Source organism: Carex rostrata, chromosome 8 (assembly GCF_964058835.1).
Source record: "Carex rostrata chromosome 8, lpCarRost1.2, whole genome shotgun sequence".
Taxonomy (NCBI): Eukaryota; Viridiplantae; Streptophyta; class Magnoliopsida; order Poales; family Cyperaceae; genus Carex; species Carex rostrata.
The window spans coordinates 3,889,123-3,950,070 of record NC_135925.1 but is presented as its reverse complement, the minus strand read 5'-3'; the positions used below and the strand labels follow the sequence as shown (position 1 = coordinate 3,950,070).

General features: G+C 32.4%; 5 protein-coding genes across 7 annotated transcripts; 4 read left to right on the top strand and 1 right to left on the bottom strand.

Moving 5' to 3' along the window:
* Positions 1 to 3,437: 3,437 nt before the first annotated feature.
* On the bottom strand, positions 3,438 to 4,335 carry LOC144558372 (uncharacterized). Its single transcript, XM_078307209.1, has one exon. It carries the CDS (start codon positions 4,260 to 4,262, stop codon positions 3,687 to 3,689), a length of 576 nt encoding a protein of 191 aa, XP_078163335.1. The 5' UTR covers positions 4,263 to 4,335; the 3' UTR covers positions 3,438 to 3,686.
* Positions 4,336 to 11,028: 6,693 nt separating this feature from the next.
* On the top strand, positions 11,029 to 14,549 carry LOC144558683 (uncharacterized). 3 transcript variants are annotated; one of them, XM_078307526.1, is made up of 5 exons: positions 11,048 to 13,031; positions 13,118 to 13,264; positions 13,363 to 13,474; positions 13,804 to 13,930; positions 14,026 to 14,549. In XM_078307526.1, the coding sequence occupies exons 1-5, from the start codon at positions 13,026 to 13,028 to the stop codon at positions 14,492 to 14,494; spliced, it is 861 nt and encodes a 286-aa protein (XP_078163652.1). In that variant the 5' UTR covers positions 11,048 to 13,025; the 3' UTR covers positions 14,495 to 14,549. The 3 variants fall into 3 exon arrangements, 2 of the variants coding, with proteins under 2 accessions (XP_078163652.1, XP_078163653.1); XM_078307527.1 differs by having other exon boundaries at positions 11,050 to 13,031; positions 13,111 to 13,264; XR_013512968.1 differs by lacking the exons at positions 13,363 to 13,474; positions 13,804 to 13,930; positions 14,026 to 14,549 and having other exon boundaries at positions 11,029 to 13,031; positions 13,111 to 13,257.
* A 10,980-nt stretch (positions 14,550 to 25,529) lies between these two features.
* Positions 25,530 to 28,449, top strand: LOC144558781 (protein RGF1 INDUCIBLE TRANSCRIPTION FACTOR 1-like). Its single transcript, XM_078307661.1, has 4 exons — positions 25,530 to 25,651; positions 25,867 to 26,085; positions 26,840 to 27,061; positions 27,897 to 28,449. The coding sequence occupies exons 1-4, from the start codon at positions 25,643 to 25,645 to the stop codon at positions 28,134 to 28,136; spliced, it is 690 nt and encodes a 229-aa protein (XP_078163787.1). The 5' UTR covers positions 25,530 to 25,642; the 3' UTR covers positions 28,137 to 28,449.
* A 14,805-nt stretch (positions 28,450 to 43,254) lies between these two features.
* Positions 43,255 to 47,096, top strand: LOC144558521 (28 kDa ribonucleoprotein, chloroplastic-like). Its single transcript, XM_078307363.1, has 4 exons — positions 43,255 to 43,636; positions 44,331 to 44,429; positions 45,221 to 45,508; positions 46,722 to 47,096. Exons 1-4 carry the CDS (start codon positions 43,292 to 43,294, stop codon positions 46,869 to 46,871), a joined length of 882 nt encoding a protein of 293 aa, XP_078163489.1. The 5' UTR covers positions 43,255 to 43,291; the 3' UTR covers positions 46,872 to 47,096.
* A 10,898-nt stretch (positions 47,097 to 57,994) lies between these two features.
* LOC144558778 (E3 ubiquitin-protein ligase Os04g0590900-like) lies at positions 57,995 to 59,791 on the top strand. The gene has a single exon (XM_078307654.1). It carries the CDS (start codon positions 58,497 to 58,499, stop codon positions 59,544 to 59,546), a length of 1,050 nt encoding a protein of 349 aa, XP_078163780.1. The 5' UTR covers positions 57,995 to 58,496; the 3' UTR covers positions 59,547 to 59,791.
* Positions 59,792 to 60,948: the final 1,157 nt, after the last annotated feature.

The window sequence follows — 60,948 nt, the reverse complement described above, 5'->3', positions numbered from 1 at the left end:
AGTTTTTTTAATTTTTAGAAGTTTTCTTATTGGCTCAAAAAAATATTTATTTCAATGCATAATTAGATTAGGATTTTAGTAATTTTCATACCCAATGAGTAAAAACACGTTTATAATTATTTTTTTATAGGCTCAAAAAATTTATACTCCTCTTTTAAATCGGTTCAGTCTGATCAACTTTAAAATTTATAAATCAATTAAACCGAATCAAACAATTAAACTAGTTTTAAAACTTAAATCGGACCGGTCCAGCTAACCAAAAAAAAAAAACACAAACTTTCTCTGTTCAATATAAAAACCAATCTATCTATTATGTATCTAATTTTGGATGGATTGAGTACTGTAGAATGAACAGTATTGAAACAGTACTCTTACAGTGAATTAACTACTCTATGCATTATGGGCCCTACTGTCAGCGATATTAAACCTAAAAGATGAACATCCTACTGTTACCTCAAAAGTCATAGTGGCCTTCAATTTCAAACTCCAAAAGTCAGCCTGAAAGGCCGAGCAAAGTAGAAAACAAAGTAATACCGTGCCAGCGAAGGCGTACGGCCCCTGTTGCAGCAATGAAACGTCGCTGACTTGCAACAGCTACTGAACTGCCAGTCTTCGTATTCTAATGTCAACATCTCCATCTCGCTCATTCTGTGTGCAACATTTTATTGTGGGAATCAAATCTGCTGGATCCTGAAATACTAAATTCAGCCGTCTAAATTTTGTATACACGAATCTCAAAGCAGAAAGTTTTTATGTACAAATCTCAAAATATATATTGAAACATATAGACCGTTGAAATGAGAAATTCAGGTTCTGAAATCCTAGGGGATTTCAGCTGATTTGTTTCCTTTATTGTGTGCAATTTTTCTTCCCTTTTTGCGAGATTACGTGACTGTTCATATCTCTGCAATTTAGGTTTGTTTGTTTACTTTTTGTGTTATGGTTTCCTAGGCAAGTTTTGGTAGCTTCAGTTCTCTCAAGTTAGAACTAAAGCTGAAGGTTAAATTTTTTTTTTTTGGAACATGTAACACTATATTATTTTTGTCATTAGATTAAAAAAAATCGGTTTTTATTTTTTTATTTAGTGTTTATTGATCTACGCAACAAGTTTTCCAATTTACAAGAAAATTTAACCCATTTTTCTCACTACCACCATCCGTCCGTCAATACTTATCTCTCAAGCAATCATTAAAACAAGCTCAATTACCATATTAAACCATTGATTTTGATTGAAAGTGATATTAATAATTCTTTGATGAATTAAGAGTTGGTAGACGCAGTATTTTTTTTTTTTAAACTAAGAACATGTGTCATTTTGACCTGGCCTTGACTGACTGAAGACAAAATTTCAATAATAATTACCATTATACCATAGGATATTAAAATGAGTTTGGCTAGTATAACATTAGTGTCATTTCAATATATATAACACTAACTTTAAAACCTATCAAATCGACTTCAAACGGTGAATCCAAACTGTTCAAACCGATCTACTTCATTAGTTGTGTGTTTCCATGCAAAATTTATAACTTTTTGAATTTATTTAGTATTAAGTCAAGCGGTCAAATATGTGAGTTTTTAAGTTAATTTTAATACATTCATTTTTTCAATATTTTTACCGCTTGATTTGATACTAAAATAACTCAAAATTATAAAAATTTTGTATGTAAACGCATCACTCATAATATAAATCAGTTTGAACGGTTTGGATTAATCGTTCGAAATCAATTTGATAGGTTTTAGAGTTGATGTTATATAGGCTAAAATAACATTGATGTTATACTAGGCAAACTCTATTAAAATAAGCCATGAGTCAAGTTTCCAACAATGGTTGGTAAATCACTTCAACATATTTTTTTTTGGTCAAACAATATTATAAATTTCCAATTTACAACAAAATTTAACTCCTTTTCCTCACAACTCCATTGATACTTATTACTCAAGTAATAATCAAAATTAATAATTCTTTTATGAGATAAAAGTTGGTGAAAGCATTATTTTTTAAAAAATTAAGATCACGTGTCATTTTGACTTGACCAAATTTAAAATAAGTCACGAGTCAAGTTTGTGACAATGGTTGGTAAATCGCTTCAGCATACTTTTCTTTTTTTGGTCGACCGATTCATTTGGCTGAGCGGTTCTAAATTAATATTATTTTTATCAGCGTTTAAATGATGACATGTAATATTTCTCTAGTTGCATGAGCCAACAACTTCAATAATAAAAATATTTTTATCAGAATTCTAAAAAGCCCCGCTATTGGCGCGATAGCATGTCATATCGCAATTTGAAAATAGTGTTGTTTTTTTGACCATTTCACTGTAATGTGATAAACACTGTTTAATTTTTTTAAATTTATCAATGAAAGCTAGGTGAAGCTCCTGAGCAGCGCCAAGAGGAGCAACAACAATTTAACTCGTACCGCACCGTACCGTAGATTTTTGTTAAAATTAGTCTGTCAATAAATATCATAATCCGTTAATTCAATCTTGTTTTTAAAAATATATTTGATCTGCGTATAAATCTTACAAGAAGATATATTATTTATTGAATTCGTATATAAATCTTGCACGATTAGGATTCGATATCAATTAAAGGATTCGATAGGTATCGATTCGGTTTATGTTAGGGTCCGACTCAATACCGACGGATTGAGTTAATGATGTTTACAACAGTAAAAAAAAACAATATCATGACTTGCATGCCAAGGTACATGGATTAATTATCTTAATAATATTTTGACATTTTAGTTATTTTAATTGTTAATTACAAAGAAAGGAAAATTTCCAAATCCAGCAAGTCCAAAAGGCCGAGGCCCGTTGGGCCGTTGGGTAATGGAGGGGCCCAAACGTTTTCTAAAAAAATTCCTTAATGTCTGCTCTCCTCTTTATTAGTAGTCATTAGTCAATATAGTAAAAAAAAAAAAAAGTGCTCTACCCCTTCATTAATAAATAATAATTAAACCAATTAATCTATTATCATTAAATTGGATTATTTTTGCATAACATGTTAGATTAAATAAACTTTTAAAAGATTTCTAACATACGAACTGTGTTAAATAAAAAATTTTGGAAGGATCATATAGTAGATTTTCAAGTCGTCTGGTTATATAATTTTGTAATCTTAAATTCACCCATAATATATTATAACAAATCATATACTATTTTTAATTAATTCATGGCTAACGGCATGTACTAAAAAGAAAAGAAAAGTAAAACTCCACGCCTTGAAAAGTCCAAAATCACACAAAAAACTATGATAAGGTTGTTTAAAAAGTTTGATTCTTTTGACTAAATATCACAAAGCATGACTACTAGGTCAAAATTTGAAAATATTCAAAACATCTCTCTATGACCAGTGACCATATTGCAAATTTTCAATGCATCTTTATATGACTTTTCAGAAAATTCTGAGAACATGCTTTCATACCAACAACCTGAAAATGAAACATCTACTTTATTCACAATCATCGGTTACAGTTAGATTAGATTTTCACAAAAGGAGTATAACAGATCCATGAACTAAACTTCTAGGTCTACAAATAGAAGTATCAGCATTTACAGAGGAATTGCATATTCCTCGATTAAAAAAAAAAGGAGAAAAATAAAGTAAATGCAAACAAAAAATTAGTTAAATATCAATCAGTAAAAATCTCAACGCAAATTGACCGCATCTCTAATTGTGTCTCAGTAAATCACACCTCTAGTACTGACGGATTTGCGATGCGTAAGAACTCTAATCGGGCTAGGAAAATACCACCATCTGGATTCCTTTCCCTTCTCTTCCCCTTTCTCATTTGATCCCTTAAACGGCCAGATTGCTGCCCATCTCCATCTCTTCTTTTTATTAATGCTAGCTCCAGTCGCCACCGATCTGGACCTTTGAAGCTCAATCCCAATCGATCCAGACCGCATGAGCGCAAACCCAGCCGATTTGGACCTCGCAAAAGCCGACTCACTTGCAATCAGATTGGATATCTTGTCGAATCCTCCACCAGAAGATCCGTTGGTTCCCCTGCCCGATCCGTTAGTAGATGAGATCGAGGAAGAGGTGGATGATGCTGACGGAGAAGGGAGGCAGGGGCAGGGGCGCAATTTAGCGCAGTCCGGACAGAGACGGATCAAACGGTCGTGGAGGCACAAGGGGCACACGCTATACGGTGGCTGAGAACACGACAAGTGTTTCCGACAGCGTCCCCCTTCTTCGGCGGGCTCGTCCCATCTCGGAGCATCGTCGACCGTCGATCTCCTCTCAGACTTCATCGCAGCCGTTGGTTTGGTTCTGCTCTCTCTCTTTCTAATTTTCTGTTGTTGGAACTGTCGAAGGAATACACGGGGGTATGGTCTTGGTTAATTTATATTGGTTGCAAGTTTCCACTGTGCTAAAATGAATTTATACACCTGGGTATCACAAATTTTGAGTTTAGATCTGGATCGTCCGATCTGATTTCACACGAATACTCAAGGAATCACGTATTCCATCTCGGACCGGATTAGTCCAGATACTGATCGTACGGTCCAAATCTTAAATCAAAATATTATGTTACCTCAGAGAATGTAGACTGCGAAACTGCGGATTGCTCCTTGTTTTTTTCTTGGAACTTCAAACAAATGCAAAAGGCTATAATACCAAAAGAACCTTTATGTTCACATTATTAACGATTGTACCAATTAACTAAGTTTACGAGCCGTCGGTTATCTCTGGATAGTAGATTGTCTTTTCAATTCTCTGGCGGGTTCGGATTGTTTTCCGGGCACTAATGACATGTTATTTCTCATTTGATCGTCTGTGTACGACTGGGAAACTGGAAACTGTGCACAAACAAGAAACAATTAGGTAATACATTGATCGATTTGTTTAAAGTTTCCATGTTTAAGGAGGACACCCGCTACAAAATGTTCGACTCGAAAAGAATCACAGAAAAACAAAACATATATTTGGTGGGAGAAATGACGTGACACGAGTGGAACTCAGATTCAGTGAAGTAACTCAAAAGTTGAGTTTTAGATCGGGACCGTCCAATTCGAATCTGTGATAATTCATCGTAAGTGGAGCGCACACATTCCGAACAACGAATTCGAATTTCAAGATGATCTGGAACGACAGATTCGAAACGAACGGTCTCAATTCAAAACTCAAAAGTTGAATTACTTTAGGGGATCCGGACCCACACGTGTGCGTGAAGGGAAGACGATTCGTGCGCTGCGGTTAAACCGGCGGAACACTCCAATGTCAGGATTGATTGAACGGCGTCGATTTGACAAGGGTAAGGGCGTACTTTTTAATTACGTGGACCCGGAGTATGGTTAGTTGACCTTTGTAGACTTTGGTCTGTCACGTCTGTGGCAAAGGGTCAGTTAATGATTTGTCGGAAGTGCGCTGCACCGAGTGCACATGCCTCCGTCATGGATTAATTGATTATTCACTGTTGGTTTATAATTCTCTGAATCCTTTCGGCGTGGGCCGGCCTGCGGCACAACTGTTGCCATAAATGCACCCATCGACCGCAGAGAGCCGTTGATTAAATCAAACTTCTGTGTTCGATTAAGCGTCCACGTGGCCAACCCTGTAGTCCAAGTACACACGTGCCACTGGGCTGAATCTGAATGCCGGATGGTTCGTGCCACGACTGGATGAAGTATTTTTACGGTTTAGCTCATATTGCCTTTTATGTTGCTACAATAATATAAGTTTGATTAAGTGTGTGTTGGGACGATACATTGTTTTTTCTACGGCTTATGCTTTTCCAGTCTAGACCAAATTGCTGAGAAATTTTGTTTAGAGGAATAATAATTTTCGATTTTTCAAACCAAAATTATGTTTTTTTCAGCTATATGATTTTAAAAAAAAAATTATTGGTAGTAGGAAATAAAAAAATTACATGTGTTGTTTTCTTTTTTTCCTTTTTGTCAATGTTATGTTAAAAAGCTTAGAAAAAAATGTTGGAACTATTTTTTCACTGATGACATAATATCTGAATAAAATATCGCATGTTATTTGACATTTTTATATCTATTATACCATCGATAGATTTTATTTTCTGTAGGACCTTTTGGCCTTTTCTTTTAAATAAACGGTCAAAAAATTAATTTCTGCTAAAAATAGCTTATATATATAAACACTTCATTGCATTGCGATCAACCATCCAACACGAATTAATATGCAATTATACTGGATTTGGAACCCCTTATATAGTTATATCCTATCCTAAGGAAATATCTAAAAAATAATTCCTATTTGCAGCCAAAAAAACCAAACTACTAATTGATGACAGTATCATTATTTTATCTAAGATTGATTGAAAAGGGACCCAAAATTAGTTAGTGCACATGGAGCGAAGGCGATAGCAACAACACATGATCCAAAGAGTCGGCTGTCGGCGTTTTTACATAAAAAACCCCATATGGTTGTTTATTCGTCAATATATCTATTTTTAACAAAAAAAAAATTATATTCTATCCAACAGCCTGCGCGGTCACAAACTCACAATTATCATACTGTGCATCGAAACATTTCGGGTTGGCGGTTTGGTTTACGGACCCGATTCGTGTGGTGGTGGGGGTGGACGGGTGGTGTTTCCTTTTCTACATGATTTGAAGGGTTGTAAAGTCACAATAATCGAATTTCTCTGGGAGTAGTTAAAATTAGGTGAACAACATGTCCTGATAAAATGGAAAAGTTTGTTGAAACCTGAAACGCTTAATATAAAGATTAAAAGTCGGTGTCGCCATAATTAAGTGTTGTACAAAATTTAGTATGTTAAGTTTTTTATTCGAAAATTGGTTGCTTTGGTTTTATATAAAATATTTTGAAGCCATATTTTTTCTGTGAGATAATTCTAAGATCTATTTTATTTTTAAAGAAACCGAGCGGAACTAAGTTTCACAAAACTCGAACTTGGCTCGTGTCTAACAAGCCGAGGTAGCATAGTAAGAGCTCGTTCGTGCTTGAATTGACGTTGTTTGTCATGCAAAAACTGAAAACTGGAAAAAAAAAAATCATCTTATTCTTCTTCTTCAGTAAATTTCAAGTTTTCATAGTGAGCACAAAGAAAAATAGTATGAGCACAAAAAAAAATACTAATACTTGACCATCACTGCATCATACTTACAAAACATGATAATTATTTTAAACACCACAAAATCAACCTGCAAAAAACCTATCATAATTATACAAAACAACCGGTCATAAGAACAACTACGTAAAACAAAGAAAGTAGAACTAATCATCCAGCAAATTTCAATCTATACAGTCATCTTCATCTAAAACAGTATCAAACATTGGACTTTAGAAATTGTTAGGCTCAAAATACTCTTAGCTAATCTCCAAAAAATCCTCCCGATATTTCTCCACCTCTATCATAGCCATCAAAATTTCCACTGAAAAATAGTTTTATATAACAAGTTGTTTTACAGGAGTTGAACTGTGTCAAACTTACACTTGCTACTGACGAGCAGTTTTCCGAACCAATCTCCAACAAGCCACAAATTAGTCATATTTTTACCAGTACTAATAAAAAATGATATCAGTAACTTTATCGACATATCAATGTGCCATAGGCCCATAACATGTGAGGACCGGTAACGGATTCGGGTCTTTGACTTGGTCCGTTGAAAACTTCAAACCCGTTCCACTATATGGTCTAATAAATTATAAATTGTAACTACCTCTAGTTGGTGGTTAGGAGGTTTGGTTTGCAGCTAGCTGATAATGTGGTAGTCCCCATGCTCGTTATATAATTCATCTCTATCATTGAAAAGTTTGAAAACTCGGTCACCAAAATAGTCAAATTGCTATAAAGATTTGGTTTGACCGGAATGGATCCCCTTTTGATTCGCCTTGATTAGATGCTCCAAATAATTATGGTCTTTTTCTTACCACACATATATTTGGTAGGCAGTCACAGAATATATGGAGCCGATATTTTGATTGAGAAATATTCTGGACTTATTATACTTCAGCGCGTTTCTTAACTAGTTTAACAAAAAAAAGTCTTTCAATTCTGTTCAACTTTCATTTTAAACATCCATATTCAACCTTTTAAAGTTTTATTTATAACATTGTAGTTTTGATTCCGAACTACTTTTGTTTTCCAGTAAAAAAAAATAAAGATTCTTTTTACCCCTCTTTTTAAATTTTTTCTGATAATTCTCATATATTTTCCGACAATCCGTGATAAATTTTACGAATCTAAAAATACGAGTATTTTCTATTCAATTTTATCTTTCAAATGAGATCTATGAATAAATATTTTTGAGTTATTTTGAAATAATTTTTTTTTAAGTAAATCCCATGAGCACTTTAAATTTTTCAATTTTTAAATCTCAATATGTTCAATCGTTTAGACATCTGGTGTTGATCATGTAGTATGACGCATTTAAAGCTTTGTATACAATCGTTAAAAGTAGTTGTGTTAAACATTTAAATAGTGCTCAATGGCTTTACTTTACGGAAAAAAAAAACAACTTGAAAAAAACTCAAAAATATTTCTTCATAGATCTCATTTGAAAGAAAAAAATCAAGTAAATATTTTTAGATTCGCAAAATTCATTATATATTATCAAAAAAATAGACAAGAAAGATCAAAGGAACAAAAAATGTGGGTGAAATTTTTTTTTCTTTTTTTCACTTGAATACAAAAGTAGTTACAAGTTATAACTACATATATTTAGAATTTATTTGCTTGCAGATAGAGGTTTAAATGCTTGCGAGTAACATTTTAAAATGTTAGAAACAAAACTTTAAAAGATCGAATATAGACGTTAAAAATGAAAGTTATACATTAAATACTTGGAAGGTGCGCTGGAAAATTTATTTGGGAAACAATTATCAGGCTCCATTTATCTTTGACATTTGAAAAAACAAAATTTTTAAAGCATCATGTTATGTGTATTTGGAATAAATTTGAAACTTAACATAAATACAGTTCGGGCTGCGTTTTATCCATGATAATCTATAGATGAAACACAGAGCAGAAATATATATAAAATTTGTACAATTTGTTGCGTTCCTTCCGTCGGTGGATTGGCTTGCCTAGCGTCTCAATCTACTCTAGCTCTTTCATATTATCTATCCATATTATAAATTCGGTTGTGTTGTGTTTTTATCCACGGAGATTAGAAATCGAATCTCCTGTGGGCAGGAAATTCTTGTTCTTAAAATCACTGATACGTGGGTCCGTAATAGATTTTGAGACAGGAAATTCTTGTTCTTAATAATAGATTTTGAGGCAAAATAATGAATAATCTGTGTTTTATGAATGTGAATCACAGCTCCATTTGCATTTCTTCTCAAGTTTCAAGTTTTTTTTTCACTTGCGTGCTACTTTTAGGTTTTTTTTTTTTTAAATACTGCAAATAAAAAAAAATCGGTGCACAAATAACTTAATTGTAAACTCAAAATTGCAAAAGATGTAAGACATAATTTTTCGAACAAAAAAGGAGAGCTTAGAGCTAAAATTTTGGCTCTGGTTGTTATTTAAACGGTGATTTGGAGAAGTACACGTGCATGACTTCTTTTTCCGTTCAAAGGAAAAGCGAAAAATACGGCTTCAAATTATTTTATAATTCAAATTTTATTCGTTTCTACCAGTAAAATTACAACATGATCCAAAAGTTTAAATATATCGCCTTACTTGGACTGAAAAAATATTTAATTTATTCAAATAATCAATATCAAAGTTTAAGTTCCGCTTTAAATACAACAAGGTTTCAACCACTAAATATGTAAAATACAAAATTTCATATTAAATAAGCCATCCTCGAATATTGTAGATTTCATTATGATACTGATACAAACTAAACATCAGAATGCATGTTATGATAGTACCTAATAAAAAAAATAAAAAAAAATCCAAAATAACAGTTAGCTTACAATTATATAACACATAATCCAACCCAAATAACCATGCCAACAGCTACAAGCTAGATTCCAACGGCATTATCTGTGTTTATAATAATTAATTAACACCAATTTGAACTATTAAAATAAGGTTATGTGTTATAGAAATATTAGTAGATACGGTGCCAGATAAATTGTTTGGTGTGACGGCGGCGGAATAAATTGTGGGCTCCTGGTTTTTCTTCTTAAATACCTCAGAAAAGAAATTAAATTCCACCAATCAAATATTTTTATGTTTATTTTAATTTATTTTTGAATAATTTTTTTGTTCAAATTTGAAGACATTAGATATTTTCCTATATAACATTCAAAACTAATTAAATTGTTTTCCTATATAACAAACTATTAATTTAATTATTTTTAAACTGTTATGATTAAAGTATAATCAATTAATTATCACATGTAAATTTTTAGCACAGATCCAAATTTGATTTATAATTGTACATTTGTACCCATTTTAATTAACGGGGTCATCTACAGATGATTTAATTAGCTTATTAATCTTTAAATCAGCCCACTTGATCTCTTAACTTAAATTGGGCCTAAACAGAATTTCCAAACAAATCCAGTCCAGTTTCAAAATTGAAGTCCTCGGTCCAAGGCCTGTATAAATTATTCGCCAATTCCAATTTTCTGAATAAAGCCCAAGCCCAAGAACAAGCCCAATGAAACTTTCTTTCCATTTTCCTTATCCAGAGACGAAAGGCCCAGCGGACCGAGGACTTCAATAAAAAAAAAAACCCAGTAACAAGAATATAACTGGTGGTACCCACTGGTCAGTGGTACCAGTATCAAACAAGAAGGGAGCTGTTAAAGCTGGTAGCGAGCAGTACCAGTGACGGTTCTCACAGAATTTAGTTTGAAACAAAATTTCCCAAATTGAGTGTTTAGCCTTGCCAATCAGACTGAGTTCAACAATTCAAGGGAAGCAAGAAATTAATTACACATGGCGATATCAAACCAAATTCGATAAGACAAGGATGGAAAAGAGAGATACCAAGAAATTAACCAGTACCAACAGTTATAAGCTTTTTTGCGCACTTGAGATAATGGATTTGACTCTAAGCGGGCGAGGGAGAAGAAAGAATATCCAACAGCCGCACAACAATTAGACCCGCGATCGTAAGAGGCGGCTCACACGTGTAGAAAGAAAGAAAGAAAGAAAGAGAGGGTTCGAGAGAGCTCAGAAATTAAGAGCGGTGAATTCCCTCATAAACCCACTTCAAAACCCTAACCCTCTAATCCCTCTTCTCTCCGGAGCTGAAGGCTAGTGAAATCCGAAACTGTGTTATTTTCGGGATAGTGTAATCCGAAAAAGCCGAAGAAAAGAAATCCGCACCGCACTTATCCCGAGGCTGAGCGGGCTGAGGCGACAATGCTCCGCCTTCACTATCCAATCCCCACTTATCTTCACTTCACCCCAACCACCGAACCCTCCGGCCTCCGTCAATTCCCTTTCTTCAAGCGAAGCGCCTCCACCTCCCCTCCTCCAAATACCAGCATCCTCTCCTCCGCCTTCTGTCGTTACGGCTTCTCACCTGCTCAAACCCAAAGAATAATGCGCACGAGCCCTTGGTTTCTCACCGCCGAACCACAGAGAAGGATCGAGCCCAAGCTGGACTTCTTCCTCAGCTACGGCTACACTCACGCCCAACTCATCAATCTCATCTGCCGCGACCCCAAACTCCTCTCCACTGGCCTCAACTCTCGCATCAGACCCAATATGCTACACCTTGAGTGGCTACTTGGATCCAAGTCACTTGTCCTCAAGGCTTGCCAACGCGGCCCGTGGCTTCTTAGAAACGACATTCAGAAAACTGTCCTGCCGGTTGTTAGTGAATTGAAAGCATTTGGTGTTCCGGCCAACAGAATTGGTCAAATGTTTGTAACCAATCCTTTAGTTTTGTCACCGCCAGTTACTGTTATCAGAGAAACCTTGAATAAGCTGAAGGGCCTAGGAATGAATCCTGACTCCACCATCTTTGTTAGTGGGTTAGTTGTAATGGTTGCAACGAAGAAGACTACATGGGAGAGAAAATTGCAGCTTTACAAGAGCTTTGGATTGTCTGAGGAGGATGTACTCTCGGCCTTTTCAAGGCAGCCTACCTGTATGCTGCTCTCTGATGATAAGATTAAGAAGATGATGGGGTTGTTCAAGGATACATTTAATTGGGATTCGGCTATGGTTGTGAAAAGAGTAGCTCTTCTCACAGTAAGTCTGGAGAAGAGAATAATCCCGCGTTGTGCAGTCATGGAGGTGCTCATTGAAAGGGGGTTGTGGAATGGGAAACCGAGCTTGTATACCTTGCTGTGCATTTCTGAGAAACGGTTCGAGGAGAGGTTTATCGAGAATTACAAAGACAAAGTGCCGGGTTTGCGTGTCGCTTATCAGGGGAGGATGGAATATTCAGGATTTGCCTCGGCGAAATTTGACAAGTTAAACAGATATCTGTCAAACGGAACTGTCAAGTGAACATATCACATTACAAATACTTTTCCTGAAAAGCGGGGAAACAGGCTTGCTTCTCAGAGATTACAGTTCCTGATTCGTCCAATTAGCTCACTCTTTCTGATCAGACAGTTTTGGGGGCTCTTCTAAAAGATTGATTCATTTCAGTGGAGCACCACAAACAGTGAAACAGATCTAAACGATGTTTCTGTACCATCTGTTTTGCAACTCCTGTATTATTTGGTCTTAAACTGGAACAACGGCTGTGTACCAGTTGTTTGGTACCAGTTCTCTGTTGAATGGTTTCATTTTTCAATGAAATCAGTGTTTATCCCCCACTGTTTGTCAAAAAAAAAGAAAAAAAGATTCTATTTGTTCTCAAATTCCTTATTTACCAGCATATTAATTAAGCACTTGGTTTAACATATGTAAAAATGCTTTAAATAACAAAATCGGTACAGAACAAAAAATTCTTCACCCTCAATATTAAAAATTGTTGAGATTTATGTATGTTTATCGTTTATTGTATTAGAATAGTTTTGGCGGGCCTATCGGTAAATAGGCCATTATAAAATAGTCTAGGGCTATTTGTAATAGTGCTTTGTAAGGCTCTGAGCCCAAATCATTCAGGAGAATATTGCGACCTGCTACTAGTGTGAAGAATGTTGAATTCCTAATGAAGGTATGTTAAGCAGCTTTGGGTAATTGCCATATGTTATTACTTATGGGCAATTTGTTGACTTCGCTATTTCTTATTTAAGCAATTAGAATGCTCTGAGTTGCCTCGAGAGTTGCGTTCTAGAAACTCTAGATGAGAAAGCTGCTGAGTCTCTAATTCCTGGATTATGTGCTCCATTTGACCTTGCTATATATATGCCTCTGGCTATGAGCATTCACCCGAAGAGATATCTACAGGTCTCATTTATTCCTTTTCTCAACTACATTGCTTTTTTTTTTTTTTTTATTCTTCATGAAAGCCATTACAATCCATTTTTTTTTTTTTTTTGTTACAGGCATTGTTCAGTGCATGTCAAAACCTAGCAAACAATGAATCTAAATTACATGGCCAGGAAAGAATAATTAATTTGAACATGCAACATGTTAGCAATCTTCAGCAATTATCAGGTCATTGTAATTCTATTCTTACATTCATTTTCGTAACGGCATCACTGTCTTCTATAAATTTGTCATTAGAAGTTTCATTCACTTCCATATGTTTCTGAATATGTCCTGTGGTATAAAAAAAAGGGTTTTTGCTGAGAAACTCCCTTCTCTTTATTTATTTAGGCATTTATTTTTTTTATCGATTTATTTATTATTTATTATTTATTTTTATTGTGGGCATAGAATATGATTTTATCTATCTAGTGTAAAACCACATACCAATAACCAGCCACTGCCGCCATAATTTGTTGTTTTCATTAATTCTGAGACTAGTTATGCCAACTTGACAGGGGAGTATGATTCGGTGATAGTTTGTCTTGGAGCCAGAGTAAACACACTCCCAGAGCTTTCAGGGAAGCTCCCTCTAAGAACTTGTCGAGGGATTGTTGCGGACCTCCATTTGCCAACTCCTGCCAGGTACCATCCTTTTTTAGCAGGAAAGGAATCAACAGCATCAGTACCAGAAAAATCTCTGTGGCTGATATATGATTTTTTATTTTTTTACTTTGTAGCGGAGAGTATGCTGATCAAAGCCCTTCGATATTATCAGATGCATGGCTTGCTTTCCAAGGCCCGAGACATGTATACATGGGATCCACATGGGATTGGAACTCTAAAAATCATGATCAGAATGTCTCCAAAGAAGAAGCTTCTCGAGCAACAGAAGAGTTACAATCCAAGGCCTCAGTTTTTTATCCAGAAATTACGAAATGGTCCTTTGTTGGTGCAAAGGCTGGTCTAAGAGCAATGCCACCATTGACCGATAATGGGTCGTTGCCACTTCTTGGCTGTTTGAATGACCTAATAGGGGATAGAAGTGACTGCATGTTTTGGTTGGTTGGAGGGTTAGGTGCGAGGGGATTGCTTTACCATGGCTTGGTTGGGAAATTGACATCACAAGCTGTGATTTCTTGTGAAGAGAGCGTGATTCCTTTTGAGTTTATTGATTGGAAAAGAAAGAGGCCTTTTATTGTAAATTGAACTGGAAGCTTTGTTTGGACCTCTATCATTTTTTTTCTGTTGGGTTTATTAGTTGAATGATTTGAAGAATTGAAGGCCAGCATGCTGCCCTGGCAAAGATTTTGTTTCTCTGCTTTTGGTACAAGAGAGAGGAGGGAGAGTGGGAGGAAATGGATCTTGTGTAATAACCAAAAAATGTAGCCCTGGTGAACAAAACAGAACAGAAAGGGAGAATTTGGCATGAGATTCTGCCATGTTCAATTAAACGGACAACAAAATTTGTGAGATGTCCATTGGACCGCGCATGATTCCTTCCTCAATGCTCATTATATAATAAAGAAAGCTGGCAACCCCCCCCCCCCCCCCCCCCCCCCTTCCCCCTCCATTTGTAGATGGTTCCATTTTCTGCTCTTAACGTGTTACTTTTCTGAACTCACATGTGGTTGGATATTAAAAGAAAGGTCTATGAACACATTAACATTACTTTTCTGTACACACACATTATTATATTGTTAAGGGCCTTGATTGAGGAACTACATCAATAAAAAACATATATATATATATATATATATATACTAGTATCGTACCCGTGCGTTGCGACGGGACATAAAATTCTCATACAAACAACTTTTTTGTAAAAGAGAATTTCATGTGTACTTCTCAAAAACCTCAAAATTACATATTTATCCTTTCAAATTTTAATAACTCGCAAATTTTCCTTGACTTTTCAATTAAAACTCATTTCAAATTTATAAAATACTTAATTTACCCTCTATTAAAAAAATAAAAATCATGCCTCCCCTATATCTAGACCAAAAATATGGCAAGTATAATCAAACAATTTCTAGTTAATGTACAACAGTAATCAAATATTTCATTCCAATTAAAATGTGGATAAAGAGAAACAAATTACGCAAACCCCTCTTCACTACACCTAAACCGTATTGTATTCGATGGAAATTCTATCAAGGTCAACCCCTCAAAAGTTTTTAACTAATTCATTTTATTTGCTGATATTTAAGTACTTTTTTTTTTAAGGTCGGTAAGCTTGGCCTACCAACATTTTCGTTAATAAAGATTTTTTTTTTTTACAATCATCTATTTACATCTCAGGAAATTAAAATACAATCATTAATCCCTAACCCCTTTATAACTTAATTAACCTCAATTACAATGAATTTAGTACCACAATAAAGTGCAAAATCTCCCAGCCCAGTCCCTATGTCTAATCCCTACTTGTTTCCTATAATGTGGAGTGCAACTGTTGAATCTGTTTTCATTTTACCAGTTTCTTTGTGATTTTGTACTCCGCTGAGAACATTGTTCCTCTCTCCACAAGGCCCACATCCCAGCCGCCCAAATTATGTCCCAGTTAGGTCCCATTTGCAAGAAGATAGTCTTGGTTTGTCACGTATCTATAATCGAAGCAACCGACTGATTTGGAACTCCCATACTGAATCTATTCATAAGTCTATGCTAGAACCGCTTTGAGTTAGTGAAGGTCCACAATATGTGTAAATCTGTCTCCAGCAGGTTATTCAAACAGAAGACACAACCATGTGTCACATTGCATCATGTCAGCCTCAATGTATGCTTCTCAACTTATAAGTATTGTTATCATGAGCAACTTATAAGGAGAAACAAAGCTTCTCAATAATTAAGAAATACTAAATTCTAAATACACTATTCAATAAGCTATCACTTTTAAAATTACAAATAGCACATCACTAATATATTAATTGAAGAGTAAATCAAATGATATATATCAAGATACTTCACTTATGTGCTTTGTAATCTTCTTGTGGTTTCCTAATCTGGCCAACTCAAAGAATAATGTGACAACGATACCAGAGAAGTGATAGTACATGTCGATACTTAACTCTAATCATATATCCGAGAAGGTTTTGAATCTATATTTGAAATTTATACAGCATATAGAACATGTTTATATGCACATATTTTCCATTTTTACAGATTTTCTTAAGTAAGAGATTAAGAGAAATAATCAGATCAATTCTCATCTGAAAATAAAGGAACAGGTTGAGTTTATAGTTGATAAGAGTTAAATAAATTGAATGTGAATCACAGCTCCATTCTGCATTTCTTCTCAAGTTTCAAGTTTTTTTTTCACTTGCGTGCTACTTTTAGTTTTTTTTTTTTAAATACTGCAAATAAAAAAAATCGGTGCACAATAAACTTAATTGTAAACTCAAAATTGCAAAAGATGTAAGACAAAATTTCGAACAAAAAAGGAGAGCTTAGAGCTAAAATTTTGGCTCTGGTTGTTATTTAAACGGTGATTCGGAGAAGTACACATGCATGACTTCTTTTTCCGTTCAAAGGAAAAGCGAAAATACGGCTTCAAATTATTTTATAATTCAAATTTTATTCGTTTCTACCAGTAAAATTACAACATGATCCAAAAGTTTAAATATATCGCCTTACTTGGACTGAAAAAATATTTAATTTATTCAAATAATGAATATCAAATTTTAAGTTCCGCTTTAAATACAACAAGGTTTCAACCACTAAATATGTAAAATACAAAATTTCATATTAAATAAGCCATCCTCGAATATTGTAGATCTCATTATGATACTGATACAAACTAAACATCAGAATGCATGTTATGATAGTACCTAATAAAAAAAAAAAAAAATCCAAAATAACAGTTAGCTTACAATTATATAACACATAATCCAACCCAAATAACCATGCCAACAGCTACAAGCTATTATCTGTGTTTATAATAATTAATTAACACCAATTTGAACTATTCAAATAAGGTTATGTGTTATAGAAATATTAGTAGATAAGGTGCCAGATAAACTGTTCGGCGGCGGAATAAGTTGTGGGGTCATGGTTTTTCTTCTCAAATACCTTAGAAAAGAAATTAAATTCCACCAATCAAATATTTTTATGTTTATTTTAATTTATTTTGGAATAATTTTTTTGTTCAAATTTGAAGACATTAGATATTTTCCTATATAACATTCAAAACTAATTAAATTGTTTTCCTATATATATAACAAACTATTAATTTAATTATTTTTAAACTGTTATGATTAAAGTACAATCAATTAATTATCACATGTAAATTTTTAGCACAGATGCAAATTTTATTTATAATTGTACATTTGTACCCATTTTAATTAACGGGATCATCTACAGATTATTTCATTAGTTTATTAATCTTTAAATCGGTCCACTTGATCTCTTAACTTAAATTGGGCCTAAACAGAATTTCCAAACAAATCCAGTCCAGTTTGAAAATTGAAGTCCTCGGTCCAAGGCCTGTATAAATTATTCGCCAATTCCAATTTTCTGAATAAAGCCCAAGCCCAATGAAACTTTCTTTCCATTTTCCTTATCCAGAGACGAAAGGCCCAGCGTACTGAGGACTTCAATAAAAAAAAAAAAAAAAAAAACCAGTAACAAGAATATATACTGGTGGTACCCACTGGTCAGTGGTACCAGTATCAAACAAGAAGGGAGCTGTTAAAGCTGGTAGTGAGCAGTACCAGTGACGGTTCTCACAGAATTTAGTTTGAAACAAAATTTCCCAAATTCAGTGTATATCCTTGCCAATCAGATTCAGTTCAACAATTCAAGGGAAGCAAGAAATTAATTACACATGGCGATATCAAACCAAATTCGATAAGACAAGGATGGAAAAGATAGATACCAAGAAATTAACCAGTACCAACAGTTATAAGCTTTTTTGCGCACTTGAGATAATGGATTTGACTCTAAGCGGGTGAGGGAGAAGAAAGAATATCCAACAGCCGCACAACAATTAGACCCGCGATCGAAAGAGGCGGCTCACACGTGTAGAAGGAAAGAAAGAAAGAAATAGAGGGTTCGAGAGAAAGCTCAGAAATTAAGAGCGGTGAAAACAAATCTTAATCATTAAAGTAGAAACTGATTCTTCAAAAATATAACAATGTTCTTGCCATTAAATCATGTGTATTTGTTTATTCCTTTTCTAGCTCTGTCACCACAAATTTCAGCAAAATAATGAAGAAATATTTTATTTTCTGAACGGTGGAAACAAACACGTGCGACTTACTACACGCACAGGAGATCGTACATTGCATCACCTCGTAAATGCAGTTAAACACGTGTACCTACTATACGATCCCAGAACAAATATCTTTTCCTTGCGACACGTGTAAATCGGGTACGATTTCCTAGAAGGCGCACACGATCATTCGTGGCGGCTATAATGACGGCTCGTTAGTTACTGCCTCTGACATCTTGATCCCAGATTATTTATTAATTTAATGGAGGAAAAGTTTTTATTTGATACATTAAATATTGGAATACATCCAACATTTAATATGTGTTTTATTTAAATTATGTCAGATTTTTTGTTTTTTTAGAAGTAAAAAATTTAATTATAAAAAAAATGATTTTTTGTTTTGTTTTATCAAATAGCTTGACCAAACTAATTAACAAAGCAGAACTAGAAACTTTAGTCAGTGTGGGCTGAAACTTATAATGCATAATTATTTATTTGTAGTTAGTAAAATTTGAATTAAAGTCTTTGCATGACAAAATAGAGTTTTAACTACTAAATTACAAATACAAATTTCTAATTTTATGAGAGTGGTTGAGCTATATAAAAACTAAAACAAATAAAAAAATTCAATTAAATTTTAACTTATATGATTAAAATTTTCAAAATTATAGAATAGTTTAGCACATCTGGGCTAAATGTAGATCCACCCCTACTAATTGGTTCAACTTCAGTATCTAGTGAGGTCGAATAAATAGTTTAGTCTTAATTATAATTTTCTGGCTATATAAAATTTCAAAATTATCGAGATCAAACTATTGATTCAATTTTAATAAAAACTGTAAATTTAATGTATAAATTAATTAACATTTAAGTTAGAAACTAATATATATTTTTCCTAAAAACAATAGAGATACTCGGTCTTATTGATTTTAACTCCGCATTATATTGTTGTGAAACTTGATGAACATCGACTCCTTTCACTATTTATAAAAAAATTATTTTATTTTTTATTTCTGAAATAAACAATTTTTTTACATTAAAATTCATAGGCAATTTTATTAATTTAAAAGAGTTACAAACTAGCTATTACATAAAATTAGACAAAAAATATATTTTATAAAGTATTCAGCTATAAACAAACTAAACACGTACAGTGATGCGTGTATTCTATGTAGGGCTGGCAAAAAAATTCGAGGTTCATGATTCGATTTGGGTTTGATTCGGGTTTGATTCGAGTTTAATTCGATTCAAAATGGATTCGAATTGAAACGAACCGAACCAGGTTCGGTTCGGAATTAATTCAAACCAAACTCAAACCTAGCCTGGTTCGATCGAAATAGGTTCGTGATTTTTTTATGGTTCGAATTTCATAAAATCACCGGCCATCCATTTACCTAATGAAATTAAAATCCAAGATAGAGAGTCATAATTTAACTTAGCTGACACTTCCTCGCTCTCAAATCTCAATAACCTATTTCTCTCTTCACCTCTCTCTAACTCACTCTCCCTCTAGCTCTAAAATCTAGCCGACGCTCTTGGCGACTGGCTGTCTCTCCGGCCTAGATGACTGTCTCTCCTCTCTCTTCGGTCGTCTCTCATAGTTCATACCAGGAAAGCCATCTCTGATGTATTTTTTCATGAACAATTTTTCAACTTGAAAACACTTATTTCATAGTTCATACCGGTAAAAGGAAGCCATGTGAATTTTGTCCCGCGAGAAAAAAATAATGTATAAACTACTGGTATAACTAGGGTTGCTAAAAAATAATTTAGTTCGCGATTCGATTTGGGTTCGATTCGAAAAATGTGTAGTTCGTAATTAATTCGATTCGAAATGGGTTCGGTTCGAAACGAATCAAACCAGTTTCGGTTCGAAATTAATTCAAACCAAACTCAAACCTAAGATAAGTTCGGTTTGATTCGGTTCGGTTCGTTGCCACCCCTAATTCTATGTATATAATTTTAATTATTACTTCGATGCAAGTGATAGAAGTTTATCAATAGTTTTATCTGCGCGCATGGTTGCCCCGCTGAAAATAAACAATTTTGGTATTGAAGCCCAGAAGGCTTTATGAAAGAGAGCGCCGAGAAAAGAAACACGCCATGTAATTCGTGTCAAAGACACGACACGACCGACTCATATTGAATGAACGAATGATGATGTATGTATCTTTCGTCGTCAATCAACTAATTATCGCTCTCTGCTTTTTCTCTGTTTCATGTGCAGTACAGTATTGTACAGGTAGTAGTCGACATGGAGTGCATTTTGCAGCATTTTCAATTATTATAATTGTAAAGCTCCGGAAGCTTTGTCACCAGACACCGGTACACCCATGTTCAAAAGTTTCAAATGTTACACACAAGGGATCTGAAGTTTGAATCCGCATCTTCCGAGATAAATATAAGAGATTGCTTGAGACTGTGCCCCACAAATTGATGTGAAATGTCATTAATGAAAGGGGAAGGGAAGGGAGGAAGACGATAATTTAATGTACCTCTGTACAGTAATTTTATATTTTAATTTAGAAATAAATGTTTTTATAAAAAATTAACACATTGATAATCTTAACTTATCTCCGTACAGTGGTTGTTCACCTTCGTTCCCTCTCTGTTTCTTCTCTTCTGGAGTATGTGAAAGCGGTCTGAGGTAAAGCTCCTCTTCGCACAATGTTCTTCTCTTCCCTTCTCTCTGCGTACCTCCAACTGAAGCACACCCTTAATTTACTTGTCAAAATAGAGTCGAAGTCACACCTTAAAATTATAGGAATCAGAATGAAAATTAAATATATAAAAATTTTATACTACAAATAGAAATTAATCATAATATTTTGTTCTAAATTATATAAAAAAATGTCTGCAATTTTATCGAACATGTCCGAAAGCATTATCAATGAATGTGGTTTGAATTGTTTTTTTTTAGCTATTATTATTTACCTACATTTAATTTAATGTACATCCTTTTTGTAATTTTATAGCATAAAAATTTATTTCTAACGCTATAATCAATTTAATAATATTTTTATATGAAACTTTATTTATTTTTATAATAAATTCATAATTGATAATTATTATTTCTACCATCTATCGAAGAAAACTCGAATAGAACAAATATAATTATGGATGATCATCAGGCGATGGAAAATTCACTTCTTTAAATTATCGACTAATTAACGAGGGAAGAAAAATAATAGACCAATTTTAGGTACTAGGTCGAATATGCTATAGTTTCTGATTTCAATGAAATCGGTGGTATATACCACTATTTTTTTTTTTTTTAAACAATGGAAGAAAAATCTAAAAATGAATGTTTGTCTATGGGGCTCTATAAGTAGAATAAATGTAAAACAAGTTAATTGGTCTGGAAAGATGATTTAACCAATTAATTCGTCGAACTTTTCATATTTTATTTTTTATTTAACAACACTCTTTAGTCCATTTCTTACTACACAATTAAATGTGCTCTTTTGATAATCATTATTCAAATAACAACAGTCTTAGAGCATCTATTCCATAATTTTTTGAGATTTCTAATCTAATGTGATGATTTTTATTTCAATTTCTGAGATGTAGTCCAATTTCTTATTTAGAAACTATTCGTCCATTTTTATTTATTAAGAAGTTGTTTCTAATCGTCACACTGATGAAACAATTCACTCAAATTATTTCTTCTATATTTTTGTGGTGTTCTCTCTCTTTTATTTAGAAACTCTAAAAATTAATTTAAAAAAGGTAAATATTTAGAAATTTTAGAGGCTTTAATTTCTTAATAGTGGTTTGGTGATAGCTATTTAGAAATTCATTTTAATTATTATAATGGAGATGCTCTTACGCCTTAGTAACAATTGACAACTTGCTTTCATTATTTGCATTAGTTGTTGGGTATATTTTAAGGCGCATAATAAAAGGAGCTTTATTCATCGAGCAAAAGAAAAGGGAAACATTGATGGTTCTTAACCCATGCAACTTTGGTATGGCTATCCGTAAGAATTAATGTTATTAATTTAAGAATTTGCATGCGAGAGGTCATGGATTCGAAACCCACAAAGTGAATAAATCTTCTATAATATATATAGAATTTTGAAAGTGTGTTGAGTGGCTTAATCTCCAATCCATGATTTCAAAAAAAAAATTTGTTATCAATTTATTTTAAAGCTGCTGAACCCAAATCAGAAGGAAAAAAAAAAAATATTTTTTTCAATTATCTAACAAAAAATATTTTTTACATTTGGGTCTGTCAGTAACTCAGTATTGACCTTCGTCACTATTTTAAATAAAAAGTTAGAAAAAAAAGTCAGCAATAGTTTTCAATTTTTGGGAGAATATGATAGTTTCTTATTAATTAATTCCATATGATTACACAAAGTTCCTCAATTTACGGACTTTAATTAATTGATTCCCTCAATACTTGGATCATGTTTGCTTTGGTCGAAGCATCTTTTTGCATCATGTGTTTTCCACCAAAATTGCATGGTGGGGAATATTGGAGAGAGGCGCATTTACTAGTGATGGGGTAATTTTGGCCAAATTCTAATAAAACCCTAATTAGTGGCACTTTTTGAAAAGTGTAGCTCAACATTGCGTTTTACATCCACATCCACTAAATTTTTTTTCAAATTTTTTACAATTTTTTTTGGATAAGTAGAAAATCATGTGATTTAAAGATTTTAGATCATTTAAAAGTAGTGATTTTTTTTTTTATCTACCTAAACAATGTAAATTTTGATCTCCAAATACAACGTATTTACATTTCTTGCTAAGAGTAAGTAGACAAATGTGAAATTATTTTTAACAGTTCAGACTGACTATTTAAACTTAGCAGATAATAATAATATAAATTCATAATACAAGTAAATTCATTCATGATATGCATATAGCGTGTGAGATATGTTTTTTTTTTTTTCAAAAACAATGAAAGACGCGGATATGAGTCATGATAAATTCTTCTTTTTGGGTATTTTTATGGAAACTATGCTTGTAAAATCACTGATATGTAGGTATGAGATGAATTTTGAGACAAAATTATATGCAATATTTAATGTTAAAATTCATCTGAATTCACGTGTCACTAATATTAGAAGTAGAAATTTTCTATCAAGAGAGAGGCAGGTGATCCATAAAGCATCCATTTTAAATGCTTCATAATTCATAACATGATTTTTTATATTTATTTTATCTCCTTGTTTATCTTCCATGTCATTCGTGATTTTTTTTTGGATTCTCGAAATCCACGCATCCTTGATCTGCCTTTCAAGTTCAAGCTATGATTTAGAATACATTGTAAAAGTTTGTTTTGTAACATGAAGATGCAATAATAATGCAACTGCTCCATTGTTCTTAATCAAGTGCATTGAACAATTTTATCTTTTTTTTAATCTTGTACAAATAAAATTTTAAATTATCTGTTTTCTGAAAATTATGGCACCAATTCCTGATTCAATGAAGATTATGTGCTCTATTAATATGTTGGTTTTAAAATTATTCTACTTGACATTATTAATATTCAACGTTTCTATTTTAACACTCAGTATACAATATTCAGATTGCATTATTACTTTTTTTTGGTATTCAAATTATATGTTTTAATTTTCAGCTTATATTTTCAACTGAACCGAAGCTTTGTCGAAAATTTGTCGGAGCCTATTGAACATTCACCGGAGTTTGTCAGAGCACCGCCGGACCTCCGCTGGATTCGGATTATTTACGTAAGGCATAGGTCACAATATTTAAGTTGCATTATTATTTTACATTTTAGTTTATTATCTTTTGTATTAACTTAGAAAATGACTCAAATGTCTTGTGTTTTTCATGCTTTGCTCGTACTTCACATTCTTTGTTCGTTGTCTCCGTTTTTCAAAGTTCAAAGAGTTAATTGGACCCTCTCAACATGACTTCAACATTAGTATGTGTGAAGAGACTACATTTTATATATACTTTATTTATTAACTTATTTTTTTAGATATATACAAAATTATGTTTTTGAAAAACATAATTTGTATCTATCTAACAAAATAATAAATATTTTCAAAAAAGAATATGAAGATTTTGTATTTATTTAAAAAATAATAAATAATTTTCAAAATATAAAATTTTGATACTCAATCATATCTCAATATAGAGATTATATCGAATAGTTCATATCACTGTTTAAAATTAAAAACAAAAAATAAAATGAAAGACATGAGACATTTAAATTATAAATGTGTACAATTTAAATGACTGGCAGAGGGGAGTTGGGTTAACAATTCAACAATAAGGTCCTGTTCGGCTGCGTTACTGTCCCTGTGGAAAAAAAAAATTCAGTTCAACTTTTCCACGGAAACAGTACTTTTCAATTCAATTCTTGTGTCCATACCCATTCTCAATTGGAGGCCGAACAAGACCTAATTTCGTAATTAACGGGGGTTAGGTAACTAATAATTTGTACATAAAGTACGTCACAGTCGTCACTTATGAAAATAAATATCACCCACTTATGATCTTATAAAATGTTGCACCCGGGTCAGATAGAATTCGGATCCCCTGAAATACCTCAAAATTTGGGGTTCAAATCTGGGCCGTTTGATCTGCTCTGGTACGAATATTAAAGGAGCCATGCTGGCACCGAATTACCTTGGTGTGCGGATCTAATTAATATCGGATTTCGTTTTACCTAAGCGGATCTAATAAAATAAAATGCGGTTCAATTTAAGTATTAGATAAGAACGGAATTGTTTTGTTTTTTTACTTTCCCTTTTGTCTCTTTATATCCTGCTTTTTATTTATTACTTCATTGACAATGTAGTATTATTAAATTATACTAGTGCGACTCCTAGTGTCTTTCCAATTTCCTCTGAGGTAACAGAATATTTCTGTTTAAATATGGACCGTCCGATCAGAATCCGGACCATTCCGGCCTAAGATGAAACGCATGGAGCCTTTCAATATCGTGCGGATTTTGATCGGACGGTTAGGATATGAACAGAAATATTCTGTTACCTTAGGTTATGTATATTCGTGCCAAATCCTCGCAGGCATTATAAGACTTAAAACCCGAACCATTCATCCCCCCTTCTCTCTTGCTCTCTGCTCTTCTAGTCGATTAGGAATATTGAAAAAGCCTAGAAGCAATAAAAAGTAGCATTGTTTTTCCATTGAAGGAGCACGAGAAGATGATCATGGTGTGGGTTTTAATCTCTATTTGTTTTCCTCGTATATAGTTTACGCTTGAGATTGCAATGTTGGTAGTTTAAGCATTTTTATTGAAAGAAATTAAAACTGTTTCATTTCATTTATTGGATTCATTCTTGTCTTCAATGAGATGTGAAACTTTTGGGGGGTTTTCGTGAAATTTTGCTAATCCAGCATTTACTTGTACTCGATCGTATTAAATCAGGGAGAAGAACTCAAGTGGGAAAAAGAGATGAAGAGAGTAGAAGACAAGAGGTGGCCGCCATGGCTGAAGCCATTACTCGCTACAAAGTTCTTCGTGCAATGCAAGGCACACAGCGATTCACACAAGAGCGAGTGTAACATGTACTGTCTCGATTGCATCAATGGCGCGCTCTGTTCTCTCTGCCTCTCTCATGACCACCAAAACCATCGCACTATTCAGGTTTCTTTCACCATTCATCTCTTTTCTGCACGTAATTACTTTGACTTAATTGTGCATGCCAGGTGTTTGTAGAAACTATCGAGAGATTACTTTGTTAATTTTTTTTTTCCTGTTTTTGCTCTGTTTTTTAATGCTTTTCCAATATTTTTCTCCTTGTTAGTTAATTGATTGGATTCTGTATTAATTGTTTTAATATGAATGTTCTTAGAGAAGAGATGTTATGGTATAATACAATACAATAATCTGGATTCAACAGAGATACTATTTATGTACAAGAGGACATTGATTTCCATTTTAATTTTTGATGAATAATGTTTCACAAAACTAAAACCCTTGCCATTGACAAAAAACAAGAATGTATTGCTCAGAATCTATTTTTATATATCAATTGTTTTCTTGCAGTCGTAATTCCAATTTTCATTATATACTAATCTTCACTTTCATAATAGTCAAATTTAACGAACTTTTTTTTTTTTGAAGAAGAATGGTATAGGAGGTTTTTTATCCTACCTTAATTGGCTTTTCAGTAACAAAAAAATAAGTACAGGTTTCAAGCACATAAACATGCTCACACATGCATACTATGCTTTGTCATACTTTATCTCACACTGCATAAATTTCATGAGTTCCTTATCCAGTGCACCTTGCTGTTTAATTAGTCTTCTCAGAAAAGCATAACTCAGGGTATAAACTTGTAATGTTATACCATATTAGTTGCAAATAACATAACTATTCTGGTGTGGTACTGGTACAGATAAGGAGGTCGTCGTACCATGATGTGATTAGAGCAGGGGAGATACAGAAAGTGTTGGACATAAGTCGGGTGCAGACATATGTCATAAACAGCGCAAGGGTGGTGTTTCTCAACCCACGGCCCCAGACCCGTCCCCACAAGGCCGGGGCCCTCTCGTACTGTTGCCTCGTTTGCTTTCGATCCCTCCTTGATTCCTTCCATTTCTGCTCCCTTGCTTGCAAGGTATTTTTCCTGTACTAATTAATGTTTGTTTTGTTAGATATGACCATCATCAACACTGTTAGTATTGCTGTTACTGTTATTGTCATATAAGCAAAAAAAAAAAAAATACTGTTATTGCCATCATTATCATTATTAATTTATTATTAGTGGGGTGGTGCCGTGGTGGGTAGGTTTCCTATGGTCTTTTATAATGTTTCTCTCTCTCTGTTAAACTAGGGAAGGTGTATTTTTGGTGATATTTTAGATGTCATTTTTTTTGTGATTTTCTCAGCATCTCGGATGGATTTGCATTTTGTTTTCATGTTTATAATTTCATTATTCTGGCAATGTATATTGGTCAAGAAATCAATATCATAGCAGATAGAGGCCCTTGATTAGCTCAATGTATTAGGTAGAACTTCAACTAAGACCAGAATAAATTAAGAGATTTGGGCCCTTCACATAGTCAGAATTGCATAATAGTTTGACTCGGGCACTTTGAAACTAATTTTGACTTTTCTTTTCTTGAGAAAAATTGGGGAAAAAAAAACAAGTTTTGCATACTGGTTGTCAGCTCATAAGTCATAACAACATAATTTTGTATGTGCTTGATGCAATTATTGGCTGAAATTTGGTGAAATATCACTGCATTTGTTCTATTTTTTAACTCACAAATGACTTCCCCAAAAATTAACAAATTTATAATGGAGATTCAGTGGTCTCCAAAGTTCTCCTTCATTTTTCTTTTTTTAACAAATTTAGATTTCTTTGTAATTGCAACTTGACATTTAAGGCTATTTAGCTAAAAAATTTGAAGCACAAAAATTATAACTCGAAACAACTTTTCGAAGCACAGATTGCTGGGACCTCAACTGAGGATCATTACAAGAAAAAGGGAAAGAAGGAGAACATGGATGCATCAGACACCGATTCGTATGCCAGTTCAAGCCAGGAGAGTGGCAGGAGCACTGTTGTGGAAAGCTTTAACCCGTCGACTCCACCGATGACAGCTGTCAGTTACCAAACCGGACCCACAAAACGGCGCAAGGGAGTCCCTCACAGATCCCCTTTTGGTGGCCTCTTGCTAGAGGTTTAGATAGCACTGTGCTTTTATGACAGTTCTGATAAGTATAACCTAACTACTAAATATGGTATGAGTTCTATGAAAATATGGATTGCCTAGTTATGAAAACTTAATAAGTGACCCAGAATGCTTCTTCTTCTTAGGTCATCTGTGCTAGGTGCAGTTGATGCTGGGTCTGGAGTTAGAAATAGAGTTTAATTTTCTTTGATTGTATAGTTATAGAAATGACAATAATGGGGGCTCATAAATATTGCACAAGTTTTGTGAATTTTTAATGTTTTTGTAAACTTTGTTTGAAATTAATGTAAATATAAGTTTTCAGATCCATTGGTATATTTCTCTGAGGTGTTTGTCTTTCTTGTACCTTTTATACCCTTTTTTTTTTTTTTTTTTGACTATGCCAGGGATCAAAATGTGAATAAGAATCAATTATATAAAAAAATTATGCTTAAATGAAGGTCAATTTTATAAATTCGTAATATTTTATTTCAAACTATATAAAAAATCACATTTAAATATAAAAAATTAGAAATAAAATGAGAGTCAATTTAACCGACAGTTTCATATTTTATTTATTCTTAATACATCCGCCTATGTGTATTCAGAATCATGCATCTGTTTTACATATAATTGTCGCGCCATTTAACCGACATTTATTTTTTTTTATATGAAACTGTGGAAGTTTGACACAAATCAAACGTAAGCATGAATAGGATTATGGTTTAATTAAACACAGGAAGTTTGGTATGAATACAAGGACTCATTGAGAATGAAATTGTGCATGATTGCAACATCAACATGTCATGAATTCTTGACTTGAATATATATCAATGTGGCATCACATTTGACTTGGAACCAGCTGCCTTTGAATTTTGCTAACATCTGATTTGTTCAAGTCTATTTCGGTTTATTGGCCACATAATCGATGTTATTCTTTTACTTGTAACAGCTTTTTATAATGTTTTTACCAAAAAAAAAAGGGGAAGGTTTGATAACAACATGACACCTGTACCAATTGTAGAATGGGAAATTCCAGATTTACTATTGCACAACTGCACAAGTCGTGAATGAAGAATGATATGGCATCCCTCCAGTAACAGGAAATGGAGAGGAGGAAGAAAGGATGGATATGTAGACATCTTAGTTGACCCGTTGCTTGGAAATCGGGTTCATAATGTCGCCACCCATGGATCGCGGACATTTGTGAATTTGGCTTCACACTAATTTCAGTTTTAGCTTTTATTTTGATTTTTTTTTCTATTTTCAAACAAGGTTTTCTTGTATTTCAATCATATTCCTTTATATTTCCGATAACTTTCTTTTTTTGGGGTAACCGTGTATTTCAAAAAATTCCAATAACTTCCTCTTTTTTTCTTTTTTTCTTTCAAATACTTGGTAACTGTCTCTCCCAAATTACCACCGCTATTTTTTTTTTCCTATTATACTATTGTCATTTTCATTTTTCAACAACTTTCTAATTATTTATATTTATTTACATGATTAAGATACTTTTTTTTCACATGATTGGAAAACCGAAGCATTATTTTTTTTAAGGAAGATGTCATTTTTAGATTCAACCCCTTTAATTTTTTTTTATATTCTACCCGGGGGGGGGGGGGGGGGGGGGGGGGGGCTAACATCTATATAAATTAAAATTACAAGTAATTGGTAAACAATTTTGAAAATATTGGAGGTGGCTTAGTCAACCCTAGCCATACTTACCTTCCGTCCCTGCCAAGACATCACCTTGAGGGTCCCTTTTTCCATAAATGAAAGAATATATAGTTAGAACTGAATCATTATTTCTGAAAACAAAATTGTCCTCTGACTTCAGAGATACTCTAATTACCATACACTAACTAATGAATTTGTTACTGTGATGCACTCATAATAATGGTGAAATGTCTATGCGTTTTATATGGATGTGATGTGATCATAGAATAATGTAAAAAGAGGAGGGATCCACTTGAACTTTTTAAAAAAAGTGACATTTTGATTATACTTTATATTTTCAAAGTTTTTAAAGTTCAAACAATTAATCCAAACCGTTTAACATGATGTATGTATTAAAATGTGGTTGCAGCTCAAATTTTACATTTTTTTTACTATTTATTAAATATTTTACAAAATCATTGTTTTCATATATCCATCTTAATAAATGGTAAAAAAAATGTAAAATTTGATCTGCAAGTATACTTTAATATATCCATTATGTTGAATGGTTTAGATTAACTATTTAAACATTGAAAATGTAGAATGTAATTCAGTGTCACAGTAAAAATTTATGACATTTTGATTTTATTTTAGTTGGTTCAATAGCTTGTAAATATACTAAGAGTGAGTCTATGGTACTATGCATATCACGGATTGTTACTGTGCTACGGCTCTATATTCGAGTTTTCAAATCCTAACGGTTGATCCGAACTGTTCATCTTGTTCTCCATACTAATATGTGTTTGTAGACCAAATTTTTCATTTTTTTCATTTTTTTACTATTTTTTTAGATTTATTGAAAATCACTGTTTTTGGATGGTCCAGAATTTTCAGATCAAGTGATTTTCTAAATATCTAAAAAAATAGTAAAATAATTTCAAAAAATGTAAAATTTGGTCTACAAACACATATTAGTATGGAGAACAAGATGAACGGTTCGGATCAACCGTTAGGATTTGAAAACTCGAATATAGAGCCGTAGCACGGTAACAATCCGTGATATGCATAGTACCATAGACTCACTCATATACTAATATAGATAATATATGGATGTTGATTTCTCTATGCATATTATAAGTAAGAACTTTTCGACTCTATTTTCATATTAATCAAAACTTGTAAAATCAATTAATTTTTATAAATTATTTACATCAGTGTTTTTTTGCGAGTTCTTAACGTCAATCAAAACAAAGTAAAAAATATCGTAAATTTTTACGTATGCAAGATAAAATAATATAAATTATATTTGATGATTTTTTATATTAATTTTTAATTTGAATTATAAATATTTTAGAGATAAAGACATAGCATTGGCACAAAAAATTGATGTTTGGATCCTTCTAGTTCTCATGCTTATTTTTTAAGGCAAAGTTTTTATCTGCCATGGCAGATCCATCCACTTGCATGTTTCCCGGTACGATATAGGGGTCAGGTGTTGCCTATAGGCCAATAGCCTAAATATATATATATATACACAGAGGTTGGCTAAGATCAAAGTGGTAGTTCCTGAGCTTTGATGCTACCAATTTGTTTTTCAATTTTTAAAGTTTAAAACGTCGATCCGAACCGTTCAAGTTGTTCTCCATATTAAATTGTGCTTGGAGACCAAATTTTACATTTTTCTGAATTTTTTTACTATTTATTAAGCCACTTTGAAAATTGCTAATTCAACGGTGGCTTAACAAAACAATAAAATCAGAAGCCACAAAATTTTATATTTTTTTAAGTAACAAAACAGTACATTATATATATATAATGTACCAACAAAATTTTATATTTTTTTAAGCATATGTATATTTGTATTACTATTTGAAAAAAAAAACAGAAAAATCCCAACAGTACAAAACCAACAAAAGGGATCTGCTCTCATTATGGGTGCGGATTTAATTACTATTGGGTTTGTAAAACCATACTGGTAATTAAACCGATTCGCTACCAGAGAGTTGGTGTAAGGTGGCTCACCAAACATAACCTATATAATATAAATTAGTATTTCCTAATGTACCTTGCTTTTTAGTTTCATAAAAAAAAATTATGACCTGCAACCAATAACAGGATACTTACTAGAGATATTAATAAAAAAAAAAAATTGGAGAACTAGTGTTTGGTGTAGTGATTATATATTAAGGATCAGATCAACTATAATCCACAGTCCACAACTGCCATGGAATTAAAAAAAAAAAAAACTTTTTGTGGTCACTTTTTTTTTAAAAATTGTTCCTGAATTTCACTGTAAAGTCTGCAATTTCATTGTCAGGTTTGAAATTCACGGCTCAGATCAACTATATATAATGCAAATGAATTCGGTAGTAGAATAGGCAGGTAAAACATGAACATGCTATAACATGCTGTGCAATTAAATTGCAACAGAGAAGGTGATGTAATGTAGCTGATGTTCCCTTTGGTCTCTTTTACTTGCGTTGCTCCATTCTTTTCTGTTGTTGAGTTTGATAACATATCTGAAAGCAACACAGAATTGATAAATACTGAACTGATCCATCGATTCACAAACTCTGAATTGATTGGAAGAGTACAGAACAGCACAAGGTTGTTGGATTGGCTTATCCCAACCTAATCCGACCCAAGATATTGGATCGATGGTCATCAGATCAAATTCGGGCCAATGTGAGGTCAGAACTGTTCGATTTGCATCAAAATTTGTGCATACTTTAAAGTTTATACATATCAAGTATTTGCATATCTTGATGTGATTCAGATGACTCTGACTAGACATCAGACCTATATGTGACATTGAATGTCGTCGATAGTAAAAGGCTGTAAGACCTGCATCAAGATGTGCAGTCGATGTGCGATCAGAACCGTTTGATTTGCATCAAGATTGGTGCACACTTTAAAGTTTATACAGATTAACTGTTTGCAAATCTTAATGTGATTCAGACGACTCTGACCAGACCTATGTGTGACATTGAATGTCGTCGATACTGTAGGGGCGGAACTCGACTTTGAATATCCGAATAAACATGATATTTTAAAAATATTTAAATTAAAATCTATATAACATAAAATATTAATTATTTAATTTCATAAAAAAACACAATAAATAAATAACTAACACTAATAAAATAACCTGTTTATCAAAATAAAAAAAACATAACATGTTCATATATATTTTTATAAATTTAGACATATAAAAAGATATGCCATCTTACATTCATGTCATTTAAATTTTTTGTATTATCATAGAGGAGGCTGAATACACATAAAATACAAATTTTAAGTCAATTTTTATATACTTAATAAAAAAATTTGAAAATATTGAGGGTGGCTTAGCCACCCCTAGATTACCTTACCTTCCGCCTGTAAGATTATGATTGAGGCCCGGAGGTTACTTTCAATATTCTAGGTAATTTCAGCATAATAAATGAAACTATATATTAATGGTATAAAATATATGAAGTTTTGTAAGTCAAGAAAACAATATTAAAATAATGAAGCTTAAATTTGAGTTCTAGTTCATGCAAAATAATTTTATGACACTTGAAAAATTTAGCCGTTTGGCGTGACAACGAGAATGGGCCTTGATTGATGAGGCCCAAGTCAAGGTCTTTTTAAAAATAATCTGCTGTTGTACAGCTCACGTGTCAGCATTCTAATAGCACATACGTTAAGATTAATAATACTCCAATACCTCATGTATGATTTCTTCCGTATCCGTATCCGTGTCCGATACGTATCGTATTGTTGATACCCATAATCCCATAATGATGTAACATAGGTTAAGACAGCTGTCTGTCGCACGTTTTTACTGGTGCAGCCCACCATTCAACCGTTGATAGCTCTTAAAGATTGGTGTGTTAGTTAAGATTCGTACAGTTTATCTAAACAATCCACCCGACCAAATTTTTTATTAATAGAAATAAACGTGCGAATTTTTTTTTTCCGCCGGGATGGGTTTACCAAAACCGTCCAGAATTTTTTTTTTTTTTAAAGTTCGGGATGGGTCCTGTAAACCCGTCCGGATTTTTTTTTTTTTTGCGCGAATTTGATTAAGATTAAGGAGGTAATTAGGAGATGTAACCGGGACGGGTTAATTAGACCCGTCCGGTGGGACGGATTAACACGACCCATCCTATCTATTTTTCGAAAAAACTCAACAGTAATCTCGAATTTCGATATTTTTTTAATTTTATTTCTATTAATAAAAAATTCGGATCCACCAGACATAACTGCGCAAATTGTCGGATTTCGAATTTATCTAAAAATTAATTCATCTTGGAACAACTATTATAATTTTCGTTCATTAAGCTAGCTAAACCACAAATATAGAATTAGCTACAAATGTACAATTAAGAATTACGGAATAATAAAAGATACACAAACCAAATTACTACATAAAAGCTTAGTAATTTGGTTTGTGTATCTTTTATTATTCCGTAAAGTACGCTTAAAAGATAATAGAAATAGAAACGGTAATCGGGATTAATATGTAATCATATTAAGCGCCTTTTCATTAATTTTGAGAGTTGGTATAAAGTATCATAGTTCGAATTAAGTCACACTGAACATTCCAATAAACTCAAAAGCTAAAAGAAAAACACATATTTTTTTTTCATTAGGCATACAAAGTATTAAATATTCAAAACAAGAAAATAATATAGATAATTTGTTTTTTCACACATTGTGTTAGGGCATTTATATGACTAATATAACTGTTGAAATAAAAAATTCAATAATTCAGTAATTCGTTTCATCCTTTTTTGTGAGCGTTAAGAACCATTTTCTCTTGACAGATGGATTCAAACTTTGCAAAGAAGAAATGTTGAATGTTTCCACATTCAGTCAACTACGAAACCTCACTTTCGACTTCCAATACAATTTTTCTCATGCTGTCGCTGGATGCAGCTACATAATTCTGTTGTTAGACTGCCTGGAACTCGTTCCAGTTTTTGCAGCATCTCTCGCTCGTTTCATGTCTGATCGATACATCAGAACTTCAATATGTGATCTCGAGTTGTGTCTCTTTGACAAATTTGAATTTGACTTTATGCCAAGGAGGCATGGGTTTTTGTTTAAATATTCATTCAAAAAGGTTGCTATGGTTGAATGTCGTTGGGAGCTTTTTTTTCATATACATTTATGACACCATGCCTTACCGAAGCGAGGCTTCGTCTGTGTAACCATCGTTTATATATTAGACCGTTCAAACAATGCAACTGTACGGTTTCCTGGCCAAGGTCCTGGGGGTCTGTGCCAAATATATAGTGCCTATGGCAGTCGGATATGAATCTGCTGCAGCGCGCTGCTTTTCCGAATTTAACCGTTCAAAATTTTATATTCACGTATTTCTATAAAAAAACTTTTTTATGCACAAATTTCAACAAATTTGAACAGTTAGATTCGGAAAAGCAGCCTGCTGCTTTTTTTATAGAAAAGCAGCAGAGTTCATTCCCTGGCAGTCACAATCTTTCCTGCTGGTATATTCAGTTTTATGCTATATTTTCTTATTTTCGGAAACTAGTTTTACGAGACTCATTAGTAATTAAATTGGTCTATGGCTAATGTGGCTAATCTGGTAAGTAGATGTATAGAATATTATGACTATTTTTTTTTTTTATGCCAGACTACAATGTGTAAACAGTTCCACCAGACACTGGTACATTTAAAGGAATTGGGCCTTTGCACAGATTTTAATGATGCGTGAGAGACTTTGTAATGAAACACTGCCCCTTTTTGGACAAACTTTTTATCATTTTATTGTACACTATCACAAGTATATTTACATTTTCTGCTATTAGGTACAGTGATTTGACTTGTTCTATTATAAAATCTTTTAATTACATAATAACAATAAGCTGAAGAGAATGGTGATAGATCTAGTAAGTCGGGAGAAAGTCACCAAACATTTGTGAGATTGAATATTTCCGACGTGGATCCCTTTCACACTTGATAATTAAACATGGCTTTGAGAACAGCTAGCATCAAATCAAGAGAGCTGATTTTTGAAAACCTGGTGGAGATTCTTACACAGGAATAATTGCATGAGTATCCATGGGCATCTCCAAACTATAGGGTCATTGTTAATCAACATTTTGTAATTCAGGCTCTGCCTAATCAACTTTAATATCAATTAATGTAACATTAGCAATTTGTAGATAGTGTTGGTGAACTGTAAAATAGCTGTTTGTTTTTTTTTTTTTTTTTCTTTTTCTTATAACAGGTTTAGTCATAAGTGTGCATCTGTTTAGGACCTTTAGGTATTGTAGTAATACCAGAAGGTACAATGGTTCATGCTTGGAGCATAACATTCGAATTCAATTAAATAGAGATAATTCAATATGTGACATATATACTGTTCTAGAATGCTCCAATAGTCCAATACTGTTTTATGAGAACATTAATTTTCTTTTTCTCGTGTGCAAATGGAGAGAGGAAATAAAAAGCCCTCTTTTTGTATAAAAAGAGAAAAGGATTTAGGGCTTACATTAGTTTATACTAATTGATTTGTGAAACCGGTAAGGAATCAAAGAATCCAAAGGAAACGTTATATTCAATAAATGATTAAATGTAGATTATTTAGATTTTGAAGCTTGTAAATATAGCAAATAATGATTAAATTATGAGTTTTCTAATCATAAATTTCAACAAATTCTTATACAAACAAGTACATGTACATTATGGTATGAAGAAATCAAGAAATAGACCATGCACTAAATTAAACCAAGGTTTTTAGAAATTATTGAAATATTAAGGAAAAAAATAAACCTTTTTTATAGATATATGAAAAGCTTGTCTCTTGATATAATATTCCATTTCCATATTTATTTGTTTAGCTTCCTCCAATATTTTATAAAATATTTATTTCAAACCTCTTATGTTTTATTAAATATCAACTATGTTTTCTTCGTAATTTTGATTTGCACTTTCTTTTAAACAAATTGGAGTCACTTGTTATTATTTTATAATGCAAGCCTCACATTTTAAGTATGTTTAAACTACCAAAGTCACAACTTTTTTTATGAGGATTCCAATGCCTCATGTCTTTCATACCTCATCATACTTTATATTTTATATCTTTATTTTCAAAGTCTAAATTATCAATCTGAACCATTCAACACGATATCCATATTAAAATATGACTAGGGATGCAATTTTATAATTTTTGAATTTTTTTTACTATTTTTTATAATAGGTAGAAAATCACTGTTTTTTGAACAGTTTAGAAACAATGATTTTGTATACCTGTCTTAAAAAATAGTAAAAAATTTTCAAAAATTATAAAATTTCATCTTCATGCATATTTTAATATAAATATTATGTTGAGCGGTTCAGATTAATAATTTGAACTTTAAAAATGAAGATATAAAATATGAAATATGAAAGACATGAGGCATTAGAACCCTCCTTTTTTATTAGCAAATTTCCCATGATCTTTAACTACAAATCTCTAGCTTAATCATTCCTGCTATAATTTATTATAAGACACCTAATAATATTAGAGCTACAAATATGTGCCCACCGTAATATTAAAAAAAGATCAGCTAATGAATTATTTAATTTGAAGCAATCGTAACGATATAATAATTTATTTGGTTTATTTACAAAGGAAAATAAGGCAACATCATTCTTTTTTCATATCCAATGAAAAATTAAGCTATGTATCAGAATTTTATTTTTGAAATTCAATAATCTTAAATAAAAAAATTAGACTACTAATTAAACTAATAATAAAATATCATAGTTCAAATTAAGTCATACCAAACTTCCAATAATCTCAAAAGCTAAAAGAAAAGCACATATTTTTTCATTAAGCATACAGAGTGTTAAATATTCAAAACAAGAAAATAATATAGATAATTTGTTTTTTCACACATTGTGTTAGGGTATTTATATGACTAATATAACTGTCGAAATAAAAAAAATTCAATAATTCAATAATTCAATAATTCGTTTCATCTTTTTTTTTTGTGAGCGTTAAGAACCATCTTCCCTTGATAGATGGATTCAAACTTTGCAAATTAAGAAGAAATGTCGAATGTTTCCATATTCAGTCAACTATGAAGCCTCACTTTCGACTTCCAATATAATTTTTCTCATGCTGTCGCTGGACGCAACTACATAATTCTGTTGTTAGATTGCCTGGACCTCGTTCCAGTTTTCGCAGCATCTCTTGCTCGTTTCATGTCTGATCGATACATCAGAACTTCAATATCTGATCTCGAGTTGTCTCCCTGACAAATTTGAATTTGACTTTATGCCAAGGAGGCATGGGTTTTTGTTTAAATATTCATTCAAAAAGGTTGCTATGGTTGAATGTCGTTGGAAGCTTTTTTCATATACATTTATTGACACCATGCCTTATCGAAGCGAGGCTTCGTCTGTGTGACCATCGTTTAGACATCAGACCGTTCAAACAACGCAACTGTATGGTTTCTCTGGCCAAGGCCCTGGGGTCTGTGCCAAATATACAGTGCCTCTTGCTGTCACAATCATTCCTGCCGGTATATTCAGTTTTATGCTATATTTTCTTATTTTCGGAAACCAGTTTTTCATCTTTACCAGCTAGTGCCTCATCTTCTAGTGTTTTAGTCATTACTGATTCCATTTAGTTTTACTTATTCATCATATGATAGTTACATAGTATACTTTTAGTTGTTAAACTATGCTGTTAGTTGTTATTTTCGTCCTACTCTTATTTTAATATGTGGTTAGAGATTTAGTAGTGGTTAGATGTTGCTGCTAGTTGGTCTGTATGTTAGCATCTTATTTTGGATCTTTTGTATGTTCTCTATCGTTTCGTAATGAAACAGATGGTAAATACCACTTTTTCCAAAAAACAATGACTAATAGTTTTCTTATTTTTTTTTCATGCTAGACTACAATGTATACACAGTTACATTGGTACATTTAAAGAAATTTGGGCGTTTACGCAGATTTTAATGATGCGTGGGAGACTTGAAGTGTTTATTCTTTAATGAAACACTGCCACTTCTTGAACATATTTTTATCAAATTTTACATTTTTTGAAATTTGTTTACTATTTTTTTAGATTTATTGAAAATCATTGTTTTTGGATGATCCAGAATTTTCAGATCAAGTGATTTTCTAAATATCTAAAAAAATACTACAAAAATTAAAAAAAATGTAAAATTTAGTCTCCAAACACATATTAATATGGAGAACAAGATGAAGGGTTCGGATCGACCATTAGAATTTTGAAAACTCGAATATTGAGCCGTAGCACGGACCAATCCATGATATGCATAGTACCACAGACTGTTGCTCTTGTTTCTTTCATTTATAATTTCATTTAATGTTGATTAATTCTGAAAATTTATATTAAATTTATAATTACATTTAATCTTGAAGTTTTAAATCCCTATTTTACCCTTCTAAGATTCCCTTTCTTCTTCACCCCATTTTTTTATAGAGTTGCTCTTGTTTCTTTCCTTTCCTATTCTTGCTCCTGTTGAAACATAAAACATTAATTTGAAGATACCATATCCCGATAAATCAAGCAAGCAACTGTGCCATGAGAATTTTACAATGGATTTAACCTTATTTTTATTCTTTATTTGATGGGAAATACAGCTCATCACTCTCCTTTTTCTCTATTTTTCCAACGACACATTAATTGTAATATATACAATTAGAAAGAACAATTAATTTCTATCAACTAGTTTGTATTTTCAGGTTTCCTTTCCTTTTTTTTGACCGAAAGAGCGGGAAATGAGAGAGAGAGAAGAGAGTCAAGAGTCACAGATTGGGATTTATATACGTATGTAGATCAAGAGAAGATATGAGGAGCAGTTTCGCTGGCACGAATCGTTATAGATATACATATGAAGATGAAAAGGTTTTACATACAAGAGCAGGAGAAGAAAATGTTTTAGATGAACATTCGAAGAATGGAAGGGAATTTTAAGAGCTTCATAGAGATGGGATGAAGGAGAAAGGAGATCTTAGTTCTAAATATAAGGGCAAAATAGACATTTAAATTTCAAAATAAATTAAAATTATAACTTTAATTTAAATTTTTAGAATTAATCAACATATGGAGAGATAAGAAAGGATTTCAATTTGAAATTGGGAAATAGGAAATTTCAATGTTTTGATGAGAATATTGGCTATTTTGAAAGTTTCGATGGGTACACTAGAAATTTTTCCTTTTTTGTTAAAATAATCTGCTGTTGTACAGCTCACGTGTCAGCATTCTAATAGCACATACGTTAAAATTAATATTACTCCGATACTTCATGTATGATTTCTTCCGTATCCGTGTCCGATACGTATCATATTGTTGATACCCATAATCCCATATAATGATGTAACATAGGTTAAGAGTTAAGACAGTCTGTCGCACGTTTTACTGGTGCAGCACACCATTCAACCGTTGATAGCTCTTGAAAATTGGTGTGTCAGTTAAGATTCGTACAGGCTCTCTCCAGCTTTAAACAGTCCACCAGACATATCTGCGCAAATAGTCGGATTTCGAATTTATCTAAAAATTAATTCATTTTGGAACAACTATTAATTCATCTTAGTTAAGATTCGCACAGGCAGGTATCCCATCGTATACAACAAAGGAATGCACTACTGCGTTATTAACAAAACTGGAGCCACAGAGGTCATCGACGCAACTACAGGGTTGCAAATGGAGAGAGGAAATAGAATCAGAGGAAATAAAAAGCTATCTTTTTTTATACAAAACAGAAAAAGGTTTAGGGTTTTCATTACCATTTGAGATCATTTGTTTGGGCATTTTAGAAAATGTGATCTAGGTCTTGCTGACTTTGGTCATTCCTTAAATTATTGATTCAAATTAAATCACACAAAATTAAGACCCATCTTTTTTTCTTGTAACAATTTGATTTGTATAGGGTGAGTTACAAAATTCCACCAATATCGATTTTATATCTGATATTCCAATGGATAACAGATTAAATTTTTTTGCTGTCACTACCCTCATAAGAGACTGTCCGGACTTACGTGTCTCATTTCTAAAAGTTGGTGTTCTACCTAGAAATACTTGCAATCGCTAAAGTTTAATGGTAATTTTCACATTTCCAAGTATGGAAATATTGAGGGTTGTAATAGATTCCGCAATCTGATTGATGAAATGTTGTATAGACATGAGGGTTAAGTAATCGTTTCATCCTTTCTTGTAAGCGTTATGAACTATCTTCCCTTGACAGATGGATTCAAATTTTGCAAAAAAGAAATGTCGAATGTTTTCACATTCATACGGGGCCTCAATTTTGACTTCCAATACAATTTTTCTCATTCTGTTGCTTGAAGTGGGTGCTGCTACATAATTCTGTTGTTAGACTGCCTGGAACATGTTCGTTCCAGTTTTTGCAGCATCTCTCTTGATATTATATTCCATATTCATTCGTTTAGCTTCCTCTAATATTTTATAAAATATTTATTTCCAACTTCTTATGTTTATTAAATGACAACTATGTTTTCTTCATAATTTTGATTTGCACTTTGTTTTAAACAAATTGGAGTCACTTGTTATTAATTTATAATGCGAACCTCACATTTTAAGTATGTTTGAACTACCAAAGTCACAATTTAAGCATGTTTAAACTACCAAAGTCACAAGTTTTTTTTATTAGCAAATTTCCCATGATTTTTAACTACAAATATGTGCCCACCCTAATATTTAAAAAAGATTAGCTAATCAATTATTTGCTCTGAAGCAATCGTAACGATCTAATAAATTATTTGGTTTATTTACAAAGGAAAACAAGGCAACATCATTCTTTTTTTCATATCCAATGAAAAATTAAGCTATGTAAGAATTTTATTTTTGGAATTCAATAACCTTAAATGAAAAAAAATTCGACTACTAGTTAAACTAATAATAAAATATCATAGTTCAAATTAAGTCATACCAAACCTTCAAATAATCTCAAAAGCTAAAAGAAAAGCACATTTTTTTTCATTAAGCATACAGTGTTAACTATTCAAAGCAAGAAAATAATACACATCATTTGTTTTTTCACACATTGTGTTAGGGCATTTATATGACTAATATAACTGTCGAATAAAAAATTTCAATTCAATTTTTAAGGTTTCATTTACATTTTTAGTTAGATATCTTCGACCTGCAAATTGATTGAAATCCAAGTTCTTCAAACAGCTTCCCCTCCTACTCTGTTCCTTAACAAAAAAAAAATTGTAAGGAAAAATGAAAAAGGGTTTAACATTTACCAATATACGGATGATTTACTTTTGTTTAAAGATTTAAATAACATTTATCATGTCATAGCAGAACGGCTAAAAGAATAGCGCTATGTATATATAGCACCGTTGTAGCATGCTATCGCGTTTTAGAACCCCGCTTTTGTCTACATCAGTGTTGTAAAAAACGTCTGTTTGGACCGATTAATCGTTAGCGGTGATCAGACTGTTATAAATTTTTCTGATTAATCGGCTGATTATTTCTGATTATAGCCGATTATTCCCGATTAATTATTTGACAATACCCTATCTGTCCGACGAACACATACTGTTATTTACGACACTGGTATAAATCATTTCTTCTTGAAGGATATTTTAGTCTATCCAATTGTTTCTTTCTCAAATAAAGCTTTGGTCGAACTATATATATTCTGCGCAAATGTTTTTTCATTTTCTGTTGTTTGAGGAAACATAGGCACCACTTTCGTTCAAATGCAGTTTTATATTCTTATGATCTTTATCCGAATTACCGAGATATCAATTATATTCTTGCTCTTGGTATCTTAACTGCATTTTTTTTTTATCATATAGATTGATTTTATATTAACTAGTAGAGAAAAACTATGGTACTATGCACAGTGTATAACGGTTCGTATTATGAATTAATATCTCTATTTTTAATTTCTAAATATTAAATATGAACTATCAAACACAATATTTATATAAAACTATTTAAAAGCAATGATTTTCTTATCTATCTAAAAATAAAGTGAATTTTTAATAAATTTTAAATTTAGTTTTTAAGTATATTTTCATTTGAATATTATATTACAGGTGAGATTGACTATTTAAACTTTGAAAATAACAAATATTGATATGTAAATAGATCAATTTGCACAATACATAGTATCATAGTCTCACTATAACTTTACACCACATTCAATAATTCATCAATTATTATTTTGTTAATTTCAAGTTGCACAGTAAATTTAACATTATTATGTACTCAACATACATTTATTCTAAATTATATTTTAAATATCAGATCCAAAATTTAAAATTACTTTTATGATTATCAAAATTTTCAATTATTAATGGATCCCATCCAACTAACTTGCCTTGAAAAAAAAATATATAAAATAATGACAAAATCTCCAAACAAAATTCTTGTCAGAGAAAAAATAAAGCTTTTTTAAAAAAAAAAAAAATCGGCTCTCCTTATCCGAAACAACAAAAGGGCAAGACAGGGGTAGTTTGGTCAAAAACTCCTACTAAACCCAAAGCCTCGAAGCATTTTCACCCCAAAAATGGCAGCCACACCATCTCTCCTCTCTATCCAAAACTTCAACGCGAAACCCAACTTTCCCCTCCAAAAATGTCATACACTTTCTCATTCTACCCCTATTGTCTCCTTCAAATCTCTATCCTACCCATCAATTCGTGTGCCTCGCCTGAGACTCCAGTGCTCGGCCGTTCAAGAGGCGGTGGTTACAGAGAGCGGTGACGGCGAGGTCACCTCACCATCGGTGACCTCACCGGAGGCGGAGGAGGGAGGGAAAAGGAAGCTGTATGTGGCGAACTTACCATGGAGCATGTCAGGTCCAGCTATTAAAACTTTATTTAGCGAGTGTGGCACTGTAAAAGATGTCGAGGTATTTTTTTTTTGTTTGTATATATGTTCTTAAAAATTGGAAAAAAAAAATTCATATTGAATAAGGAAACAAAATTTGAATGTTCCGAGGATAATTGATTGATATGTAGAATGTTGAATGAATGTGTGAGATTTGACATTTCATTGATAACCAAACCAGCACTATTATACTACTGGTACATTATGTGTAAGCCAGGAAACCTATTCTCTGGTACCAACAAGTAATAAGAAAATTGATGGTGTATGTCAAATATTTATTTATTTTTATTTTTTGGCGGGGGGGTGGTAGGGGTGAAAACACTATGGATAATATCTTGTATTTGATCCGTATTCGAAAACTTAGATGTAGATACAGGATATCCGAATATCCGTGTGAATAAGGATATTGATATGGTTTTACGTTTCAATTATCTGTTTCCCGAATAGTAGATATATACCTTATATTTTAATATATATTGTGAAAAATTTATGTTATTCACCATTATAATTAGATAAATATTATGAACTTTTAATACATCAGATTTGATCTGGATCCATATCTTTTTGATATGTCTGATATCCACCCCGTATCTGGAAAATGAAGGAATGTGGATATAGTTTTACCACTATTCGCTCCGTTTTCACCCCTAGGGGGAAAATATTTTCTTCATGCATGCTTTTGTGTGATATTTGAAAGTTTTTCCCATAATGTGCAGATGATCAAGCGAGAAAATGGATTGAGCAAAGGCTTTGCATTTGTTACCATGTCTTCTCCGGAGGAGGCACAAGCTGTTATTGAAAAATTCAACTCTTCTGTAAGCATAAATGTAGACAGAGATAGTTGTATTTTTCTGATTGAAATATTTATATAATTGTTTCAGTTAGGGAGTTTTGCGGAAAATGCCCTACATGACCAACAGATTGCAGTCATAGTATAGTGAATTGTTTAAACACATACTGTTAACTAAATTTCTGACACAATCATAGAATAGTTTCGTGAAAAATAATGAAATTGAGTTTGCTCAAAGCAATGAGAAACTTAGATAAGTATTGTAGGGTGACAATACTCAGATGGCACCAGTGGATCTCTTACTAAGTTCTTAAATAATTTTCAACAAGGGTTGTTATTAGTAGCTAGGTTCATGGGAGAATAGAATAGTTCCAAATTCTCCAAGGTGCATATGTACTCAAAATACAGATCTACAATTGATGCTAGCAGTAGTAATGTTTTTTTCTTGGTTTGGACTGTCATTTATGAATTAAATTCTTTTGTTTTGATGTTCTCAGTAACTTGGGTATACAAATTTTCTCGTACAACCTCCTAAAGCTACTAAATCTATTTTGGTTACAGAGTATACAAATTATACAAAATATGTCTCCGCCTTCAATCTAATTTTATACAATTTTTACAACAAATTAAGTATTTCTTGATTTCATTATCAATACTCCAAGTCTCCAACAGTAGAAAGCCGCAAGCTCTTCTATTTCATGATATTTTATGGATACAATTTACTTTTAAAAGGATCTTTCTCTTCTGCAATGCAATTTTTGGTGAAATTTACCCTAGGGGGACTGAAAAAGTTTATATTTTACTTTTATTTACCAGGAAGTTTCGGGAAGGACAATTAAAGTTGAACATTCCAAGAGATTTAGAAGACCTCCCACCCCTCCTCCGGAAGGAACCATCATTTCAACGGACAGACACGTTGTGTATGTATCAAATCTTGCATGGAAAGCGAGATCTGCTCATCTGAGAGAACTTTTTGTGGGTTTTAACCCAACATCAGTACGTGTAATATTCGATAATCGTACAGGGCGCTCAGAGGGTTATGGGTTTGTCGCTTTTAGTACCAAAGAAGAGGCTGAGGCTGCCATTGCGGAGCTTGATGGAAAGGTAAGTTAATGAAAACAATAAATTTGACTCATGACTTGTCAGTGCCAGTATAAAGACAGATATTTTGTAACAACTAGTTTTTCTTGGTATTAAAATATGTGTGGAATTAATGTTAATTCTGTCCAAATTATCTCCATCTCTTTGATGGTAAATTGGCTGGTTTAGTTACCTCAACAAGATAAGTTTGTAATAAAATTTCTTGCCATTTTTTTCCTTTTTAGCCCCTGCCAAACAAGAATTAGGATGTAGGCTTAGCATTGTTTCGGGAGTGAGGCTTTGGTACTTTGCAAAGCGCTCATTGATCCGTACTATGGATCCATATCTTTGTTTTCAAAGGTCCAATCAATCGATCTGAAATTTTCAACATGATCTTCATATGAAAGTGTACTTGGAGATCGAATTTTACATTGTTTAGTATTTTTCTATTTTTTAAATAAGTAAATTCACTGCATTTAAAAATTCTGAACATCCAAAAGTAGTGATGTTCAACCTATCTAGAAAAGTAAAAAAAATCTACACAGAGTAAAATCCGGTCTCCAACTATATTTTCATATAGAGATCATGTTGAGCGGTTCGGATTGACCGTTTGAACTTTGTAAACATAGATATGAATCCATAGTACTGGCTGATCCGCGCTTTGCAAAGTACCATCCCCTCACTCTTGTTTCTGACTTATATTGTTTTCGAACCCCCATTCTAAACAAGAAACTCTGTTTTTGGTCTGTGATGCAGGTGCTCACCCACATAAAAATTGTTTTAGTATATTTAATTTTGTTCACTAACACGTGTCTTTTAAGTTACAAATTTTTATTTTACTTTCATAATGTTACTTGTTCTTTTTCCTGATATGTGGCTTTAAAACTGGCCATGTATTTTTACAATTCAGAATATTATAATTATAATTATAGGGTTTGTTTACCGTCTTAACCAATGGATGCTTTTTTTGCAACTCTTGTTTGAAGTTCAAAATGATATGTAAGAGAAAGTTTTGCCTACTTGTACTATTGAGGGGCAAGTTGTAATGTCGATTAATTGCACAATTGAGGGCTAATTGTATGCCTATGTAGCTTGGAGCTTAATTAATAGATTAATTTTAATTGATAGATACTTTTTAGTTTTTGAGTACTTAGTTCTGCTTGCATAATTTTCAATTTTAATTAGCGCTATTTTCTTTGTGTGTTCTGTGTGGATAATTCCTTTTGCCTCAATACAGGAGCTTATGGAGAGGCCTATTCGTCTAAAAATGAGTGAAAGAGGTGATAAACAATCTGAAAATGAAGCCGAAAATGTAGCCGAAGAATCAGAAGATAGTGTAGAAACGAGTGAAACAGTTGATGAACAATCTGAAGAGAAGGTAACGTAATAGTAGAAATTACATCTATTGATCATACTGAGCTAGCTAGTGCTTTTGTTTCTTTTCTTCTGGTGATCCTTGCGTACTCGGTAAATTTTGTTATTTTTATGAATCCAACCATAGGAACCCTAACAGACATGAGAGTGAGATTTTGGTTTTTACTATTTCCTTACTTATTTATTTGGATTTAAAACTTGGTTACAATCTTTTTAGAATAGATCATTTATATCATTATCTTATTCTTCATTCACTCTTTACTTGTAGTGGTGGACACCTAACCAACTTATCACCTCTTTCATTTATTTTATTAGATACTTTTCAAGGATATCATAAGAAACACATAAAAAATTGTCATGTGCTCTTTAGTTTCTTTTAGCATCTTCTTTGGTATCATACATTCAGGCAATATAAATTGTCCGTTAGATTAAGAAAGGTTCTGAAATATGTTAATTTTACAAGGTGGTTCTATAATTAAGTTTATCTTTTACTAGCCAATATGATTCTGCCAAGTGTCCTAACCAAGGTCAAAGCGAGCACAATTTCACTGGTAATTAACCTTGGTTATAATAATGTAACAACTCTATAATGAAATATTAATTTGGGTTAAATGGTAGCTTGATACGTGCTAATGTCAGTATGAGAAAGAACTAGCTTTTGGTTTAGTGGCAAAGGCAGGTCTCTGTGTGAGAGGTTGCAGGTTCAAAATCTGAAAGAGAGAATTCTTTGTGGATATTATAAAATTGTCAGTTTGAGAATATTTGTCTGACAAATAAATTGTTGAACTCGGTGGATGTTACTTTACTATAATTTGATGTCATTTTTGTGATAATGAAAGGATAACCTATATCTATGATTTGACCATAATTAGATGCATGTAACTTGGGTTACCAACTCTACAGATTAATAGTCGTTTCATAGAATCAAAATCTTTGATGGAGACAGAAATTGATTTTGAGAATTTTTTTTTCTTTTTTCTGGGGGAGGTTGTAGAGATCTTTCAAATACTCCCATGAACATCCATTTATGTTGAATTTTGGATGCCACATAATTTATAAGCGTTCATTAATTTCGGTTGACTTTGTTCATTTTTAACTGATGAAAACAAAGTAATTTGAAAAGAGCATATCTATTCTGATATTATATCCATAGAGCACTATTGTTGGTTTTGTACTCTACTCATACTCCGTATATTTGTTTTCGTTTTCAAAGTCTGAATAATTGATTTGAACCGCCCAACATTATATCAATATGAAAATGTGGTTGGAGATCCAATTTTATATTATTTGAAACTTTTTTACTTTTTTTTAGAAATGTACTAAATCACTTGTTTGAATGGTCTAGAACCATCTTATAACAATGATTTTATACCTATCTAACAAAAATAGTGAACAAAATCCAATCAAAAGAAAGTTACAATATATCAGTGTATTTATGTAATTTTGTGATTCAATTAAAACAAAGTTAAAGTATCAAAATCTTTTATACAAGCATAAAGAAAATTGATAAGATCTAACAGTTTCATTTTAACATTTAAGTTTTAAATTTAATAATAAATACATAATAAAGACATAAAAATAAAGATATTTGTACTCTCTCATTGTCATATTAATATTTATAATTTCTTTATTAAAAACGAAATTTTTTAATTTCTAATGGATTCACATAATTTTTTGTCTATCATTGAAGATCGTTTATTTTGCGAGACATCAACCAACTTAATGCTATCTGAATCTGATAGATAAAAAAAATTTACATTAAAAAAGTAAAAGAAGTAAAGCAAAAAACAGAGTCGGCTTCTTGTTCTTGACTTTGTTTACTACCGCCGCTTTAGGAAAAGAGGAGAAGAAAAAAAAAAAAAAAAAGTTGAAAAGGTAAACCGAAGTTGGAACTTGGAACCATCGAGTTGTATAGTAACTTTATTCTGTCTTCCTTGTGAAGCTTCTCTTCGCTGGATTCATTCATATTTTAAACATTCGATCTAAAGCTGCTACGGTATCATGCTTCATAAGTACAGTACACAATTTCATCTATTTTAATTTAATTCGAATCTGATACAAAATTTGATCTACTTAAGATTTGTGTCAGATGTATAGTTTGAATGCGAACTCATATCTTTGACAATATAGTTCAATTTGGAATAATAATACCAATTGTAAAGATTAGAAAAAGTGTTATGATAAAAATAAAGACTTGTGTTCTACTTTGGTGACAACAAGCTGGACTCACTTTGAACTCGTCACAAGCAAATTGATTTTAGAAGTCCGAGCTAAAATTTCAACTTGAAATTGTCACGAGTTTGATTGAGCTGGCTCGCAGGATCTAGCTGGATCTTGTTTTAAGAAGAAAATAAATTCTACAAACTTTTTCGACTGAACTGAATCGAGCTGGACGGAATTGAACCATATAAAATGCACACACATTTATATAAATTTACAAATTAATACCTAGCGGAACTAGCTGGTGAGCAAGCTAGGTCTCAGCTTGAACTCGTTAATTATGAACTGAACTAGTGACGAGCTGACTTGTTAACAGTTCGGTCCAATAACAAACGAGTTGTTAGTGAATGAATAAGATGCGAGAGCTACCAGCTTTTTTTGCCACCACTAGTCCCAAGTAGGGGTGAGTAAATCGCTCATAACTCGTGAGCCGCTCATAACTCGTGAGCCGCTCATAACTCGCTCATTAAAAGCTCATCTAAACTCGCTCATTTATCCGCTCATTTAAACTCGCTCATTAACAACTCGCTCATTTATTTAATGAGCGAGCATGAGCATGACCCAACTCGCTCATAACTCGCTCATTAAGAATTTGCCACACCTAATCCCTGCCACATTTAATCCTATGTAATTATGTATAACATCAACATTGCCTCATTAAAATTGATAGATAGTGAGCATAGTTTCATATTTAATTATGTGTAATATAATGAGTACAATGTAACATTTAATCCTGTGTAATATACTAATATTCATAGTTTCATATTCATTTTTTTTGTAAATCGGCAGAATCATAACCTCCGCCAAAAGCCCAAAATAAGTAATAGTCATAACAACTCACTCATTTAAATGAATTATAACAATTTGTTGGATTTTATTACGATGACTTTTAATAAATTTTGTTATGCGTGGACACACTATATAATTTTGTTATGAGTCATAAGTCATAACTCGTGAGCCGCTCATAACTCGCTCATTAAAAGCTCGCTCATTTACAACTCGCTCATTTATCCGCTCATTTAAACTCGCTCATTAACAACTCGCTCATTTACTTAATGAGCGAGCATGAGCATACCCTAACTCGCTCATGCTCGCTCATTAATCACCCCTAGTCCCAAGAGAACTAACTTAACAAAAGAAAGAAAAATTAAGGATTTGGACAACTTTTACGGAGAATTGCAGCATTCCGTGAGTAGAACTAGGGAGTGAATCAGATGCGAATTACGATCGAGCCATAAGCTACGAGCTTTTTTTTGTCACCTCTAGTCCCAAGAGAACTAACTTAACAAAAGAAAGAAAAATAATGGATTTGGACAACTTTTACCTTGCGGTGTTTGCTTTACTCATTTTCTTTAACAAAATTGAAAATATATAAAAGATTTGGACTACAATAAAAAGTCTGTTGTTTATGAAAATAAAATGTACTCGTTCATATGGAAGATGTTGGCCTTAACTTATTGAAATCATGGACCTTAAAAAAAAAATACTGTAATAATGGAGAAACCTTTAGTCTATTAATTAAAATAATGTGTTTTATGCAGGAAGCTGCATGTTCAAAGCTTAGTTGAAAGATTTATTTAGAAATATTTTAAGTTGAGTAGCTTGTCTCTTATTTTCATTTCAAAGAAAAGAATGTGATTATAATTGCAGTGAATTATTAATATCTTTGTATACTAAATATTGTTTTTCTTCTTCTTGTAGATTTTGGATTCTCTAAAGTAGCATAAATTTTGAGTTTATATCTGAATCGTCCGATAGCTTTAACACGAATATTAAAGTCAATTTGGACCCCGATTGGACCGAATTGGTCAGGGAATTGATCCAAATTTTAATTGGATGGCCCAGATCTAAACTAAAAAATATTTACTCTTTTTTCACCTATTAATTGGTCAGTTAATAGAAAACCCTAACTATTTTTTACAATTGCACTAGGTGTAAAAAGAGACCACTACATGAGTACTTTAGATTATTTTTAAATAATTACTTATTAATCTTATTTCCAATCAATAAAAATTCAATTTTAAATCTGTGTTATTAACCACAATTCTTTTAACTATTTTTTTTTTCATGAATGTTATTTCCATCAAGCGTGAAATTTTGAAGAAGTTCATATGGAATTCTCCCTTTAAAAAAGACCTTTACTTTCTTGGGACAAAATTTGGGTTCGTTTTCCTTTACAGTCGAACTGTTGAAGTCAAACAATAGCACTAGATCACTTTTTTTTTTTTTTTTTTTTTTTTTTTTTTTTTTTTTGTCTTTTCAGATTTATTTATGACTTATTTATGAGTTCTCTTGTGTTCTTATAAATTAGGTAATTACTAATTAGCAATTTGATATAGTTATTACAAATGCCGAAATTTTTATTTATACCATTTTAAAAAAAATAATAAACCAAAAACACTCCAAATTCTAGAGATTTAAAAAAACATCCAGAGCGCATAATGGTTAATGGTTTGGCAGCTCCATTCTTGAGAGATCGCAGATTGATTTGGAGGCGGGAGGTCCCTCGAAAACCTAAATATATTTAATAGCATAGTGCATTTTTTTTATTTTTGTGAGGCATCCAAACCAATCTACAGCCCCACAAAAGTGGGGTCACCAAACCATTCTGCGGCCTAGGTATTTTTGAAAATCTCTACCATGGTTTCTTAGTTTATTTTTTTTAATATTGTATAAATAAAATTTTCGGTTACAAATGCCTGCAGCATTTATTATGCTTGACTTTTGTTGGAAGCACAACCTAAAATTGTTTTCACTCTATTGTTTATGCGATGTATAAAGTTAAAATAATGTTGTTAATATATTAAATTCAAAATTTGAATTTACCATTGCTTAACAAATATAAGATTTGAATATTTTCTTTGTAGTTGCAGACAAGAAATATATACTTGAGTTATTTTCTTTTGTACTTGCCTTCATTAGTCATTTATCATCTCTTTCTCACTCTCTTAGGCCGTGTTCGGCAGTCAAATTCCTATAGGAAATTTGATGGGTACGGGCAAAGTAAAATTAAAATTCCCAACAGCTGTTCGGCAGGCTTGTTATTTCCCAAAATTAACCCATAGGTTATTTCCCACCGTTCCCATTTCAGTTCATTTTTCTGGGAAAAAAACAATTATGTTAGACTCAATTTTTTTGTTCCCACTCTTCTCTTTCCTCACGTGAATTGCTTCTGATTCATGCCATCTTTTCACGTGGCCTATATTCCACGTGAATTCAACTCATTCTCTCTCTTCCTGACTCTCCATAACGCGTTATAGGGTTCACATGTATATAAAGAGCTGTTGATTTTTCACATTACCAATTGTGGGACTAAGATGATAGTATGATCCGGATTGCTTTTTTTTTTCTTAATTTAGACGTGCTTGCTATGTTTCTCATATTTTACATATTTATTTGTCAACTAATTTTTGTAATTACATATTTTAAAATGTTTGTTTGTTTATAAATATTTATTTTTTAAAATGTTTTTAATAGTTTTTTTTTTGTAAATGTTTTTAATTACATATTTTAAATGTTTGTTTGTTTTCTAATTTTTGTAATTATATATTTTAAATGCTTGTTTGTTTGTTTGTTTGTTTATAAATGTTTATTTTTTGTACATGTTTTTATTTAATCAATTTTATTTAATTTCATTAATATATTTTTTTAAAAATTATGTTTATCAAATGTTACAATTTACGACCCATTAAAATATTAAATTTACAATATATTATTGGTCTAAATAAATAGATGGTGGCACGACACTTTTTTTTCATTGTAATTTTATATTTAATTATTTTTTTATATTAAGCTAATTTTAACTTAATTGGTTAAAATCAATATAGAACACAACGCTATACTATTCAAAAACAATAATTAACTAAACTAAACTAAAACAATTAAATAAATATACATATTTTAAAATAAATAAAGATTTTCCACAATTAATCCCATGATACAAACGAACACTCATTTTCTCATATTCCCATAATTAATCCCGTGCATTCCGTACCCGTGGGTTCCCACTTTTTCAAAAGTGAATTCCCATTCCCATTCCTATTCCCATTCCGTAATCCTGTGACATCCGAACACGCTCTTAAACAGATTGAATACTGACCAATAATAACTAAATCAAATCTTTATCCGCCTTTTAATTTCATATACTCGTATTTGTATCTGTTAGAAAAATATCCATATTTGTATTTGTAACCGTCAAATATCGGAATACTAATTTGAATATCAATAAATAATATCCGATCCGTTTACCCTCCTATACTCTCTATCTAAAATAGAAACTAATGAGTAGAACTAGGGTGCTCTTAAGCTCACCAAAGTTTTGGTGAGCTTAACTCTAAAACTCATCAAATCAATTTCAAATGACGAATCCGAACCGTTGAAACCCGCCTACCTTACGTGTGATGCATCTACATGTGAAATTTTTAAACATTCAAATTAATTTAGTATAAAGTCAAGCGGTCAAAATTAGAAGGTTAATAAATTAATTTTAGTGCATTCATTTTTTGAACGTTTTTTTGACCGCTTGACTTTATACTAAATTAATTCAAATGTTTAAAAATTTCACATGTAAGTGTATCACACGTAAAATAGACGGGTTTCAACGGTTCAGATTCGTTATTTGAAATCAATTTGATGAGTTTTAGAGTTAAGGTCACCAAAACTTTGGTGAGCTTAGGAGCACCCTAGTTCTACTCGAAACTAATATTTTTTGGTGATATACAAAATTAGTAGGCCTTTTGTCAACAATTTTTTTTTTTCAGTAATCATTTATCATGAAAAAAAAAACATTATTTGTTGAGATATCATATATAATATTCTTAGTCAAGTCGAAATTAGTTTCATACCTATCTGGAATACAGAGAGGTCAGTTTTGAGATTCGTGCACATTAAAAGGGACGATTTAGATCTCATTGTGTGCGGTCTGGTATAGCACTGGATCTGAATTCCTATTTGATATTAGGCTAAATCTAATTTTATTATAACCGGTGAGCGCCTAGCTCTAGGCTGTAGCGTGACTCAAATAATTTGGTTCTCTTTCAAGTTAATTATTTCTGAAAATATTATCATTAAAAAATAATTAAGAAATTTATTTATGGACATATTATTCTGTGGTAATTTGTCATAAGTGATTTGATTTATTTTCCTTTTTTCATTCGTAAAAGGAATTAAACAATGTGAATTTCTTTTCATCAAATATAAAAATCACTGGTAATCAAAATGATATCGTAAAATCTTCTTGTAAATAACTTTTTTCTTAATTAATATATTGTTAGCAGACATCTTGCCAACTTACCTTCACAAATATATATATATATATAGAGGAGAGTTCCAATGCCTCATTTTTTTGTACCTCATCATACCTCATATTTTATATCTTCATTTTCTTCATATTCAAAGTCCAAATTGTCGATCCGAACCGTTCAACATGATATCCATACTAAAATATGGTTAGGGATGAAATTTTATAATTTTTAGAAATTTTTTACTATTTTTTAAGATGGGTAGAAAATCATTGTTTTTTGAACGGTTCAAAAATAATGATTTTGTACCTATCTTAAAAAATAGCAAACAAATTCCAAAAAATATAAAATTTCATCTTCATGCATATTTTAGTATAAATATTTTGTTGAACGGTTCGGATCGACAATTTGGACTTTGAAAATGAAAATATAAAATATGAGGTATGATGAGGTATGAAAAAAATGAGACATTAGAACCCTCCTCATATATATATCATAAAATCTCCATTTTCTCTACACTTCAATTTAAGATGACAAAAATCACTATTCAGCGAGTTCACCTCCTCTCTACTTCTCTTTTCCTCTTTACATAATTCCCAGGGGGCGGATCCAGTGTACTCTAGAGGAGGGCAGCCCCCTTCTATATTTTAAAGTTTTATACAAATTTATAGGTTCAGTTCGACTTTGTTCCTCTCTAGACTTTTGGTTTGTAATTAATGTTAAATTTAGGGTTGAAATTATTATAAATTTGTTCAATTCTAATTGGTAATTAGGATTAGAAATCAGAGTATTGAAAATTAAAAGTCAGAACATTGAAAATTAAAAACTAGAGTATTTTTTTTATCTAATATCCGATTAGCTAATAGATTTGAACCCAATTCATTATTTTTTTGTCCCTCTAATAAAAATTCTGAATCCGTCCTGATAATTCCTTTCTCAAACACATCCTAACCTACCCCAAAAAATTGAAAAAACAAATTATTATAAAATTTAAAGTCCCAGTCAATTGTCAATTTGTAAAATGATTGACGTCAAGTATAAATAAAACAATAATTATTACGTGTTATTTAAATTTTGACATGACGAAATCCAGAAGCAAAATATAAAGAATAAAAAAGGAATTAGGACAACAATCGTTATTCCTTGTTTAAGTAGAAAAAGAGACAGGCGCAAAGAAAGAATTGAGAAATGGTTTGCTTAGATTACTGACAATCTCTCTACCCAAGAAAGCTACTCGCTTTGACTGCTAGTGTGTCATTAAAGCATTTTAATTCCTTTTTCTATCCCAGTTTTTTTTTAATTAATAGTAACAAGTCAGATTCAATCTGAACCATCTGACTTGATATCAACGGTTCAGATTTGAGAGATCATTTAAGTTACTGGAGAGGAGCCAAACTTGAGGTAAAGATTTTAACAGAGTAGTTTTGACTTCATGCAGCGCACAGACTATAGAATCAACAAAGAGTTGCATATGGTTCTTGCGCTGCATGGAGCCAAAGCTGCTCTGTTAAAATCTTTTCCACATCACCTTAACCTCAGGATTATGTTTCCTTCTATTTGTTATTCCTTTTTTATTCTAGTTTGACCATCAATTTCCCTGGATTCAGTGGTGGATTGCAAATTTGACCGATTTACCCTCGAGAAACAAAATATTCCATAGTCACATGGATCTAAAGAACTGTTCCAGAAACAGAGGAAGGTTATATTTGAAGAGACTTTCACTTTTGTTTGCAAAATGTTGCCATGTACTAAATAAGACCTTTGTTTTTGCAACTTGCATTGTTTATTATTCCTTTTTCAAAGAAAATTAAGTATGAAAAGTATCCAATGCTTCCTGATTATGATTTCAAATGGATCATTATCTTAAAATCTATTCTTCTTTCAGCACTGAATTTTTTTTGCCACAAACCTAGATAATAATCTATCAACATAAATATGCATCGAGTCAGAAAAAAAAGGCGAAATAAAATTTTCACAATAGAGCATTTTGTATAATTATTCTAAACATATTTCTGTATTTTTATCTAAAAAAAACATGACAAAAGAAATATTCTTTTTAATTCTTATTATTACAACAAATAATTTTCTTTATTCATATTTCGTATCCATAACCTCCCAAGTGACAAAAGAAAGTATATTTTATAAACTTTTTCAGATCAGGAATAGACAAGTGAATCTTGAACAACAAAGATTATTAGATAAAGCAATAAATAGAAATTAAAAAAAAAAACTGAAGGAAAAAACAATGGGAGCATATACATTATTGGGAAATCAGAACTCACATTTTTCTTATCTTTATTTCATAGAACCCTTTTGGGACACACAAATTGGAATAATTTCTGGTGGAAACAAACAAATAATACAGCAGTAGGTATCTGATATTTTATGATACGTATCTGAGTGGTCCTTTAAGCCAGAAGCGTCTAATAGCAAAAATCTCAACCTCTTTCATTGTAGACCAGGCGTAGTGGGTAAATAAATGGGCCTATATTGATTAAAAAGACAAATCATAATGAAAAAATTGCATTGATTACTTGATAGTAATGCACAATTTATTAATCGTTGACAAAATCTTATATTTTTAGGTCTGGTAATTATCTCACTTCTCCATCACCTTAAATTGCCACCATTTTTTTTTTTTTTTTTTTTTTTTGCAAAAGTGGTATTGACCACCTGTTTCATTACGAAACGATAAATTTCATATGTAGATCCAAATATACAACTAAAATACAGTCCAACTAACAGCATCAACTAACAACCACTAAATCTGTAACCACATATCAAAATAACAGTAGGACTAAAATAACAATTAAAACATACAATAACTATCATATGATGAAAACATAATACTAAATGGAATCTCTAATAGTGATGACACTAAAAGAGTAGGTACTTGCTGATAAAGATGAAATACTAGACAGAAAGCTAGTAGCACAATCAATAATTTTTTTTTTTTTTTTTTTTTGTGATGTAGCACAATCAATAAATTGCCACATATGTAACACATGTCAAGCATATGTCAACCCCCCAAATGGTATCAACCTAACTAATACTAAATATATACCAACCTTAGCAAAGTTAAGTGATAATCTAATTATAATTAATGTGAATTTACAATCAATAAAGTGTCGATTTGAAATGTTGTTGAGTGTCAATTTTTTTGAGATAGTAACCGTTGGTCTAGGATAGAAACTCAAGTATCAAGTCCGGAACAATGTGTTAATTTTGAAAATAATAGGAGAATATTCAAATGTCAATATATAAATGTTAGAAATGTCAGTTTGGATAAAAATATGTGTTGACATAAATTAAGCCCACGAGTATTGATATTAATTAGGTGATCAACCTTGAGCGAAGGAAAATAATTTTTCTTTTTAATTTTTGACAGTACTGGATTTATTGACAGAGCTAATTTGGCATTACGCCGCACAAGATCAATAGATATAAAATAAAGAAGTATATGATTAGTGCACTGCATATAGTTAAAATAGTTCTGTCAATATTTTTACCCTGAATTAGGTCCAATCCGCCTCGGTTGCAACCTCCAGAGGTTAATTAATCTCAAGTGCATTGTACTTATTTGTACTTACTTAATTACATAATTAAGAGCAGTTATACCAATGCTTGTGTATATTACCAACTTCAATAAAAGACGACCCAACATGACTTGAAGCGAATAAAATAAGTCAACAAAAGTCCTGTGGGCCCGGATGTCAGTGACCAGGCCCACAGTGTAGCGGTCGGACCGGCACCAATGATTCCGACTCCGGTCAACTACGCCGGTCCAACGAACCATCATGATCAAGTCTCACTTCTTTAGCATCCTTCTCTCTCTCTCTCAAGCTCTCATAAAAAAAGATACACACAACATGTCCAGACAGACAGATCAACAACAAATACATAAAGAAAAAAAAAAGATAAAGAGAAAGAGAAAGATAAAAGATTAGTATGAGAAAGAAAGAAAGAACATAACCCACCAACCTCTCTCCTTCTCTCTCTAAAACTTTGCTTTGCATCCAAGCCCACTGTCATTCCTTTGCTGTCAGCACTCCATCACCTCCTCACCAAAAATTAAAATAACCTCACCTTGATTTAGCACAAAATTTAACCCACATTCATTCATTCATTCCTTTATTCATCCCCTTACCTTCTTACTACACCTCTAGGTAGCTCCTCTCATGGCAAGCACAAACCAGCAACCAACATGGGTCCCGTACGTACCGACCCGGGATTGCTCTCAAGGCTTTTGTAGCATGTATTGCCCTCAATGGTGCTACTTTCTCTTCCCTCCCCCTCCTCCCTTCTCCCCCTCTAGCACCGATCCCGATGCATCCAATGGACCCATATTCTCCCCGCTTGTAATCGCTGTAATTGGTGTTCTGGCATCGGCCTTTCTGTTAGTCACCTACTATGCTGTTGTCTCCAGATACTGCAATCCTGGGTCCCGCATGTCATTCCGTCGTCGCCACAACACCAGTGCCGACCAACCAGCAAGCGGAGGATCGGATTACCCGACTGCATGGCATACGTTAACACCGGCCAATGGTCTTGACGAGACCGTCATAAAGAAGATTGCCATTTGGAAGTATGAGAGAGGGGGTTTAGATGGTAAGGTTGGTAGTGATTGCTCGGTTTGTCTTAGCGAGTTTATCGATGGAGAGGACGTTAGGCTTCTCCCGAAATGCACCCATGCATTTCACGTGGAGTGTATCGATACCTGGCTCAAGTCACACTCGAATTGCCCGCTCTGTCGTGCCAGCATCGTGCCCACCAGACAGGAAGATGCGAAAGAGAGCGAAACGACAGTGGATATATCAGACAGTTATACGGACACGGATGTTAATGGAAACAGTGGCACTGGTAACGCTGGTAATGAAGAGGAGATAATTGAGATAGGAGATGAATCGGAAGGATCAAACGATGATGCCAGACACCGAATCAGGAGATCTTTGTCGATGGATTCTGACAGGGATGACGGCACACGCATGTCGATCGCTGATGTATTGCGATTGAGCATGGAGGATGAGTTGTTGGTTGCAAAGGAATGCGGGTTGTTGGTGCCCGGGCCGGGATCGTCGCTTAGTTCGGGGTCACATAGCAAAGATCAAGGGAGGTATAATGTACTTGCTGTTCCCATGAAAAGATCATTCTCTGGTGGAAGGTTGTTTAGAAATGGGAGAGGAAGGGATAGTGTGCTTCCAATTTCAGACAATTCTAGTGTTAGGTAGCTTTCAAAATAATAAGTTTAGTTTGGAATTTGCAATTACAAAATATTTGAGAGAGTTCACTTGAAAAAAAAAAAAAAAAAAAAGAAAAGAAAAGAAAACAGGGGAGTGTGTTTTTGGGGTTTTGTTGGAGATTTCTTCTTCATAGATGCAAAGAATTTTGTGTTCAATTTAGATTTAGAGAGACAAAATTCTGTGCCCTTACTGGGTTTGTTGATATTTGATAGAATTTAATATTTGTTTATTTTGATTTTTTTTGGGTAGAATTATTCGTTTTACGTGGTTCAGAAATTTGACATGTCACATGTGTTATATGAATGTTGTGTTATTCTTGGCATACTGGATAGGGGCATTATGGTAATTTCTTCTCTCTTCCTTTGCCTTAGATTGAATTAATGAATTATATGAAAGGAATCAAATAAGAGGCTACCATGTGGTATCTTTAGCCTTTACTGTTGGCGTAATCATGTATATTTAGAGAGTGAGTCTATGGTACTATGCATATTACGATTTGGCACCGTGCTACGGCTCTATATTTGAGTTTTCAAATTCTAACGGTCGATCCGAACCGTTCATCTTGTTCTCCATATTAATATGTGTCTGGAAACCAAATTTTATATTTTTTTAAATTTTTTTACTATTTTTTTAGATTTATTGAAAATCACTGTTTTTGGATGGTCCAGAATTTTCAGATCAAGTGATTTTCTAAATATCTAAAAAAATAGTAAAAAAATTTCAAAAAATATAAAATTTGGTCTCCAAACACATATTAATATGGAGAACAAGATGAACGGTTCAGATCAACCGTTAGAATTTGAAAACTCAAATATAGAGCCGTAGCACGGTAACAACCCGTGATATGCATAGTACCATAGACTCACTCATATTTAGATCTGAACTTCTAAAATCTTTTGCTTCTGTTTTTGTTTTATTATTCTTTTTTGTTACAAATGCCTCTAACAGCTCCCATATGAAGACATCATAAGACACAAAAAAAAAGGTTCTATTATATTACCAAATTTGTACTACTTTTAGTTTGAAGTGGGCCTTTGGCATGACAACTTTTTAATTTTTTTAATTTTTCAGTAGATACCCATACTAGATTTAATTTATAATTTACAAAATTTGATATGCAATAACAACCAATTCTCTTTACCTGATCTCATCCATTGAATGTGCCAATATTTTAAGTTAAAAACAATTTGATTCCTTGCCACAGAATCTTTTATCGCCGATTATAAAAAGGAAAAACAAATTAAAGCTTTTGTGGTTTATTCCATTAGATAACCATTAAAAAGTTGGGATTTGGGAGGCAGCCGGGATAGAACATTTCGGTTGCACTTTAGACCAAATCAACATTCCTTTTTTTTATCCTTTTTTTTTTTTTTTGCAACTCAGAGAGGGA

What these genes read in the sequence shown, in the direction of transcription:
- LOC144558372 (XM_078307209.1), bottom strand. Translation starts at nt 4,262, where the DNA reads ATGAAGTCTGAGAGGAGATCGACGGTCGACGATGCTCCGAGATGGGAC.
- LOC144558683 (XM_078307526.1), top strand. An exon ending in ACCCGAAGAGATATCTACAG is followed by an intron (nt 13,265 to 13,362) that starts GTCTCATTTATT and finishes TTTTTGTTACAG; the next exon opens with GCATTGTTCAGTGCATGTCA. An exon ending in CATTTGCCAACTCCTGCCAG is followed by an intron (nt 13,931 to 14,025) that starts GTACCATCCTTT and finishes TTTACTTTGTAG; the next exon opens with CGGAGAGTATGCTGATCAAA.
- LOC144558781 (XM_078307661.1), top strand. An exon ending in AAAACCATCGCACTATTCAG is followed by an intron (nt 26,086 to 26,839) that starts GTTTCTTTCACC and finishes GTACTGGTACAG; the next exon opens with ATAAGGAGGTCGTCGTACCA. An exon ending in TCTGCTCCCTTGCTTGCAAG is followed by an intron (nt 27,062 to 27,896) that starts GTATTTTTCCTG and finishes TTCGAAGCACAG; the next exon opens with ATTGCTGGGACCTCAACTGA.
- LOC144558521 (XM_078307363.1), top strand. Translation starts at nt 43,292, where the DNA reads ATGGCAGCCACACCATCTCTCCTCTCTATCCAAAACTTCAACGCGAAA. An exon ending in TTGAAAAATTCAACTCTTCT is followed by an intron (nt 44,430 to 45,220) that starts GTAAGCATAAAT and finishes TTTATTTACCAG; the next exon opens with GAAGTTTCGGGAAGGACAAT. An exon ending in TTGCGGAGCTTGATGGAAAG is followed by an intron (nt 45,509 to 46,721) that starts GTAAGTTAATGA and finishes GCCTCAATACAG; the next exon opens with GAGCTTATGGAGAGGCCTAT.
- LOC144558778 (XM_078307654.1), top strand. Translation starts at nt 58,497, where the DNA reads ATGGCAAGCACAAACCAGCAACCAACATGGGTCCCGTACGTACCGACC.